Here is a 72,089-nt window from a genome sequence, read left to right on the forward strand (position 1 = left end):
TACTGAAGAATGTCAGTCATGCTGTGTGTTCGTAGAATCAGCCCTGGGCTTTATTTTAAATGGTACATTAATCACTGTGTCTCAGTTTTAATTCAAATAGTAGAGTGTGTAGGAAGAATAATATATTTAGTGATCAATTTGTTAAATTAATTTGTTAAATGTCTTTATATGACGGTGGTGTTGGTGATGTAATAGTTTTTGGATTCGACTTTCCTTTAGTCCACTTCACATGTTTTTAAATTCCATTCAATTCAATTCTCTCTTCTTCCTCTTCTTTCTTTTCTTTCTACTCTATTTTTTCTCTCTTCTGCTTTTTATCTCTCTTCTTTCTTTCTTTCTTTCTTTCTTTTGTTCTTCTTTCCTTTGTTTGTTTGTTCCTGCATTCCTTCCATCCTCACTTTTTCATTTTCTTTCTTTCTTTCTTTCTTTCTTTCTTTTACACTCTTTGCCCATGTTCCTGTAATTATTTGTGTCTGACTTTTCAGTCTTCCTGTCTTCCTTTTGTACTTCCTGTACGTCCTTCCTTCCTTCCTTCCTTCATTCCTGACTTCCTTTTTGACTTCTTTGCTTCCTTCCTGACTTCCTTGTTTTCTTCATCCCTCGTTTCATTCCTTCCTTCCTTCCTTATTTCCAGACTCTTTCTTTCTTTCTTTCTGATATACTTTTTCTTTCTTCCTTCCTTCTAAACTTCTGGACCTACATTTGGATCCCTAATGAGCAAACCAGAGGCGAAACAGGAACCAAGAACCACACTCAAACAGGAACGTGTCCTCTTCTGGGTGACGGAGGATAGTGGGATTATAACGCATGACAGTATACAGGTGTAGAAGAGTAAAGACAAACAGTACTGAATGTGTTTACAGTAGATAATAAGTGAATAAGAGTCCTGGGATGAGCACAGGACAGTCTTTATGATTACAGCAGCAGTTCTTAGGTACAAATCTTCAGTATCCAGGTGAGATTGAACAGTGAAGCACAAGGCACCTGGGCATGAACTATTTTTGGGAAGAGAAATGATTAGACTGTCCATGTGGGAGCAACCACAGCAGCAGGAAATGAGTGATAAGCGCAGAAATAAACTCTTCACCCTCTTGCTGTCTGGCAAACGGTACCAAAGCATTCGGGTCCTCACTGCCAGACTGCGCAACAGTTTCTTCCCCCAAGCCATCAGACTCCTCAACACTCAGAGACTGGACTGAAAACACACACACACACACACACACACACAACTGAACATCTCCCCATTCTCTTTGCAATTTTTGCACATCTCCGTATTCAATTTCTGCTGCTACAAATATTTATTATATACTGTATATAATCTTTATACTCTCTACCCAGATGCTACTCCTAATGTTTACATTTACAGCAACTTATATTGTTACTCTTTTGCACTACTGTCATCTGATTCACTTTCTACTAGAACCGTGTACTAATCGGCGATGCACTGTTACTCTGCCCATTGACTTGTTTTGGTAGTTTTGTACTGTCTTGTGCAGCACGTGTTTGCAGTTTTCACTTTATGTAAATATATGTAGTCTCCTGTAGTTCTGTGTTTGTTTTATGTGGCACCATGGTCCTAGAGGAACGTTGTTTCGTTTCACTGTGTACTGACTAGCTGTATATGGTTGAAATGACAATAAAAGCCACTTGACTTGAGAAATACCGCACAGAATCAGACCGAATGAGAGGAAGCACAGCAGCAGGAGTGTGTCAGGAACCTTGGGTTTCGGTCATGCTCAGTCATTACAGACTTTTTTACTATAGCTGTTTGCCATTAAATTGCTCTGGAAAGTTCCTTAAAAACAAGTAAGGCAAAGAAAAGAAAGTTAAACTAGCATTTTGACATGAAGCACTCCCCAGACATCAAGATGATGGATTGATTAGTTTGAAAATCTCAACCTGGATTGAATTAAAATCCCAATAATTAGACATCATGGGCTGTATTTGTGTGTATGCGTGAGAGTAATTTGCTGGTGTCACGCTGGAGTTTTGTTGATTTGGTTAGCATTCCTGCTGAGAAATAATGGCGTCTATGTGGAAGAGCTGAAGTTGCACTTCTTAGCACAGACATGATACTGAAAAACCTTTTAGTCATACTTTAGTAATAACCCAACAAATATTATTTCAGCAAAGCTAAATCTAAACTTGCTGAATAACCAGATTTATTCCTTCTTCTGCATCGATGTATTAAATGGCTCACGCCAGTCATCAGACAAATGGGAAGTGAATGATTTACAGCTTCTGTTCTGCTGACTGAGTCGCGTCTGTCAGTGTACATTACAACACATAGACAACTTGTTGTACACCCCGATATCTATGACTCCTCCATGTCCTGAAGTGTTTTATTCCTCTTATACCACAGCAATTTACCCACAATGACAAATGTTTACTTATTAAAGAATAGCACGTTGTAGTTTTTATCCATTAAATGTTGTGGAAAATCCGTGAAACAAGTTCGTTCCTGTTATCACTTGCGTTATAGCAGCTGTATTGAAATTAATAAGACACCAAACGTCAATTATGTTCAACTTTCCTGTGGAGGAAAACTCTAAAGTTACAGCTTTTCTCTAATCATTACAAAGTGCCGATACTGGAGACTCCTTCCAAACATGTAGTTAAACATCTCCTCACAGAAATCTTCACCATATCAACAATTATACACATTTTTAAATCCGAGAGTAATCTGTTACTATAGAAATGATAGAGTATTAAAATGAGGGCATTAATATAAACCTGTGATTTGCAGATGCACTACTGTCAGAGCTGCTGTTATAGAAAATTAATCAACAATCAACAAATTCTGGACCAATCAGAATCCAGAATTTAACAGCGCTGCGCTACCAAATAAATTAACACAAAACAATACACTGAACTTCCAGTAAAACAGCAGTCACTTTTTTCATGTGTGATATCTGCAGTATTCATTAGATATACTGCTGGAAGAAGAAGAAAAAAAAAAAGACCAACACAAGATAAAAAGCAACATGAATTTTAATGTACCTTGGAAGCAAAGCATAAAACCAAACCCGTATGGGGTCAAAGCAATCGATAAATGATTCACACTGACAGAAATGGCATTTGAACTTGCTGGACTGTTTTGGAACAGCAGCTTTTGTTCACATGGTTTTAAAAGCACTCTTATGAAAGCCTTGTAACTAGCTGTTGTGTTATATAACGCTAATTCTGTGACAGATTACAACTCGAGGTGTCTCTTTAACCAGGTGTTGCTGGGATTCGAAAGTCTATCTTGGGAATTTGGTTCTTTCTTATCCTGCTGTTGGTGTATTTATTTATTTATTTATTTAGCCTTTATGCTCCATTTTGAAATCTTGAACCTTGGTCATGTCATTTTAAATATATTTTATCAAAATATATTTAATATATTTAAACTGGGAAGTAGTGTCATCTTTCAAAAGAATGTTTCACTTATTATATCAAATATTAAATGTTAGATTAGATTATATTACATACATTTATTCCCCAACTAATCATTTGCTAGTCATCATTTAAGATCTCCATGTGAGATCTGGCTGGAATGAGGAAGTCTATTTCTCTTAATATTGTTTAATCGCAAATGAGCATTAAGATGTTCTCAGCAATAGTTGAGACTTAAAAATAAGTACAATGCATAAATTTGGCCACGAAACGTTTCTGCTTTACAAAAAAAGGCTGACATTTACAGTCACGTGACTTTGTGTATTTTTTTTCTTATTAAAGAGGATTTCCATAAATCTAACACTTACAGAATACACTTCTATGAGCTATCACTCAAAATACACCAATAAAAATGGTAGCTAAACCAGTCGTCATATGAATCTGGAATGACTGACAGTTGCGTAGGTGTTTTGGACATTAACTGACACTCTCTGGAAGCCCCGCCCCCTTCCCCCATCTTGATTTAGTAATATTTTGGCCCGTGCTCTCATCGTGACTCAGTTTTCCTGGTGGAAAGATGATGTGGCCTTCTCCTTTTCTGTCGCAGTAAATGGAGAACACTTTGTGTTCATTAATATGAAATAAAATCTATCAGTGTATGTTTAACTTAGCTAACATTAGACATTAGCTTCAGTTAACTAGATTTGTTATAGGGATGCGCCAAAATTTCAGCCATTGAAGAACGGTCAAAAACTGAACTTTTGGACGTTTTTTGGGGTCAAAAGAGAAAACAAATGAATTTTAGACCAAAATAAATAAATAAATAAACAGTGAAAATGCTTAACATGTGAACATTCCACGGTTTCTACAAGAGACATTAGACAAGTGATTTTTATAAGCACTATATTGCAACTGCATTGTATGTTTTAAAAACATTTCAAAAGTTGCTAAATTAATGTTAGTGAATAATTTCTCCACAAAGGTTCAAGTATATTACCATATATTACTGTAGTGTAAATAATTCTCAATTTTTATTTCTGTACTTTTTATGTCCTTTTTGGTCCAAATTGTCTTTGTGTTTTTTTTTTTTTTCCAAAATTTCTTTGCTTTAATAATGTATACAGAGTTTTCAGTCTTTTCAGGTCAACTTAACTTTTTTTTTCATTGAAGCAGGTAAAATATGTAAAAAAAAAAAAAAAAAAAACAGCTGTTTTTTTTAGTTCACAGTTCAGTCAGAAACGGACACAGTGTGTGCCTTACCTTTAATATCGTGATGAACACCATTGTATTGGGGTTCATGATCATTATTCACTAAATACATCATTCTAGCTATACTCTCTTAAACAACTGGTGTTCTTCAAGGGTTCTTTTAGGGGTCATTGGATAATTTAAGGTTCTTAGCTTCCAAAAAAGGGTCCTAACATGAAACTCCTTCTGTACAGAGACATCTTAGAACCTTTAAGTGTTTTCCCAGAAACAAACGCTTATGTATTTACAACCTTATAAACATACACATACAACCTGTATAGTAGAAGTGTATCACAGTGACTGAATCTGTATCTGTTTGCTGCTCCAAATATTCAAGTCTGTGTTCAGATTTAAACCTGAAGTGGGTGTGGCATCTCCTGTGTCATCTCCTGTGTCATCGTGGTGTGTGAGTTGTGGCTCTGACAGTTCCTCAACCTCAGCTACATCACTCGAGACTGGTGCTGAGCCTGGTTTTAATCCAGCGCTTGGGTTTATTATTTTGTTTGTACTTGCTTGCGATTTTTTTTTTTTCTAACCAATTTGATGGTTCTGTTTCTCAGTATATAAACAACCTAGTAGCCTAATTTAAACCAGCGTGACCCTGACCAGGCAGTTTCTAAGGAATGTTAATGGACTTGTTAATGAACATGTTCTTTATTTGAGCTGCTCATGCAAGCATGCAAGTAAAAACTTTTTTGTTGTGTCCCGTGGGACCCCTGTTCCTGTGCACACCTCTAGTCTCAACCAGATGCCCTGTGAAGCTTTCTGGCAATATTTCTAAAATAAATCAATAAATAAATAAAATAAAATAAATGAATAGTGCACCTCCTATTTGTATCTGTATCTATAATAATGTATTTGTATTCAATTATGTGATTATCAGTGTGTATTCTTATATAATCTCTCCCTTTAGGTTATTTTCTTGTTAAACTTGCTTTCGGATTTAAAACAATTCCAGCATTTCAGCACTCAGGCCGTTTTCCTGCTAAATCTTCTCGCCAATCCTCAATATGACACTATCCAGATGGCAAAACCTTGAGCGGAGCCAGGAAACGAATCCAGCAGGCCCTCTGCCATACACACACCTACAGACGTATCTGCCTTTAACGGGTAGATAAGTGAAAAAAATACATATTTAGCAGCTTACATGGTGACAGAAACAGCACAGTGGGGAGGTAAAGCTCTGTGTGAGAAACCATCTGATGTGTACATGAAGAAGCCGGGCTTTATCATTCACATGCATATTAATTAGCATTATTGTTGATGAAAGGGATTCTCTGGTGAAAATCAATTAATAATTAGAAATGCAAATACACTCCATTATATCTGTACACAATTAGCAAAGCGCTACAGTGAAAGCGAGCGTCTAATTTAATTACAATATACAAAAATGTCCAAAAGTCCCTGAGCTGAACTGATCTTGTTTTCCTGTAACAGCACGTCCTGAAGTGTTTTACTCCTCTGATACATCAGCAACCTGCAAATGATTGCAATTTTCGTTTATTCAACACTGACACAGCACACTTTTTATCCATTAATAGTTGCATTTAATATTGTGGAATGTCCACACACTGCAAAAATGTCGTTTTAGCAAGTGAAACATCTTAAATTTATCTATTGTTTCCTATTATAAGTAGGTTTCTTTGCAATATTTGATGATACCGCTAAATCTGCTATGATACGATTTGCTTCTATTTATTAGTCTGCTATCGATGTGTAACCAACTTGATTCAGATTTCTTTTGATTTCTTTTGATTTCTTTTAATTTCCGAATGATGATGTAGAGGATGAGGATGATGATGGTGTACCAGAGTTACAAGTAAATCACAAGACTATCTCAAGCTAAATAGTAAAAAAATGTCTAGAAATAGGTTTAATAATCATTTCCGATTTATTGTCTTCTTATAATTAGCGGCGTAATGAAAAGATGTGCTGCAGTGTAATAAAAGATCGTTTATATTTTTTAAATTGATGTATGAACAGGCGAACGAGATGATTTACCCATAACTTTGATACTTAAAATAGTCCTTCTTTACATCATTATCATTCACAAATTAGCGGTAGGCCTACCCCAGATCGATCAGTTGGTCACATATCGATCGGAGGCTTTATAAATTATATCGTAGTATATAATATAGTATCATATATTGAGTTGAAATTGTAACAGATGCAGGGATATCTTAAAAGTGGTATTTTAAAATATTAAAGTGTTGCCTTAAGAATCGAAATTGTATTGTATCATATCATAGCATGTCATAGCGGGTTCGGTGGTATCAGTATGTCTTATTGTTGCCTTAAGAATATAAGAATTTTTTAAACCTGATTTTTAGAGTGTTCACACTGCAAAATTACAATTACTTACATATCCACCTTGGTTGTCATAGTAACAGTGCAGATTCATAAATCTGGTCATGAGTTGAGATTGGTGGTGTTAGAATGCATTACGTGATGCGTTCACTAGTGATTGATTTAGTGCCATTGTGCTTTAAGAAGATCGTATCGCATGGAAGCCTGAGGTTCACACCCCTATTATTAGCCTTGTAGCTCCAGTATGAAACTAAAGAAGCAAACACATCTTGGCTAATCGATCACATTTGGATGAAAGTGAAGAAAAACCATCGCTTTAACAATTAACACTAGATATCGACCCAGTACACTGCTCTGTGTGCTGTGGGTTGTGTGTTATGATCCAGCCAAGAACACACCGTTTGGGATCATATTACTGTTGGACTAAATGAATGTCTTAAAGTTTGGTAGGTGAAGAAATAAAAATAAGTTTAATAGTGCACTTTTGTAAACGAGAGTAAAATGGCAAACATTTCTTCAACACCAACCCCATTAATCAGACGCCTGATATGAATAATTCAGATGGTCATAAATGTAATTTTCTCTTTGACAGTGCATATATTTTATTCATGTTACTTTTTCCATTGCGCTTCAAGAATTTAAAAACCGTATAGACATGTAAGGAGACATAGTCTCTTCAGAAGAAAAAAAAAAAAAGGCAGATTATTTGCTGTGTATGTCCTCGGGGCCACATTTCTGTGACTGAGTGTGTTTGTTTATGGTGTATTTAAATGGCGTAGTGGTATCATCTGCTTGTGTCTGGTTCATTCTGATGAGGAGGGATTACACACACACACACACACACACACACACACAGGTCTGACTATCCTCTTGAGACCTGTGACACTTCTGTGAGCGTTAAGATGCTTGGCTCTGTGTGTTTGTGTGTGTGTGTGTGTGTGTGTGTGTGTGTGTGTTTATCATTCCATTCTCAAGCGCTTATCTCTATGACAGCCCTATTAGGATGTTTCCTACTCTGCAGTGGAACTTGTTTACAGCACTACATCTCTATCTTACAATTTCCTTCTCATGTCTAATTAAATTCTATAACCTCGGGTTTGTCCGTCTCCACCATGTCTCAGAACAGTGCTGTAGCGCTATGGGGATTTCCAGCTGTAACACACACCTGCTAAACCTGATCGTTATGTGGCTAGCTGCACACACACACACACACACACACACACACACACACACTCCTGAATTTAGTCCTTGGAGACCATCAGCTAGTCCACAATTTTATTCTGTTCTACTTACTAACTCCCCTGAGCAGGTAAAGAAGTCAGAGTTCAGATTTATTGGCACCCTTCATGAAAAACACAAAGTAATACTGTATATGAAATAACAAAATGGCTGCCATGTGATTTTAAAGACTCTCTATTACACTCCATTATGTAGAAGTATAATTTAATATACTAATTTTATTTAATATTTTGCAGTAGTGCTTTTAGTATTGTTGTTACAGAGCTTGTAGTAGTACTTAGTAAGCAACGATATGATATTTGACGATACCACTGAACCTGCTAAGATGTGATTTTGATTCTTAAAGCAATGATCCAATACATTATGATACAATTCAGTACAAGTTTTAAGTATCAGTCGAATGGGAAAATCACCTTATGAGTCTATTTACACATCAGTTTAAAAATATTACTTCTTTTTCAACACCAGTCTTCTGTATTATGGAAAATGGACTCAATTTATCATTGATAATCAATTCATGGTGAAAATGGTTGATTTCGGTTTCATTTGAACGAAACACACCATTTCAGTTTCAGTCCTAACTCTCGAAATAGCTTCACTGTTTTATATCCGTGCATCTAATTCCTGACATAATTTTAAATGTTACTTTTATGGCAGTTGTTTTTATGCCATTGATGGTGCTTAAGAGGATTTTTAACAGTATTTATTTACTCATTACTAGACATTTTAGTTTTCCTCAAAAGCAATAACAGTAATTCTGGATCTCAAGACCAATTTAATATATATAAAATCTTTAAATGATGCCAATTTGTTTGCATTTTTTTTGGGATGCTAAAGAAACGTTTTTTTTGGGGGTTTTTTTTCCCTCCCAGAAAATGTTTCTTAAGTCATTTAAGTGGAAAAATTTTAGATCATACTATGTAAATAATTCTAGGGTTGACTGTATGTGTAGGTGTTTATTTATGGCTCCAGACGCCCACTTAGCATCAAGCTGTGCTGTTTCACAGGCAATCAGAGCAATGATTTACAGTGTATATAACACAAAACATACTTATATCACTACAGCAGACCTTTTCTGAAAGCGACGTAATGTGTATCAGTAAAAACTGTTTACAAATGTTAATGTTAATCATTTTAACTTTCCAACATTTGTTCACACTTACGCAGCGGTGCTTTTCAGACCAAATCAGCGAACAACAAAGAGTGTACTTTCAGAGGGATAATGTCTGTAGGCCTGCATTACTCCAACGTTATTTTTATTCAAGGTTTGGGGAAAAATAATGCTTTCAGTGATATAGTGATTAAATATCAAAACACTCAGACATTGTGTACCCCTAAAAATGTACAGTTTGAAAAGCAAGATACTCTTGCTATTGATAATCATGTTGGTGATTTTAGCAAACTTGTGTTAAGTAGTAAATACAGTACTACTGTAGGAAAATAATCAATGACTGACAGAAGTGGGATGCAGCCCGACTCAAAGCAAAGTTATTGTTATCACCCCAATGTTGATTATTTTCTGAGAACAGCACTATAAGTGTACAATCTATAAGTGTTTCCTCTTCTACCACTGCAAAAAGAATATTTTTTTTATGAATTAAAGAACAATACATTATCAAACATCTCTTTATCCATTTATAGGTACATTTAATGTTGTGAAACGTCCATGAAACAAGTTAACAGCAGTTTGTCACGTTTCCAAGAAACCGGAAAGTGCAAAAGTCTGTTCTGAAAATTTTCCCATTGATAAAAACACACTGATTGTTACAAACTCTGACACTGGAGACTCCTTCATTACATGTTAGATAAATCTTATTACAGAAAAGTTCACCATATTGATGACTTTTATATTTGTAAAAAAAAAAATGTAATTAATTAATTCCATTTGTTATTAGTCATGGATTATATGGAGCATCCAACGTCCAAGTCCCTGTGAATGAGCTGTTACTATAGAAACAGTAATAGAAATGTAGCTGCTGTTATAGAGAAGTAATTAACACCTTCTGTCCAATCACCCATTTAACAGTGCTGTGGTATTAATTCTTTTTTTTTTTTTTTTTTTTTTGTTCTTTCTGCATTGATCACATAACACCTGTGTTTAGCATAGACTCTGGTCTATGAGGAATCAGAGAAAAGAAAGACGTTACCGAGAGGTCCACTCGTTTCTGAACGAGAAAGAAAATCTGAACAGAAACCAGAAAGTCTTGAAGAGAAGGAAGATGGAAACATCCATCCATTCACCCTTTGTTTTTTACCTGATTTTGAGAAATTCAATTAACATTAGTAAAATATTTGGATGGAAAATGAACCTGCTGTGAAGTGCACTTATGAGTGCAAAAAAAAAAGTCCATTAACATACAAGTAAAGGCTGTCTTTGCTGTTTGTCTTCAAGAACTCGCTGCTGTTGAACTGAGTGACACCCCTCTAGGAAGTGGTGTGTGTGTGTGTATGTGTGTGTGTTCTGTGTGTTTTGTGTGCCTTTCAGATTGCTTCGCCCTCCACATCCCGTGACCCCTCTCTGTCTGTAAGTGCTCATCAACCCACCAGAAGCGCATCACAGCGAGAAGCCATTTCTGCCTGAATAAAATATCACAGTGCAAGCTGGGATATGAATAAAGAATCTTTTTTTGGACCTCATCCTTTTTTTTTCCTTTTTTTCCCTTCTTTTTCACATTTTTGCACGTTCTGACTTCCCCTTTTCACTGCTATTAGAGTAGAGCTATTAGGACCATCCCATCAACAAAGAAAATTACAGTTTAGTACAGGATCTTTGTTTCTAAGAGTTCGTTTCTTTTTCTTCATCTTTATCGTTTATTTATGGTGGATCCAGTTCTCTGTATAACATGGCCTTAGTGCTCCTCTCTGTATTTCAGGAAGGTTTTCTAACACCTCCGTCGACACCTACGGCAAATGAGTGGCCACCTGCAGCACTGGAATATGCTTAGACCCGCCCAAAAATTTAGCTAAAGCTATTAACATACTATAAAACGATTCATGAAACTTGTTTAAACGTGATTTCAAAACTATTTACGTTTATTTTGTTTGATCTCACACTCCTTGCCAGCAGCCAATCAGAGAAGGCCCTTGGGTTGGGAATATTGTGATTGGTTAAACACAGCAACCAATGCAGAGAGCAGAGAAGAGGCGGGGCTTACTACGCATTTGGGTACATAAATAGCGTGAGCCAGAGATGATGCTTTGCTTAGAAACTGAATTTGGATCTTACGTGTTTTTGTTTTTTTTGGGGTTTTTTTGTTTTTTTTAAGAGGTATGCAAAGGCACTTCATTCCAGAGCCGGAAAAGTATGATGATTCAAAAACATTTTATAAAAAGTTGATATTCTGTTATCAGTAATACCCTAAATATTAAGGCTTTGTTCAGACAAATGAATTTTTTAACCTGATTTTTAGTGTTCACACTGCAAATTACAGTTTCTTACATAACCACCTTGGTTGTCGTAGTAACAGTGCGGATTTGTAAATTTGGTCATGAGTTGAGATCGGTGGTGTTGGAATGCATTATGTGATGCGTTCACAAGTGACTGATTTAGTGCCATTGTGACCAAAGGCAGTTGACGACAAAATTCTGTCACTTATGGAAATTTGTAATTAAAATCTCAGAGTGTGGGTGCTGCTACAACACTCGTCCAAAATCCACCTATAGGATGCTGGCGTAGGATAACACGAAACTCACAGGAGCTAAAATTTCAGTAGTGGGCATGGAAAACAAACAAAACATGCTAACAGACAGAATAAATCTCCGTATTACCTCAAGCTCACTTTGAAGAATGTATGTGTTTATGCGAGCTCGTGTTCCCACACTGACTGACGATGTAAACAGAGCGTAGTGATTTTCCTTAATCGCGGGTCTATCGTTAGAGGATCTTCATCAGATAATCTGACATGGAGAACACATTATCACACAGTATGCTATAGAATTTGGGTGAGATATTCCTGGGGACTTGAACGGTGTGACAAGTAACAATCTTAAAAGATCTCTGTAATCACACAGTCTAAAACTGTGCTTCTCTGATTATTTTCCTCTGACCTCATGCCCCGTTGTGTTTTATTCCTTCCATACACATGTGTAGAGGTAGAGAAAAGACAAATTACACTGTGTTTAAATGCAATTTTAACAACCAGGTTTATTTTATAGACACATTTACTTTTTAAACCTTCAGTAAATCAGGTACAAGCACTTTAACCCACGTGAGGTTTATGTTTAGTTAAACACTGACATACAAGGGTCTGAGCTGGAACAATAAAACTAACAACTTTGGATTGGAATCTGCTTTAAAGAAACATTTCACAGAGGAAAAAACCCAGTAAAGACATGTTTGATATCTGAAGTTTACTTTTTTTTAGGCTAATTAAAGTCACAAGGTATACTTATATCCTCTACGTACGTCTAAATCATCACACACTCACCTCAAACATCCTCAAATGTTGTTCAGTGTCTCCGACAGACGTGTTTATGTGGTTTACAACAATTTATGAAACGCTGTTAAAGTAGAAAAATGGACAAAAGCTAAAAACAGTCATAGCTCCATCCTGAAACTGAATCACTTTCTTCTTAAACACATAGATCAGTTAGTAATTTTTTAAATACAAGCTTTTTTTCTTTTCTTTTCTTTTGCTATTTAAGCAAGAGTTTATGTACAAATAGTGTTCCTGAGCCAAATAATGTCTTCAAAAGCAAGTGTGTAATGAAAAATGCAAACTTTAAACATTGTATTTTTGGCTGAAGTGTTCCTTTAACAGCCCTACGCTGGGGTTGGATTGGGCCTCACAACACAATCAATGTTTAATTCCCATTTTTTATTTCATAAATATTAAAATAGTGATTTGATCAGGTTCCAGATGTAGTACTTTAACCTGTGTTCCTGGTAATTACATATTGTACAGTAATTTGTACTGTACTTTGGTAAGATTTTACATTAAGTTTCCCTTTACTAACATTATTTACAGCATTCGTTAACTTTAACAAACCATGCACATCAGCATAAATGCTGTATACTACAATCACTGAATTCCTGTATTCATCCTGTATATTTTATATAACAAACCAAATAAATTAAATTAATAAACAGCTTCAATAAACACTGTTCAATTTAAAATGGTTGAAAAAGGTTGATTTGTAAAATTCATGAATTAGAGGAATGGTGGGTGCCAATATTTTGTAATCATTTTTACTGTAATCATTGGCAAATTTCTCTGGTATAAGAAGAAATTAATCAGCTGTGGTGTGGTGACTCTAGCTCCGCTTTCATATGACTTCACCCTGTCGTTGATTATTTTCCAAAAACAGCCTGCCACCCAAGTGTTTTATTCCTTTCATAATGCTGAAGTTTATGGTTTATTTGAATGTTACTATAATGCCGTTAATAATGTGAGGTAATGGAGCCTTGATGGACTTTATGTTTAATTGTTTAAGTGACTGTTTAATGGTGCACTTGTGATAATTCACAATAATAACTGTGGAGAGTAGGGCCATAAATTAACAATTTCAAAATGTCATCTTTCTAATAAACACACAGCAGGGTAAAATATTAATGTATTTTAAAAGGACAGAAAATACCAAGAATGCACTAGAAAGGACTGTTCTCATTTCGTTCACAGCTAATGGGCCTGACTGCATCCATGTAATAATAATAATAATAATGATAATTTTATATATATAAAATTTATATATATTTTATATGGACCTGACTGCAAACATGTAATAATAATAATGATAATTTTTACCACATATACATATTATATATATATATATATATATATATATATATATATATATATATATATATATATATATATATATATAATATGTGGCCTGGATATCTGTTGGCACAAGAACAGTTTGGTAAAATCTCTTTCCACAGTGGAACAGAAATCCTAAGGTGACTCTCATGCACAATTCACTGCTCTGTAATGATAACTGAGTTTTATGGCTCTTATTCATCAAAGTTATACATAATAGAGGCGACAGGTTGTGCATTATTGAAGCTTCAGCTGTACTCACATCTCAGAAGTAAAGTGTCCCACTTATACTTTTCACCAAATTTGAAAGCTATTTCTTTTTTTTGAGATATAATTATTATCTCAATAAAATGAATTCAATTTTGTGTAAAAAGAAGAATAAAAACTGTCTATAACACACCGTGATCTATAGGTTCTTACAATTTGATGGATCAATAGCTCTATTTTATAAATGGAAACAAAAGTTAAAAGCTAGTCAAAGATGTGTTTTAGGGCTAAAAATTAAGAAAAGGTTCAATGTAACGTTCATAAATTCCTCCTCTCCAGTATGCGGTGTGGTTCCCAGAGTGACGAGTGCTGCTCCATTTGGTTTTTTTGAGTTCTTGTCATGAGCTTTTGTTTATGTTGTGACCCTGTGCATTAGTTTTGATTTCTCTCCTGTCTCCGCCTATGTCCTGTCATTGGTTTGCTACCTGACTGTGGCCATGTGTTCCGTGTTAAGCCTGTAATTAGTTTATCTACTGTATGTACACTCTGCCATTTCATTGACGCTGCCTGTATGTTTGCTGACTTATGCAATGGATCACAACTATCATTACTGAATCAGCCATAATGAGCTTATGACTTTGTCCCCAGAATCTTGCTCACACGTTACAGAAACTAGCTAATGTTTGCAGATAAAATCAGCTAGCTAGCAGATATTTTTGGCAAAACAACAGGCAAGACATGAACAAGCTAATCCGAGTGACTCGTAATTTTGAAAGCAATTAAATAAAACATTTTCATGGATACTTACACGTGAACTGTTGTACCATGACGCTACATGTTACTGAAGGAAAAGATCTCATTCTGCATTGTTTGGAATTTAAATGTAAACATGATTTTCAGTTGAAAAGCTGGAAAATGCAGAATCCTGATGATGCAATGGAAAGTAGGCTGAATCATTTTCGGTTTGTTTCGAATCTTCCTTTCTTTTGCTTCTTCTTGATTTCTTTCTTTAACATTTTCATTGCTCCTTACTTCTGCAATTTTTTTAATTACTGCAATATTGTGTAAATTACAGTGTATCTCATGCCTACATTATGCAGAACATCAATAAGCAGATGATAACAAAATGGAGTAAATGATATGCATATGACTGAAAATTGGGGTGTGTCCCACGTAAACATATTTGCATATGCAAATTCATGTAAACAAATTGCTTGTGGTCATAATTGAAAGTATGCCTTTTGTAGAAGATGTACAGATGATCATAACCTTGTAAATGTTGCATGTAAACCATATACAGTCAGCTCCATAATTATTGGCATCCCTTGTAAAAAGGGCTATTTCAGCAGTCAGAGGTTTAAATGAACGCTCTCGCTCTGATACATCATCGTTTCTATAGTAACAGCCCATTCACAGGGACATGTATGACGGATACGCCACATAATCAAAGACTAATAATAATAAACAAATTAGTCCATTCAGTGATACGGTGACTTTTTATATAAAGACGTTTATTTAACATTTATAGAAGGAGTGTCCAGTGTCAGTGCTTTGTAACAGGCAGAGGTAAAGCTGTAACTCATGTTTTCCACCACAGGGAAGTCTAAGGATGGAGGGTGTTGTGCTTTACAGTTTCTCAACAACAAGCTGCACTTTTTTCTTCAATAGAAAGTCAGGGAATGAGTATATATGTTTAGAGCTGCTATGACATAAGTGATAACAGGATCTTTTTTTTTTTGACGGATGTTCCACAACATTAAATGTACTTATAAACCGATAGTAAAAGTGTCTTTTTTTTTTTTAATAATATAAAAGTTGCAATCATTCATTCTTTAATTTATTAAAGAATAACACTTTTTACCTGCTACTTATGTTTACGATAGTGTAAGAGGAATAAAACGCTTTGGGACGTGCTGTTATAGGAAAATAATCAGCTTCAGGGTGGTAACAGTAACTCCGCTTCATCACACCACCCTGTTGTTGAATAACAGCATGACACAGAGTGTTTTATTCCTTACGTGTTATATTTCAATAGGGGGATGGACGAGCAAGCTCTTGTTCTACACGCCTCAGTTTGATTCTTTACGCTCGAATCTTTGATGAATAAGAGCCACGATCATTCTTCACAATCACTTCGTCATAGAACAAAAAAGCTGTTTCTTCAGAATACAGGACAAAATGTGGTATTTTATAAGACATCTGCATAAAACACATTATAACAAAACACATTAAATAGACTTTTTTTTTCCGTATTATACAGAAAAGAACAGCATAGATGTTTCCAGAACTGATTTACAACTGTGACAATATACAGAAGGGTAATGTTTTCCTGCACAAATATTTGACAATATACAACATGTTACTGTACATATGGAACATTTCTGTGTCCTGTGCAGTTTTCAGAGGTTCATTTGAGATTTAATGTGACTCAATTTACCATTATTAAGTCTCTGTTATTATTATTTGTGACCCAGTTGTTAAATCTGGCCAAAAAACAGGTCAGATCAGAGCGTAGCATTCACACAAAGCGCTTGTCAAGTCTGATACTCCTTCAAGGACATATCCGACCCCTGCCATATGCATGTTTCTTAAAACACATGGGGTGAGTCACTGGACACAATGTGTGTGTCCTGTCTCTCTTGTCACCTTCACGTGGAACATGCATAAACACGCACGCAGGTTTCCAATATTAGTCAGCTCTGACCAAAAGCCCTACAGCAGCGATTATCCATTAGTGCTTGCAGTTCACATCTGACATGGTCAGAAACATCTGCTTTGTGAATTACAGCCAAGAAAACGGCCCCAAAATAGTTTCCACTTTAGCTTGGTTTAAAAAACCTTTGAAATGTCCTTCATATGGTCTAGAAATGGTGTCCGGTTTTGTTCTTTTCCAATTTTCCAGAAAAAAATGGTTTTCAGTGCTCTTGTTAAGGCCCATTCTGAAATGAAATGAAACCTCCTTCAGTACATCCAAAAATGTAATCTGTCCTTTTCCTTTCAATTTTAAAGAATATATAAAATTGCCTGTCAACCTCCTTCAGCATTCACTTTTGTTCTCCATCACAGAGTCCCAAAATAGCGTCCACGCTCATGCAACCCACAGCATCCCAATCTCCCACTGTGTTCTTTTCAGAGTTCACCTTTCTACTTCAAATCTTTTTTTCCAAAAAAAGCCTCTTGAAAGATGGCGTGTGGTCTTCTTAGAGTTTCTGAAAAAAACCCTCTCCACATAGGGTCCAAATCTGGCATCTACCATAGTGTGTATGAGTGTCTGAAAAGCCTGGTCTTATTTCAAAACTTCAGGGCCTCGTGTACACCAACGGCAGAGAGCCGTCGGTTGATGTTGCGGTAACGGCACCGTAGCAAATCCCAGTAGGTTGAGCGCAGGTCGCGGTTAAAGAAGGCGTAAATAAACGGATTGACGAGTGAGTTGGCGTAGCCGAACCACAGCAGTGTCCTCTCGATCCAAATCGGGACACAGCTGCACTCGATGCCACATATAAACGGTCTCGCCGTGGTCAGGATGAAAAAAGGCAGCCAGCAGATGGTAAAGACGCCGAGGATGACACCCAATGTGGTGGCAGCCTTCTGTTCACGTTTGAAGATGGACATGTTCTGGCGTTCGGGGCTGAGGAGCCGAGAGAGTGCCACACACTCCTCGGCCACCGGGTGCTGCTGCGTTTTGAGCCCTTGCATCCTCACCGACTCGAAACGGTGCTTGGCGCCGCTCTTTCGTGCTGCCTTGAAGATCTTGTAATACATGAAGAGCATGACAAGCATGGGGATGTAGAAGGCCACAGCGGTGGAGTAGATGGTATAGCTGAAGTCCTGGCTGATCAGACACACTCCCTCTTCGTTGATGTTCTTCGCCCAGCCGCAAAATGGCGGAAGCGTGATGGACGCCGACACCAACCACACGCCAAAGATCATCTTCGCCATCAGTTGACCGTTCTGACGTGCTGGGTATGTTAAAGGTCGTGTGATGCCCAGATACCTGTGAGTGAAAAAAAATGGTAGAAACATGATGAGACTGAATCCAAAAACAGACAAGTTATAAGATGGCATCTTTAAAAGAACGCCAAACCGAGTAATCATTATTAACAAAAAAACTTCCATGTTTCCTTCCCATGATTTCTTTATACGTACAACAACTTTTACAGCACAATCAAAAGGAAGCACTTTTTTTTGCTATATTTTCAGTATCTTTCCAAGTTTTCTCACAAAAAAACAGGTGATTTGGAAAATACCAACTTTCCCACTCAATCTGCCATTTAAGTTGTATTTACAAGTAGGAAACTCAGGACTCTGGATGATGCACAAGTTTACGAGATGTTTCGTATAACAACAGTGAAACTTAGTGAACTTGCCTGTATGTAGTTTTTTCTCTACATTCAGTTCATTCTTAATTCTAAATTTAAAAATAGATAGATAGATAGATAGATAGATAGATAGAGCACTTTATTAATCCCAGAGGGAAATTCACAGATTACAGCATCAATCCATCAATTACATTTAGTGTAATGTATGATCCAAACAGTGCAAACCAGCAGGTATGACCTCAGTTGTTCACTTGTACGGTGCAGTAATATGATATAATTGTTAGAGAATAGCTGATTAAAAAAAAAGGTTAAACTACAGTAAGTATAGTACGGTTAAATTCTTTTTCTTCACAGATCCCAACTTGTTAGGAAGCTGGGGTCAGAGTGTAGGGTCTACTCTACGCCATGATACAGCGCCCCGGAGCAGAACAAGTCAAGTGCTTTACTTAGGGACTGATCACTGGCAGCTTGGCGGTGTGGGGGCTTGAACTCATGACCTTCTGTTCAGTAGCGGAAGCCCTTAACCACTTTTCACAGAGGCTATATTTATGAACTTGCATGAAGCACAAACAGTTGTATTTGTTTTTTAATATAGCAAATATTCCAGTGTTGTGGGCATCTCTTTCTCTTTCAGTGACAGTAAAGTCATATTTACCAGTTCAGTGAATCTGATGAGCAGCAAAACACTGCATGAAACCATGTAATCTGTTCTTCCGAACATTCACCACATTCACCATAAGCTGATCTAAACAGATGAAAACGAAAGTGTCCAAGTCGGAGAGGTTTACAAGGTTAAAACCAGCGTGTTACTGGGCTGAATTACATAGTTAAATTAGTGTTAAGTATTTTGTCAGAAAGCTCAGACCTTCCTATCACAAGCAAGCAGTGTATAAAACTCAAAATATGCTTCTGAGTCAACAAAGCAACCCAAAAATGATGGAGCAGGTCAGGATAAATTCTGTGTTTGCGTTTGTTAGGTGCTTTATGGGGTAGCGGTGTCTTCGTGTTCCCACAGCGAGCAGCTGATGCTGATCTGGGATGATCAGCGACTCGGCCTGTCCACTGCAATCCTGTCCATTCTAAATCTTCTCTTTCTGTGTTTTTCTCCTGTATTCCTCTTTCACATGGATGCTTCTCGCTGAGAAACGGCAGGAGAAAAATAGTCCAGTCTAATATCCCAGCTTTCAGTATAATTGTATCATTATTTCCCTGTGATGTTGTAAAGGTGATCATTTAAGGGTTCTTATTATTTGGTAGAACATGTGAAATTCATTCTGTAATTCTAAACAGACTATTGTAATCACCATAATCACACTTTTATTCACACTTTGCACTATGTAAAGTGTTTACGACTTTCATTTTTACACAAAATGACAGTAAACATCCTGCCTTCCAAACTTTTTTCATCTTACCCACGGGTCATGCGAATGCCATTTAAAGTGTACGTGATGTTTCTTTTGACAAAATATAGCATCATAATTTCCTCAAAAATGTGGAATCAGTGGTGCAGTGCAGTGCTTTCCTCTGAGACTGCAAATCTGAATAATATAATAAAATCTGACACAAACACTTCCAGTCAACTCCCTCTCTCTGTGGCGTCAGGAGTGTGTGTCCCCAGGCTTTTATATACAGTTTAAAAGTTTCTTTACTTCCAGTCAAGTAAAGTGAACTCTAACGTGTTTCTGTAAAATGACCATTTACAAGAAATGCTGTGAAATAATTCACAAAAACAAAAGACAAGGAAAGGGGGGAAAAAGGAAATTTACAGCAAAACTTCTCTAAAAGGAATGTAAATCTCTTGGGAGTGTTTACTTTTCCCGAGCTTGTATTGGCACATCCTTATAAGGCTAGGACAAGAAACCCATATTAAAATAATACACAAAAACCAAGAAAACAAAGTTTAAGAAAGAAATTATCTTGTCAGCTCCAAAAAAACATCAGGGTGTCATTTTTGACCTTTAGAAAAGAAAAAAAAAGAGAAAGAAATCACACATTTTGTGAACAAGGTCTTGTTTCCCTGGTAACTTCTTCAGTAAGACACTATATTTACTACCTTTATTTTTATACTACTATATTTACTACATTTAATACTCTACAAATTCTTCCCATATATATTGATGGGAAGTGCATTTTCCCATAACACTGTGCAGGGTTGTGTTAATTTATCAGAAGCAGGGCAAATAAGGCAAAAGAGCAAGAGCAATCATGAAACCATCATGTGATCTACACACTGACAGGATTCATTCGTTCGTTCATTCATTCATTCATTCATTCATTCATTCATCTTCAGTAAGCGCTTTATCCTGGTCGGGGTCGCAGTGGATACAGGGCCAATCCCAAGAACAATGAGTCCAAGGTGGGAATACAGTGTGTTGTACGGGGCGCCGATCCCTTGCAGCGTTCACACATTCACACACACACAGTCACACACACATTCACGCTAATCCATCGACCAGAATGATTTTGGGAGGTGGAGAAAACCCACATGGACACAGTAGAACATTCAAAACTCCACATACTTTTTAGTGTACACTTATTGTCTTTTTCTTTTTGCACAGCTACCAGGCTAATGTATCTAAGAAGTAACGGATGTCTGTCTCACCTTAATCTTAAGTGTAAATATCTGCCTCAAACCACATGCAGTTCTGCAGAGATATCAGTCAGACGTGTGATATGGTTTAGGACACCGCCTTCTATAAATATGAAATGCTTTAGCGTGAGAAAGACTACATTAGCCTCGCAGCTCCAGTGCAAATCTAAAGAAGCAAACGTAAGTCACCAAGCATTTCTTGGCTGATTGAATACATTCGCCATTGATTTTTTTTTTTGCAGGGACAATCCTTCGCTATTCCACTAATGTAAATGGCAGGAACTACAATGAATGTGAACCCACCCCACCAGTATTTCATAGTCTGGATGCCGTTTTATTGATCACTAGGTCCAAGTCAAGACTTATAGCAGTGTCTGTACATTAAGCCTAAATACTAAACACACAGCACACACACAAGTGGTGTCTAAGATGCCCTAAGGTTCCTAGAACTTAATTAATAACACCCAGTCTGTATCCTTTCACCCCTCAGTTCAATTCCTCTCTCATTTTCATGGATAAATATCACACCAGCTTCAGGTCAATGACTTCATTCAGTACCTTTTTAACATAAACTAGTTTACACCCAGTGGGGGAAAAAAATACAATACACACCTTAAAGCAGTGTATTTAAATTTATATTTAGTTACTGGTTCTGAAAGATCATTAATAAGTAAGACATGAATCTTTGTGATCCAATGTTATTCTAAGATGTAGCGAGAGATATGTTTCCTGTGATTCAGTACTATTTTTATCTTGACCTTTTCAACTTCCATTCATGACTGAATAATGTGTGTCACTACAAACATACCGTATTATTATAATGTGAGTAATGGCTTATTATTATTATTATTAGGAGTGATTTCAGATTTATAGTTGTTTCAAATATAGTCCTTAAGTATATAATGTGGTTAAAACACTGTTGCTAGGCAACTGAAAATATAATCTCAGCACACAAGCCAACTAATCGCTGAGACAATGTATCTAGATAGCACACAGCTGATAATTTGTTTATATGGACATCGTAAAGACGCAGTAACAGTGAAAACGAGACAATCATCAGCAGTATCAACATTTACCTCAGAAGTGTTGGTAAATGACTAAAAAAAAATCAAAAATCACTAAATTTGCACTTAGCATCAACCACTAATTCAAATTTCCATGGGTTCTGGTATATCGATGGTAGTGAATACGACAAAGTCGGCTGTTCATGTGGAATCTTCTAGTAACCACAGTGAACACAACCACATTTGAATTTACACTTAATTTTCCTCACATACTTTACAGAGTCATGCCAGTTTGCTAACTAGCATGGTAACTAGCTAGCTTGCTCATTTGCTAGCATACAAAAGTAACAAAGCATGGTTGCCAGGTCTGTGTGACAAAAACAGCCCAATGGCCATTTAAAGCTAGTTTAAAACAAGCTTACTGATCAACTAGCATGACTAGCATTGCCAAATATATTGTAATATTTACAAAGTAACAGCATACAGCACATTTTTATACAACACACTTGTATTATTACCATTTAAGGTCATAAATGAATCTTGAACTTGGGCCTCATTTATCAAGCTGGATACAATTGATTTATTCGTAAATCGTTCACAGAAGCATTTACATAGGAAATGTAATATTGATGAAAAGACAGATTGAGAAAATGTTTGTGTCCTAGGAGAGCTGCTAGGTTTGTGTAAATTTACATAAAGAGACTCGTTAATGTGAATCTCAGTTGTTCAGCTTCAAATCGTATAATTGGTGAAGAGTTACTGCAATTTTATATACAGATTATACTGTCTGGTTTAAATGACTTTAAAACATTTATTATTAAAGTCATTTAATATTCATTACTTGAAAGAAAGCAATCCAAAACAAATCCAAAAATTAAAGACAAACAAGACTAGATATTCAATTAGGATAAAAGTAATGGCACCCTACAGAAGGAGGAAGAGTAATGGAAGATTTATCACACACCACACTTAGGAGGTGCTCTTTCACTGTTTAGTCATCATTCTGTCATTTTCAGATCTCTGCGAGCTTTGCCTTTGGAGTTTTGTGAACGTCACTAAATGTAAATCAGCTGAGCCTTGAGCGTGCTTAATAATTTATGGTTGATTGCATTCATCGACGTACGCACATGAGTAAGGAGATGAACTCCCATTCCAAACACAGTTGAAATATATCAAATATATATTTCACAGAACAACCTCCAAGATCCCAATCAGTCTGGCTTTAAACCGGCACACTCCACAGAGACTGCCCTTTTGGCCGTCACTGAGAAGCTACATGCCGCTAGATCAGCCAAACTGTCTTCAGTTCTCATCCTCCTTGACCTTTCAGCAGCGTTTGACACGGTGAACCACAAGACTCTCCTATCCACCCTCATGAGTCTTGGAATTCGTGGTGCAGCATGGCAATGGTTTGCTTCCTACCTGGAAGATCGGTCATATCAGGTGACATGGAGGGGATCCACATCTGCTCCTCGCATACTCTCCACTGGTGTTCCACAAGGCTCAGTACTTGGTCCTCTCCTGTTCTCCCTCTATACCCGATCTCTTGGTGCGGTCATATCCTCACATGGGTTTTCATACCACTGCTATGCAGATGACACTCAACTCATCCTCTCCTTCCCTCCCTCAGACTCTCATGTTTCTGCTCGGATATCAGCTTGTCTGGCTGACATCTCATCATGGATCACCAGCTGAAACTTAATCCCACCAAAACTGAACTGCTGTTCATCCCATGTGATTCATCCCCATCTCAGGATCTTGCAATCTCGCCTTCGGTTACCGCACGCAACCTTGGGGTAACCATGGACAATCAACTGTCCTTCTCCTCTCACATTGCTAATCTAACACGCTCATGTCGATTTCTCCTTTATAACATCAGAAGAATTCGTCCATTTCTTTCCTCACAGGCCACACAGGTGCTTGTTCAGTCCCTTGTCATTTCGAGACTGGACTACTGCAACTCACTCCTGGCAGGTCTGCCTCTGAGCGCCATTCGTCCTCTGCAACTGATCCAGAATGCAGCTGCACGACTGGTTTTCAACCTTCCTAAATTCTCCCACACCACCCCATTGCTGCGCTCCCTCCACTGGTTTCCTGTAGCTGCCCGCATCAGATTTAAAACACTGATGCTCACCTACAAAGCCGAAAACGGACCAGCACCCACTTATCTCAAAGCACTTATCACACCTCGAGCGCCACCACGCTCCCTCCGATCCTCTAGCACTGCTCGACTGGTCCCTCCATCTCTCAGGGTACAAGGAAGGCATGCATCGAGACTCTTCTCTGTTCTGGCACCGAGGTGGTGGAATGAACTTCCTCTAGATGTCCGAACAGCTGAGTCACTGGCAGTCTTCAAACGACGGCTAAAGACTTACCTCTTCATAAAATACTTAAATTAGCACTTTCACAAAAACAAAAAAAAACAAACAAAAAAAAAGTTTTGGACTGATGGTATTCCTAGTTTGTGACCTACCGAGCCAATATCAGAATGTATTTTTGATAGACTTCAAAGCACTATTGTAAGTCGCTCTGGATAAGGTTTGCCAAATGCCACAAATGTAAATGTAAATGTAAATATTACATATTTAAAAGGATTTTACCACTCCTGCAAACAAACAGCTGTTGACAATCGCTTTCGTCCGTGCCAGATCGCAAAATCTACAGTGATGTCGACTTGATTCCTCATTTAACACACTAATAAAATAATGTAACAGCCTTCAAGACGGTGACGTTAGAAGACAGTATTGGAACACAGCCAATACAAGTGATAAGTGTAGTGAATAAGTAAGTGGCATGATTTGTAACAATAAAGAATGGGAAGAATGGAAAAACAAAGAAAATGGAAGTCAATCTCATTATTTGTCAATATTCATAAATCGCAATATTCATAATCCACAATATTCAGCTGACACATTTGCCATGAACAGGCAAATAATGGTGTGTACAGTGCGGGAATGTGTGTGTGTGTGTGTGTGTGTGCACCAAGGCAAACGTCACCAAGGCTCTTCTGCGAAATCAATCTTTGAAAAATTGCAGTTCATTAAATTCACCTGTTGTTCTCTCCGTCGTTACCACTGTGGGCTTTATAGCGCCTGTGGCAGAGCTATTATCAAATGCTGATGCTAATTGCAGAGTTGGCGTCTACACGTTCACATCACACCAAGCTGGGTATGAATGTGTGAAAGGGATCGAGTCGAGAAAGAATAATTACAGCAGGTTCTGGTTTCAGCATGCTGTAAAATTTCCTTTCTTTATTGCTAATCTACATCGAAATGATAACAGTGTCGATAAAAACATTTATGAAGTGCATAAACCTTTATATGGTTACAATTAAACATTTTCAAATAGGACGGGTTCTGTTATTCAATTCAGGAAAGTGCTAGAATATTTTTAATAGACTTAGTAAGTAAAAATGCCTTTTTCACAGCAATGGCATACTTTTACTAAGATTTAACAAGATCAAGAATCTAGCCTGTTGGAATCAATATTTGGTTTGCTGTATTAAATATATATACTTTCATATATAATTCTTTTTATATGTTCATATTAATTAGTTACCTAAAACAAAGGTCAATATATGAAATATGGCAAGGGGAACTTGCATGAGATATTATTTTAAGGTTTATTTTTTAAGAATTACTACCACACCCACCAATATAACAGGGGTTTCTGGGTTTCAAATATAAGAATAGAGTTATTTATGCTAATGGAAAGTGTATTTTGGGCCTAAAAGAGCCCAGTGGCGAGTAGCCTTTAGGGCATCTGTAATCTAATCCAAAAATGGCCCAAATGAAACTGGCACTTGTGTGGCGTTTCAATTTTAAGTCGAGAGCCATCAAGCTGTTAGCTCTGCTCCATATAATACCGGAGATCTGCCTCGTGTTCTCACAGCCAAATTCGGATCAGGTCATCATGGTCATTCCACAGCATTATGTTGACCAGATGAAGTGGCAAGTGTTGAGCTGGTACTGATTTGCGATCGAGTCTGGCGCTAGCTTACAACTGCTAATAACATTTTCAAGTCTGTTTCATGAGTGAGAAAGAAAACTGCGAGCTCTTTTCAAACAGTGAGATCTTTTATTTATACTCCACTTTGCTAGCTTGATCCATTAGCAGTTTCCTCCTAACTAGCATCCCAAACAAAGCTAGCTAGGTAACGTTTTTCACAAGATGAGATCCATCCATTTAACCAGCTAGTTTTCCCTCTTTATTAGACTATTAAACTTGGTCTAAACTGTATTTTTTGACGATGATTGTCCTCAAAATGGTGCTGTATTCACTGCATAATGTACATTGACACCCTTGCATGTGGGTTTTTTCAACAACAGGAAGTTGTTTCATGCTCAATAGGGAGATCGACTATTTTTGGCTAAAAAAAAAAAAAAAACACTCAGTCGTGTGTGAAACAAATGAAGTGGCTAATTGCTCTCAGTGCGTCAGATGGCACCTGCTCTATTGAGCCACTATTGACTCTAGTTAATAAACACATCAATAGCTCTCCATTAGCGATGGTGCCATTAATTAAGTCAATATTCCACCGCCTTCATAAAGCTCTGTGTTAGTATAAATACCACCTGTCAATCTCTGAGGGTGGAGAAGCATGTTAACAATCATATCAATGTGAAATCATGACAGGATTATTACAGTGATGATGTCGTGCCCTGAAAAAAAAAAAAAGTGATAATTTCACATCTGTCATCTCATACGGCCTCAATGAAAAGACAGAAGATAAAAGATATGCCTTGGTGTCAGAGAGTGTTTTTTGTCATGTTTCATACTTATTTCAGAATTACAACTGCAATATCTATATTAAACTCATTTAAAGGCACACTATAGGTCAGGGGTGTCCAAACCTTTTTTTAAAGGGGCCCAGATTAGACCACGTCACAATAACAGAGGCTGGTCCCCGAAATATTATTTTAAAGGTCCAATATAGTGAATTTAATTTTAGTTGAATAACTGCAGCAGGGTATCACCTGACAGCTGTGACACACAAGATGATATTCATAAATTCCTGCTTCTTTTTTTACGAGACAAATGACACTGACCACTTTAGTTAAGGACTCTTTCAAGGATTCTCGAAAGGTTTTCCATGCTTAGTGGTTGGAAGCATCGCCACTTGTTAGCTCTAGTAATGTTCTGCGCTGTTTGCGCTGATAAAAAGTTGCTTCTGCCAGGATAGCTTCCAGCTGCGTCAGTTCCTCTGCCCTCTCATCCCCTGAATATTTTTTGCAATGTCCATCTCTCATAATGTCTCCATTCATCCATTTTCTATACCTACGCAGGGTTGCGGGGTAGCATGGACAAGGCAGGGGACACCCTGGATGGCCGGCCAGCCCATTGCAGGGCACAATCTCTCACACACACACTACAGACAATTTGGATATGCCAGTCAGCCTACAACGCATGTCTTTGGACTGGGGAGGTAACAGGAGAAAACCCCCAAAGAGAGTTTGCGTAGAACATGGAAACTCCGTACACAGGGCGGAGGTGGGAATCGAACCCCCAACCCCAGAGGTGCAAGGCAACAGTGCTATAAAAATGATTAAAAAATTATTGTTTCCAGTTAAAATCACGTTTCTCACTATTAATTTTGTGCTTTTTGTCTGTAGCCATGACCAAATATCCTTCAGTATCCGAGAAAAATGGCTACTGAAATTTAGCTAACTGTGTTAACACAGACTGCTGCCACCGTCAGGTGAAACGAAGAATTGCAACATGTTGGCCGGCGAGCCACCTATCAGATGTTCTAAGAGAGAAGCTGAGGAAGTTAATCAACATCGGTGTGTTGTGATAAAGCAGAGTTACTTTCACCGCCCTGAAGCTGATCATTTTTTAATAACAGCATGCCCTGAACTGCATCCATTTGCCAACAACTAAATTTCTTTTATTTATTAATGAAAGCCACATCATACTTTTAACAGTTTATAGTTTATAGCATTTAATATTGTGACACTATTGTGATATGTGAGACAAGTTAGTTCTTGTTATAGCAGCTATAAACAATCGTTCCCTCACCAGCCTCTCTTCAAGATAATAAGAAAAAATTTACTGCCCTTAGGTTTTTCCCATGGTGGGAAAAATTACAAAATATCTGACACTGGAGACTCCTTTCATAAATGTTAAACAACTTACAGAAACAACTTACAGAAAACTTCTAAATTTTATTTACTTTCATTTATTTTAACTACTATCTTAAATAATATTCGGATCCGGAGCCAATCCTGGGACCATGAGGAATGAGGTGGGTCGCCAGCCCACCACAGAGCACTACACACACCCAGGGGCAATTTATCTTAGCCAGTACACCTATTCGTATATTTTGGAAAGTGGGAAGAAACCAAGGAAACCCAGAGGAAACCCACACCGACATGGGGAGAACATGTGAACCGCCACACAGACAGTATATAAGACAGCTTCTGGCTAACTGACATATGTGAGAAGACACACGACTCAAGGCATGGAAGTCAGTAAAGCTCAAGTGACACTAATGTGAATTCAGAGATTAATTTGAGTTTAATTAGGTAGATAAATGACTACAAGACAATGAAGCATTATCTGACATCTACACTAAATACCAGCGCTAATGTTACTTCTCACTTTTCTGCACAAGAAATGTGTCTTTGCCTTCTGCCAGCACTAAAAGTTCATTGTTAAAGAGTTCATTGTGCACACTAGATTATCTCGCTCATGGACGCTAATTAAATCTTGTATGAGCCGAGAAGGTGCTGAGGTGCTGGATGAGGTGAGCAGCTTCAATTTCAATTTTCAAGTGCCTGGAGTGCCAGGAGATATAACCTATTATTGAATTGCTTTATTCGCTCCATCATCTATTCCATCTCTCATCTGGCCATAAAATGGAATTACCGAATCATTACCAGTGATTAGTTTTTGATCCATTAGAATTTATAAGGATATTAACACTGTCGTGTTTTAATTCACCACTCATGTAGGGAATAAATTAGCCCATATTGTATTATAAAGATTTATAAATGACACTTTTTACTATCTCCTCTTGCCCTTGAGGCAATATCGGAATTCCTCAGCTTTTGTACTGTTGTAAAAAAATTGGAACATAACAGTGTCAATAAATAACACCTCCTGAGGTGTGTCATTGGCAAAACAGTTAGCATACAATAAAAGTTAAAGGTTTGTAATATGTCTCAAATGTTAAATGCATTCAAATAAGGTTGTGTATATGAGAGGAAATGTTGACGTTTCTCGCTATAGCAGAATACATAGAAAGTCAGTTAGCTCTCAATGCTAATTAGTGTCATTTTTGCTGTATGGAGTGTCTCTTAACAAATTAGCCAACACTTCTGAGGAAAATGTTGATATTCAAAAGAATTCTGTCTTGTTTCCCGTGTCACTGTGTGTTTACTTTGTATTAAAGATTTAACCATAAGTGCTAGCTAGCTAAATCCTTTTCAATCAAATTTCCAGTCAAACAGCAAGCATGCTGCCTGGTTGCCTAGCAACAGTGTTTGTCCAAGTTTCATTATTTACATGATCTGTATTAGAGCTAGACAGTAAAGGTTATTAGCCAATTAGCAAGCAGACTTAGCAAGCTAACTACAAAATAAGCTACAACAGTGCAAATTTATAGCGTTCTCTCTTCTAGCTACTCTTCTTTGTGGCAAATGCTTTAGTTAGAAAGTGTTGGAGCTGCACCATTCATGTCTCATATGCTTTATATTTTAATCTAACACGTCATTTAACTCATTAGGTAAATAAAACACTATTTGTTGGCTGGTTTAGGTAAGTAAGTGCTGAGGGGGAGGAAAAAATTGACAAAAATTATCCAAATCATCAACTAGCTAAATTTGCAGGTCATCCTTCAGTAAAACATATTCTTATGAAAATTTCTGTCAACACTGGGATCGGCATCAAACTCAATTTCCCAGAGAACATCACAGTCTACAAACATGGCCGACATGAGCTACAACTCCCATCACTCACGTCTATTGTCATATTCAGTCACCTGCATTTTTTTTCTGTTTTATTTACTTAAAGAGAGAGAAAAAAGAGAGGGCTGGTGAGGGAAGAGTGAGCGACTGGTTATAGCTGCTATAACGTAACTGATAACAGGAACTGACTCGTCTCATGGATGTTCCACAACATTAAATGTAACTGATAACAGTTAAAAAGCACAAAGTTTCATACATTAATAAATTATAAATGTTGGCTGTCATATACTGTAAGTGGAATAAAACACTTCAGGATGTGCTATTTTAGGAAAATAATCCACCTCAGGGAGGTAAAAGACCAAACGCTTCACGTAAATCCGTATCACACCACCCCATTGTTAATTATTTTTCCCCTGTGTGTTTTATTCCTTACTTATTCATGTTTAAATTTAATAGTTTTTTTTGTTTCCTGTGTAATTGTTTATTGATTATTGATTAACTGTCTTTCAGTCAGCCATCAAACCAGACTCAGCTTGGCACACTCCAGTGTTTTCCCCTCTCTAAACTTATCCAGGTATTGAATGTTAGCGGATGAGTGGAATCAGGTGTGTTTGAGCATCAAAACACTCCATCACTAGAATTTCTGTCCTGTATTAAAGAGTCTGAATGCTGGGGTCAGGTTAGCTTTTGAGTAGTATCACAAAATAATAGAAAACAGTTACAGACAAAATAAAGGAAAAACCAGTGGCTCTGTTATCCTCTGGGATATAACTTTTTTTTTTCCTCAGATGGTTTGGCTCCACTTGACCCCTTTGTGTGAAGCATCACTGCAAATCAGTACAAAATTCTTCTGATCTTTATCCTAGGATGAAACCTTTCTATCCTGATGGACGTGGTCTCTTCCAGGATGAATCGGGATCAGTATAATGTAAGCCTAATAATAAATGAATTTTTTTTAAAAAACTGTCCGTATTTAACAAAGAGAAACATTTAATCATTTATGGAAAGTTTTCTGCAATGAGATTTATTATTTATTTAATCATTTATGGAAGGAGTCTCCAGTACCAGCGCTTTGTAACAGTCAGAGGTAAAGCTGTAACTTTAAGATTTCCGACATGGGAAGTTCTTTAGGACAGAGTAGGTCAAGCTTTCTGGTTTCTCAATAACATGACAAGCAGAATTTTTTTTTTGTTTTATTAACTTCATGAGAGAAAAAAGAACAGCTGGTAAGAGAACAACTGTTTATAACTTAATTGAGAACAGGAACTAACTTGTTTTGTGGGAACTGCATTGAACATTAAATGTAACTATAAATGGTTAAAAGTACAACATAGCAATTTAATAATAAAGTTATAATTGTTAACAAATTGCTGGGGTATAAGAGGAATCAAACATTGAAGATGTGTTTTCACAGGAAAATGATCAAGTTTGGTGGTAACAGTAACTCAGCTTCATCACATCACAACGTTGTTGTTTATTTTCCTGTAACAGCATGCCACGTCGTGTTTTAATCCTTACTTATCCAATCTGTCATTTGCTCATAAAATGTAAAATTACCTAATTACTATCAGTGATAGTTTAGCTTTGCTGTTGTGTTAAATGCTTTTTTGCTGTAGTTTGTAATCGGACAAGAGTTTTTGGTGTGATTTGTGGGTTTTTCTTTTTATTGCTAACAATATTGTCCTTTTTCCCCATAATTGTAACTTGTCATAGTTACTGGAATAGCACTTTTACACTTAAGACCTGGATCTTACAGTTCATAAAATACTCTAAACTGCAGGAATCCATCAAAAAACAATAACACTTCTATCTTGGAATGATCCATTCTCCATGATGCTACATTGGCCATGTATGCGCGCAGGTTTTCCAGCCTCCAGCTAGAAGCAGTAAATCAAGGTGACTGGACTTATATCATAATCTTAATTTCCTACTGCTCACTAGAACTGATTCGCCTCTAATCTCAGCTTCTGCTCTGATGACAAATAACCATTGTCCACTAGCTGCCAGCCATATAGAGGGGTAAGTCTCACTCTCTCTCTCTCTCTCTCTCACACACACACACACACAGGCTAGGTTACACTACAAACTTTACTGATGTTTTCGTTCAGATCCGAGCTTTCAGCTTTAATGATTCAATAAATAATGAATCATTTATAAGTGACTCAGATCTGAGTTCATGTTTCTGTCATTAGTGTGAACTCAGTTCTGCCCTGAAATGACCTGCATGCTGAAACTCTATAAAGTCTCAAGACTAGAGATCTCAGTATTGGGCCGATACCAGCAAAACGGTGGCTTGAATATCAGAGAAAAAAAATCGATCTGATCCTATAACAGATATAGCTAAAACCGTCAGAGAATTGCTTATAGTGCAACAACGTGTAAAACATGTTAATGTAGGTTCAGTGATAACAACAGTAGCCACGTGGCATCACATTAACAACAACAACCAGTGAGCTATTATAAAGTGAATAATGCGGCTTTGTGTGAGTCGTGTTTTTAGCTACTGTATGTATTTTCCCTGTATTTTTAAGTGAAGTGTTTCAGTTTAAAAAAAAAAATCATATCTGTTAGACAGCATGCCATGAACCTTGGGATTAAGTGGTGGGTGAGAAAACTTAGTAACAAGGAACTAGGAGAGAGGCAGAGCTTCAGACATGGTCTATCGCCTACATTTTAGTGATTTCATAACTCCATTTTATGCCACTTCAACCCTATAATATGAATGCAACCTTGTACAACCTTTTCATCTTTGGGAGCACACAAGATTATAATAGTGTGATCTTCACCTAAATTAGGTTGAGTGTTTTTTTTTTTGTTTTGTTTTTTTTTTAAAGCCCAATATGCTGCCCACATTTGATCCAAGTGGAACTTATGACTCATATCCTGTATTGTACAGAATAGAAACAGAAGTGGCTGCAGACGAAATGGCCCATCTGTCCACTTATTTAAAACATCTTTTTTTATAGCAATAACATAAGTCATTCTGTTCTCTCGAAACAGACGTGAGTACTGGACTCGCTGTTAATTTCTGTGAGTTATGGAAATTAAAAGAAATGAGCCAAAGGCAATTTTCACGTATAAGCACATTTTTTTTAAATACACATCACTGTAATTTGGCTCATATGTCTTTTAAGCCTTCAAACTGCATTACATCCTTTTCTCAGACTTCAGATGTAACTACAGACACTATATGGCCAAAACTTTGTGGACATCTGACCATAACACTCGTATGTGCTTGTTGAACATCTCATTCCAGATTTAGTCCCCCTTTATTATAAGCTCCACTCTTCTGGGAAGCTTTCCACTAGATTTTGGAGCGTGGCTGTGGGGATTTGTGTTCATTCAGCTACAAGAGCATTAGTGAGATCAGGCACTGATGTTGGTGAGGAGGTCTGGGGTGCAGTCGGTGTTCCAGTTCATCCCAAAGGTGTTCAGTGGGGTTGAGGTCAGGACTCTCAAGTTCTTCCACTCCAAACACACCATGTCTTCAGGAGCTCGCTTTGTGCACAGGGGCATTGTCATGCTGGAACAGGTTTCGGCCTCTTCGTTCCAGTGAAGGGAAATCTGACCTTGGACCTTCTTCTTGCATAATATCAAAGTGAGCCAAAGCACTGGAACCTGTTAAGATCAGAACTCAGGACAATCACCTTGGAATGTTACGAGTTTCTGAGTACAGCAGATTGCAGCATAACCACAATGCACCATGCTGAAGTGTATGTTTTGGGCTGTAAGTACACTCCAAAAAAACTGTGCATTGCTATTTGAGGCCAATATTAAATGAATAAATATTACACAATTATTTCATTAATAGTATTGTCCTTTTAAAGTGAGTGAAAAGGTTTTTTTCCCCACACAGGACATCAGCATGGACGCATCTTAATCAGAGACACTGCTTATGTCAAGGACTGAAATTTTTTATGGATAATATTCTGAATGAACTTAAAGTGAGCTGTAAGTGTAGCAGATGAGTGTTTGGTCAGCTTATCCTTCATACCATGGACACGTTTTCTTTACAGGAGAGCATATCGAATGACTTTATTAATCTGACAAACTCGAAATTGTAATCGAATTGAACTTAACTAAAAGCGTGATAAAATAATCCTTCATTTGGTATCTCATAGCTACATTAAGCTGTGTGCACAATAAACTGTTTTTATATTAACGAGGCAACATAATAGTATGTGATGGATCAAGTGCTATTTTATAAGCTTTTGTTTAATAAGTGTGGAAGCCATTTTGTTAAAAATAAAAAATATAGTTTGCAGTCATACATGTGATCATTACAACTAGGACAACTGCCTTCTTCTCAATCATATATCATACTATTATTTTTATTTTTCATTTTTAAACTGCATCTTGCTTTTATATTGCATTGTATTACAAGAAAAAAAAAATGCTATCTCCTTTTTTCAGTCCGTATCTTCTGTCCCTGATTTTTTTCCAGTTTAAAAAGCATGTTCTTGGGTTTAAAGGCAAAGATCTATACGCTACTGAAAAACACCATCTCGGACGCATCTACTCGAGCAAAATCTTGCAGTCTTGGAGATGTGAGCTACACACAAGCGATTTTCATAATCTGAATGGCTCACCCAGAAAATCAACTGTGTAAGCATGTACGTAACCCGATTCTGAATACATGTAAATATCTATATAACATACAACACATGATACATTCAAGGTGGGCATGATGGTCTGAAATACTAAAATATTTTATTACAGTCTATGATATTACTATTATTCTTATAATTATATAGATATTATTATTATTATTTTATAAAATTATAGACGACTAAACTAGGATTATAGGATTGTGAATAGTTCCAGAATAAAACTCTTGTGCTCTTATCAGCAAGAGCCTAATTTAAAGAAACATCTCTTACACATACTACAAGCCACTGGGAATTTTAGCCTGAGTGGAATGTCAGTAGTATTTTCTGAAAAATGCCACTAAATTAAATTAAATTAAATGTCTGAGACGCTCCATGGGGTGATGAATATGATAAATACCAGACGTCTCACAATCCCAGAAGGTTCCAGAGTCTATCAAGCAAAAAAATCAATTAATGTATTTGTCAGTGTTGGTGGAATTTGGAAATATGTAAGAGACTGGAGCATCATCAAACACACACACACACACACACACACACACACAATCACATTGTATATAATCACTGTGAGTCTCATCCTTCCCACCTTCCCACCTCCTGACAAAAAACACTCCTCTGCTAGCTGCCAGCCAGATGGAGGAAGAAAACACACACACACGTTCTTGCGTTCTTTCTGAGAGTGTATACCACTGTCTACGCTTTGTTTTTTACACCACACACATGGAACGTCATGACTTGAGATACCACTCTCAAACTAGTCTTTTATTCTGCTCCTTTTCTACCAGAGCACATAACACACACACACACACACACACACACACACACACACACACCCTCTGAATCCTCTAGCACATTAACACAAATCTGTCACACTTGTCTGATTAGCCTTCTCCAACACAAATCCTAACACCACTTGACAAATTATAGGCAGTTCTAATTGCTTTAAGAGTTTTATAGATATAATCCTCTTAATCAGGTGAAACCTCATATTTCCACTTCTTCTTCTTCTTCTTTTTCTTTTCTTCTTCTTTGTCCCATCAGAAATACAGGAGCATGTAGGGAAATTGTGTAACAGCAGCCTGGCACATGGTAGCTGTACAGCCAAAATGTGCTGCTAACTCAGATAAAATCCTCTAGGCTAGTACTGTACAGCTGAAATGTCACCACGTTTAGTTATGCTAAGTTATGAATCTGGGTTTGTAAGATCTATTTTGTCCAAATGTAGCTGATTCTGAATAAATCAAACACTTTTACTGTTATTTTTGCTAAAATGCATTCTTTCTAGCAAAACAGACATGTGGGATGTTGTGTGCGTACCTATATCTCTGTGTGCTGTGTTTATAAGAGTCCTCCATTACCAGGATATTACTTGTGATCCCAAGGGTCTATGTTCCCAAAGCCCAAGGTCCCCTGGGCCTTACATTCTCTAGGCTCTATGTTCACAGGGTTCTATGTTTCCAGGGTTTTATGTTCCTTGGGTTCTATGTTTCAGGATCTTATGGCCACAGGGTGTTAAGTTCCCAGTGTAGTATGTTCCCAGAGACATATTCCCAAGAACATGTGATCTTAGTGTCCTATATTCTCATGATTCATTGTTTCCCCATGACCTTTATTCCTCTAGTCTTATGTTCCTAGGGTTGTACTTTGTCCATGTTCTCCCATGTTCCCGGGCCCATAAGCTCTCAGTGTTCTGTGTTCCCAGGGTCATATTTTCTCGATGTTCTGTATTCACAGGGTTCACTGGATCCCAGAATCTACATTACTGGTATTTATATTCCCTGGTATACTGGTATTTATTCCTAGGATTCTAAGTTCTCAGTGTCTGTTTTCCCAGGGTATAATGGATTCCTGTGTTCCCACGGGCCTCATTTTCAAGGATCCTACTTTCCCAGGTTTCTATGTTTCCAGCAGCCTATATTTCCATGTCACTATATTCCTAGTGTAATATGTTTCAGGATTCATTGTTTCTCAGAACCTACAATACCAGTGCACTGTGTCCCCAAGTTCCTAGATTTTCAATGTCTTATGTTCCCGGGATTTAATGTTCATGGGTTCTTATGCGCCAGAACCCTAATGTTCCCAAGATCCTACAAATCTAATGTTATATGTTCCCAAGGAGTTTAAATATTAGCCTTCCCAGCTCTGTGAAAGGTCAATATTTTCTGTTCTAGATGTTCTGAAGAATCATTTCCTGATCCCATTAAAACTTGTTGAATTTATACTTGCTAACTACTTGTATAATCAAAAAGTGCTTGGACCCCTAATAACATTATTCCCAGATGCAGTTTATCGCTTAAAGCATGCTGGGAGATTTTGGCCTCTTTAAAGATGTGTATGTAAGAGAAAGTTGTGACAAACTACTCGAGGCTAAGCGTGATCCTCTTAACAGGTCTACCTTAAATGATATTCTAGCTCTGTCCCTCATGGAATAACTGAACTTTAGCTCAGCTCCAGTGTTGTTATGGTCAAGTCAAATCAATGTATAGTGCTTCCAGCAATAAAACTGTCTACAAGCAGCTTCAACATAAACTGATAAAGTGATGGTGAGTAAAAGGAGGTAATAAGAATAAGAGCAGATGGTCTGCTATGTAATGTCCTCTTTGAAAAAGGAAAGCTGTAAGCAGTTCGAGTGGGTCAGATGGTTATGATACAGGGGAATATATCATACTGTTGTGGCCATAATAACTGTGAGAATGCTGACTTGGCCCTTTAAAAATTGCTTTACAGATCTTAAGTTGAAAATGAACGTGGAAATGAAAGGCCAGATTTTCAATCAGCGTGAGATGAAATCTGTGAGTGTGTTTTAAATAACTCCTGAGGCTTGACACCTGGAAGCCAAAGCTCTTGTTCTTGACAAGCAATTGACCTTAACGATGAACTGAGGCTGTAATGAGTGTAAGAGATGCAGGGCTCAGGAGAAATAACACTGACACCGGCGGTACTGCAGACACTACCAAGCACTGTTATTATATAAAACGCAAGAAAGATGACAAACAAACAGAAAAAGAAATCCAAAGAATGAAAAAGAGGATAGCAAGAAAGAAAGAAAGCTAAAGAAAGAATAAAGAGAAAGAAAGAATAGAGAAAGAGGAATGAGAGAAAGAAATGGTGAGCAAAAGAAAGAAAGAAAGACAGATAGTAAGTAAAAGAAAAAAGGAAACCACAAAGTAAAAAAAAAATATAGCAAAGAAAAAGTAAAAGAAAAAGAAAAAGGAAGGAAGGAAGGAAGACAAAGTAAACGAAAAAGGAAGGAAAGAAAGAAAGAATGAATAGAGCAAAAAAGGACTGAGAGAAGGAAAGAAATATTGAGCAAAAGAAAGACAGTAAGTAAAGTAAAAAAAAAGAAAGAAAAAAGAAACATTAAAATAAGAAGAGAAATGGCTTACACATACAGGCCTGAACTGTGTGTGAATAGCATTAGCGTATACAGAGCACGAGCTAATAAACTAAAAGTCTGTAAAATGAGTTTAGTTATATTCAGAATTTGGTCAAATAAATTGCCATTAGCTGATTAGTTTTAATCCTGTAAAATGTAATAAAAACAGGAGAATATTGATCCCAGAAGGTCACACAAATGAGAAAATGTATTTATCACTCTAGTCCAACTACAGCGCTAACAGTGTGTGAAGGATAACTAGCCGACACCTAGCCGAAACCTCCGCTCGAGCTCTTACTCTTACTGCACTCTTATTTCGGTGTCTGTTTTGTGATCGGAGCTGGAGATGGGATTGAATTGTTATTCTGCCAAATTGTGGACGGTAAATGGTTTGCCAAGAGATATATGAACTAGGACGTCCCCGTATTTTTCTGAGCTGAACCCGATTACTCACAGGAACAGCAATCAGTGAGAAACGGAAAAAAGAATGTAACAGAACTGAAAAGTGTGACCCTGTGGGTCAGACAAATCTCTGCAGTGATTTCACTTAAAAAAAAAAGCTGCCTTTTAATCTGGAAGCAGCATCACGATGCCTTTTTATACAGAGAACACACACACAACACACATACATTGCTCAAAAAATGTGCTTTTTGTTAGCCCCAGACAGCACACAAACATCGAGCCACCGTCTGCTCAATGTGCACAATTTATACCTCAACAACACAGCATGCAATTCTTTTGCTAACTAAAAAAACAGCCTCACAGATTTGTTTTCCTCTCTGTTAAAGAAAGTTCATCAGGTGTTATTCAGCTCAACAACACAAAGTTTTCACAAAAGAAAAGTGGAATCTGTACTTAGCCTATTTATTATAATGCTAGTTAAAGATTTAGCAAGTTTACAATAATGCTAGTTCACAATTAGCTTATTTATTATTGTTTACTATAATGCTAGCTCATCTGTATTTTTTCGTCAGAATCAATAATGTTTCTATCTATCTATCTATCTATCTGTCTGTCTGTCTGTCTGTCTGTCTATCTATCTATTTTATTATAATGCTATTTTGTGGTAAAGGGTATTTAACTTCATGCAAGTTCATGGTTAGGCTGTTTACAATAATGCTAGTGTGGTGTTTACTATACTACACAATTAGCCTGTTTATTATAATGCTAGCTCATGAGTTATTAGTTTGGGGTTAGCCACTTTACTACAATGCTGGTTTGCAATTTATAGCCGGGTCACTATACTGCTAGTTCATGGGTTAGCCTGTTTATTATGATATGATGGCTAGACTGTTTATTCTAATGCTGGCGCATGGTTTAGCTTGTTTACTATAATTCTAGCTTGTGGGAGAGCAGGTTTACTATAACGCTAGTTTGTGGAATGCTACTTTGTGGTTAGCTTCTTTCCTATAATGCTAATTCATGAATTAGTTAGTTTCCTATATTGCTAGCCTCTTTACTCTGATGCTAGTTTGTGGTTAGACTGTTTATTCTGATGCTAGTTTGTGGTCAGACTGTTTATTCTGATGCTAGCACATTGTTTAACCTGTTTATTATACTGTTAGCTTGTAGATTATTCTGTTTACTATAATTCTAGCTTGTGGGATGGCAAGTTTACTATAACGCTAGTTTGTGGAATGCTACTTTGTGTTTAGCTTCTTTCCTACAATGCTAGTTCACAATTGAGTTAGTTTCCTATGTTGCTAGCCTGTTTATTCTGATGCTAGTTTGTGGTCAGACTGCTTATTCTGATGCTAGCACATGGTTTAGCCTGTTTATTATACGGCTAGCTTGTAGATTATTCTGTTTATTATATTTCTAGCTTGCTTCTGTTTATTATATTTCTAGCATGTTTACTATATCGCTAGTTTGTAGAGGTTAGCTTCTTTCCTATAATGCTAGTTCATGAATTAGTTAGTTACTTTGTGGTCAGCTTGTTTACTATGGTGACTAAGTAACTGAAAGAAAGTGATTAATAATGATACAAATTGGTTTAAAATAAACAATAAATAAAATAAATTGCAAATTACAAATTTCAGAAAACATTTCCAGAGGCACGTGCCCTCCTTAGTTGTAGTGGACTTCAAATCTGTAAGCAGACCTTTTTTTCACAGATGGAAAGTTCTAAGAAGGAAAAAAAAAATCTGAGAAAGCTAACTTTAGCCACAGGCTTCCTCTTTGCTCACTCATAAATTCCTGGGGAAAAAATTCTTGAACCATGTGTGTTTCATTTGCAATTTCAATGCTGATCTGTCTCTTAACATCTGATCAAGTTTTTTTTTTCCACCTGAACTCTATAATAGAAAAAAAGCTTTTCCACCACTCACGCTGGATTTGAATTATTCATGAGGAGCAACATGAATAAATGAAAAGTGACCATTCGTATACACCTACTGATAAAATGTGAACTCGCTATACAGATAAAAGGGACTGTTTTATTTGCAGGTAAAACTGCCGTTAAAATACCTATACACGCACACACACACACACACACACACACACACACACACAGCTTTCAGGTTTCACTTTTCCTTTATGTTATGCAAATGAGAGCTTCTTAAAAACTCTTCAAGGGCACAGCGGTAATTACGCAAGTCATCATTAATGGGAGAAATAATAATTAACAGTAATTAGTCTGATCATAATGACACATTATACTTTTACTGAAAGCAGAACAATATGTGCTCGGCAAAATTTCTCTGATATATTTGTATCAAAAATGTATCAGCGCTGAGGTACGTTTCATTTTAAATTTCATTTCAGTTCTGATGGGTCAGAAGATGTTCCTCAGTAACAGATAGTTCACAGGGGCTTATATGGAGGAAGAACTACATAATCTAAGCTCAATAAAAAAAAAATTGAGTATAATTGTTAATAGGCTTATGTCAGTTTACCCTTTTTTGATGCAGTTCCCATGGCAACAAACACCATCTGTGTCATTTTTAGCTATCTTTTACACATTCATTACATATTACTTAGATGCTCTTCAGGACATTGTGGGCTGAAATGAACAATAAAAATTCCAAATGTCTTTAATGTAAATTAGAAATTCCTGATTTATGTGCCATTCCTTTCCTCTCTTATTTTCATAAAGACCTGCACACACACGTGCAACAAGGAGAAGTCGCAAGCACAGGAAGGGATTTTTTAACAATTTATTTATTACAGTTGTATTACTCTAAAATCTACAGCCCACCTCTAAACACTGTAACTTAACTGCACTGTTATAAAACTATTGAGAAATGATTAATGAATGAATCTTGATCCATTTGTTTGTTTTTATACTTTTTTTTTCACCAGAATTGTTAACACTGCAAGTGGAGAAGTGACAATTTGCAAACTGTGGCGAAAAAAATCACGCCCTACAGTCTAAACACACGAAAACGAGACCAGAGACCAGCAATTTGCTATCCAAATATGACGTGTGCCTGCAGCTCAAACCAACCGGCCAGAGCACCTGAACAGGTAAATAAAGTGAAGATGACTGCATTCATTCTGCTGCACACAGTAACACTGCTGTATCAAAGTACATTAATTACAGAAAACGCAAAACAAGTTATAAATTAACATTAATATTTTTTGCTTCATTAAATACCTGTATGTAAAGTCCATTACCAAGCAACAAAACTTCAATTCTTCCATAACTAGAGTTGCATTTTGTATTTACTGTAAAGTCCAGACTTTGTTTTCAGTTCACATCCTGTAGATTAAATACAAATATATATGCAAATACTTCACACACACACACACACACACACATTTTCCTCCCCAGATTTGTTCACCTACCAATTCCCACCCACTAACCAGCTCTTCCATATCACATGACGGCTACCAACTGATGAGAATCAAGACTAACACATGCTTCCTCTGAGACACGTGAAGCCAGGTAACTGCATCTTTTCGAACTGCTGCTCATGCTGCATCACAGGGCAGCGTAACACACTCGGAGAAAAGTACCCTCATCTGCCCACGATTGCCTAGTGCTGCAGTGATTGACAGGAGAGAAAGAGTATGCCCCTCCCACCCAGAGAGCACAGCCAGTTTTGCCCTTGAGACTCTTGGAAACAGATGGCTGTGGCATCGGTTGGATATGAACTTTTTCTGTTGTACCACTTTGGAGCCCTAGGGAAAATACTTTTAATTAAATTCTAACTTTAAAGTATTTTTTAAAAACATTTTCAAAGAGTGTACCAAGCTGAACTGATAAAGTTTCACAGTTGTTAAGCACAGTTAAAAAAAAGAAAAGAGTACACTGTCTTTTTCTGTAGACAGATGTCAGATTACGTGTTTGGACATAGAGACACAGATGCTCGGCTATTTAAAGCTTTAAAACATGTTAAAGAATAAATTTTTCTAGCTCTTCGTCCAGTACAGCACACCACGGACCTGTGTTTTTTATGCACACGTCGCACAAAAACAAAAAATCTGCTGATGAAACACAATTATCAGCTGCTGTTAAGTTGTTTTATACCACAGCGCTGTTGAATTCTCGAATCTGATTGGTCCGAAGGTCAGAATGACTGTGTATAGCTACTGTAATGAAAATTAGCTAATGGCAAGGATCTGACTTGTTTCGCAGACGTTCCACAACATTAACCGGATAGAAAGTATGACATGACATTCTTTAATAGATAAATAATTGCAATCGTTGGCAAACTGCTGTGGTGTAAGAGGAATAAAACACTTCAGGACGTGCTGTTATAGGAAAATAATTAACTTCAGGTTGGTAACAGTAACACCACTTCATCACACCAACCTGTCGTTGATTATTTTCCTATAACTGCACCACACACAGGGTATTATGCCTTATGAATTACATAAAGAATGAAAACCTTTGAGATTTAACATTACGTTTCTGGGGAAAAGAGGACATTTGGGACAAAAGTGTAGCATTTAGCTTGAAGAGCTAATAAATTAAAAGACTTTCACACACAAAGCATTTCATTAGCAAAAAGTGTGTATTGCTTTTTTTTTTTTTTTTTTTTTTTTTTAACAGGGAAATAAAAGTAATGTGTGAATTATGGAGCTCCATCAGCATGCACAGGGGTCAAATGACATGAATGTCATTGCACATAAGACACACACACACACACACTTTTGTCGTATTATCCTTGTGAGGCCCTTCCACACACGCAATCACACAACTGATTTATTAAACCACGCATTCTACAAAGAGCTGTAAAATTTCTCATTCGTGGTTACGCAGGAATCAAGCATACACACTTTTACACACACACCGCATGGCCTTGACATCCTGAGCCGAAACACTCAATATGCTTAGACGCTTTTCATCACTGCTGGCTTTTCTTCTCACTCCTTCCAGTGTTACTGATACATGCTAAGCAGCTTATTTAATTACAAAGAAATTATGGAGCTCAACAATGTCAGCTGCAGCAAGTATATGAAGATTGTTGTGTATTTATTTATGGAAAAGTGCATTGTAGCTCAAATACAAAACTAAAGAAGCGAACATCAGATGTTAAACAGGTCTTAGCTGATTGAATAAATCTGGAGTAAGTGGGAAAATTGTGTATATTTTATTTGTTAATATGTTCCTTTTATGAGCGAGGTTAATGTAGTGAAAATTGCGTACAAGACCTCATGAGGATTTCTTCTTAAATGACAGAAACATGTAATTTTCAAAAAAAAAAGGATGATAAATGTGCATGCGTTTGTAACAATATTTGTCAGAGACAATCATTCAATGCTATTAATCAGAAACAATCGACATCCAGGATCAAAAGGATAATAGTATGTGATCCGTCTTTGCCCGTACGCAGGCCAGAACACAGAAATACCATGAGAAGGAAATAAAAAGAAGAGCTATTATGAAACAGATGATTAAACAGCTGGAAGACGAGGTGGAAGTGGGTTCATATTATGCAGCGCTACCGCGTTCACGCTCAAACTCACGCTCACGGTCACTCTGCTAATGACACTACTGAAAAAAATTCATTACACGAGTGTCTAAACGTGTGGCTTGTTTTGCAGAGGCATCCATCAGAGATGATCAGACGATATTCAGAATGGAAGAAAAACGAGAACAAGAAGCACTGAGGGAAAAAAAAGCAGACGTGTGTCATCAGAGGTGAACAAAAGAACCGCAATTATGAAATAGGGGAAAGTGAATGCGGTTGAGATTATGCAGTGGAACAGAGGATGAGACGATATAGCAGCATCTGTACAGAAATGTACGATTTATACAAGCACAGGTTATCTGATGAAGAAATGTGGAACGTTATGAAACACTGTTAGAGATAATACAGAAAACTGTGTGCAAATCAATGTGCAACGGGTTCCATCATATGAAAATAAACTCGTGCCTTTATCCTAGGAAACAATGTCCATTTTATATAACAGCACCTCTCAAAAAAGAAGAGTGACAGCTCTTCTCTTGATGAAAAAGAAATTAATAAATAACCTTGTAGGCTTCACTGCAGTCCCAAAATTAAGTCTAGCAATTAGCCTGCTACATAAACTATAGCACATTTAACAAAACTACGTTATTTCATTTCCTTTAGCTCACAACGTTAGTGTTTGACTTGTAAATGAGGTCACTTTTATGAGTCTGAGTCATGGCATAAGATGCCCAGAGTCTAAGTCAAGTCCTGAGTTCCAAGCTGTAGAGTCACGTTTTGAGTTTTATATGAGTCACTCTGTGTGGAAAGGATAAAAGCTACCTGTGCAGATTATCTCACAATTACCTGAGTCACAGCTCAATGAATAAATCAAAAAGTCAAATCACTGGTCAATGTTTTGATGTCCGAGTCGTGCTGTAAGTCAGAGGCTTTGAGTTCTGAGTCATGAGTCGTAAATTCTGTAGTCTGAGACAATAAAGTAGAAGTCGGAGTCAGAAGCGTTGTAGTCCGACTCAAGTAAGGAGTCATAAGCTTTTTTTTCTCTCCCGATTTTTTTCCGTAAAATAGTAATGGTCATTTCCCACCCACCAGTCAGCCCTCCTCTATCACACAACAGCTACCAACCAGGGAGGCGGAAGGCTGCCACGTGCTTCCTCTGAGGCATGTGAAACCAGACGTCCATATCTTTTCGAACTGCTGCTTATGCAACATCAGGAGGTGGCGCAACACACTCAGAGCAAAGCGCTATCTACCCTCTTCTGCATACACGAGCTCACAGATGCCCATGATTGGCTAGAGTCGCTGTGATTGATAGAGGGGAGAAAGTAGGGAGTCATAAGCTTTGAATCCTGAGTCAAATCGAGAGTCATAAGTTTTGACGTCTGTTTGAAGAGTTGTAAATCACATGCTTTGAGGTATGAGTTGAGAGTCATAAGCTTTGAGCTCCAAGTCAAGTCGCGGGTCATGAGTTTTGAGATCTGAGTCAAGCTGTGAATCAGTAAATTTGGGTCTTAAGTGCGATTCATGTCACAGGTCTGAGACTTACAGTAAGTCTCACTAATCATCTGACTGATCACCTTTATCCTATAATGAAACATTTCTATCCTGGTAGGCGTGGTCACTTCCAGGAAGACTCCGCCCCCATCCACAGGGCATGTGGGCTCGCTGAATGTTTGAGGGGATAATACACTTCATGGGAGAATGCTGTAACTTTAAAGTGCAGGAGTGCAGTGATACTCGTTCTAGTGTGGGTGTTGGGAAGGCTCTTGATTATTCTATACGCGTGAAGTTGTAGCCATTTTGCAGCCAAAGGCTGCTTCAGGGTTTTATTGGTTTTTGATTGACACAAATCTCAGCAGCAAAATTCAGACCATAAATACTGACACGAATCATCAAACAGAGACGATCCATTCACTATCTTTAGCAGTGAACTGCATTTATCTGTCAAAGTTAGTGAGCTCTGCATTAACACTCTCTCTCTCTCTCTCTCTCTCCCTCTCTCTCCTCTTTTATTAAGTTGTAGCAAATGAAACAGATCTTCACCCACGGGATAGAGTCATCACTGGTGGCAGATTTGCATGTGTGAGCAAGTGTTCATGAGCCAGTATGCAGATCTGTGTGTTTGTGATATCCGCTTTGTTAACGTCGCCTTATGAATGAATAAATATTCTAATTTATTTGCATATTGTCTAAAAATGAACTGCAAACATTAGAGCACTCCTTTTTCTCCAAAAACAAGCAGATTTTGAAAGTACTTGGTTTCACGCTCACATACACATATTTTTAAAGAATGTGTGTGTGTGTGTGTGTGTGTGTGTGTGTAAAGATTCCTGTGAGGAGATTTTTGGAAGGAGTCTCCAGTGTCAACTTTTTTGTAACAATCAGAGGTAAAGCTGTAACCGAACTTCTTATTAACTTCAACAGAGAGAAATAAAAGAGGCTTGTGAGAGAACGACTGTTTATGGCTGCTGACATAAGCGATAACAGAAACTAACTTGTATCTCGGACATTCTATAGCATTAAGTGTAACTATAGACAGATAAAATCCACTGTGTGTCATTCTTTAAATAAAGATTGTTACTGTTCAGCAAATCAGTGTGCTACTAGAGGAATGAAACACACCATCCTGTCATTATTTTCATCTTTATTCCTTGCATAATCATAGCTCATATTTGGAGCGCAAAGACATTAACAGCAGCTGATATTAACAGGTGAGACTTTCCAACACCGTGTACGCAGTGTTATATGCAACTTAATGACATCCCTTCACGGATCTTTTGGTTCTTGTCTTTGTGTTGACGCAGCAGGGCTCAGGGCTGTGAGAGAGGCGGTGAAAGAGCAAGACGTTAGCCGATCGGCTTGTCTTCACTGACAAGAAGTGTGCTGTTAGAGCAGAATCAAAGGGCAAAGTTTGTGTCAGGAACAGAAGCTGTATGAGTTATTACATGCAGAAGGTCACCTTGACGCTTGAGGCTGTGTAATGGAACTCAGCAGAAGATCTGAGACACCCGATCGATTATGAGCTGCTCTGTGCTCCGTGAGTTTTAAATGCTGCTTCAGTGCACCGTGAGAGTATAGGTCACAAGTGAGCTTTCATTTTTACCATAAAAGAACAAAATTGTCCATTTTCTGAATCTTTTTTTAAAAAATATAATTTCTTTTTTTTAAAAAAAACATTTTCTAATCTTTTATTATTCCCACTGTAATGAGTATTTGTTGTTTATATTGACCTAGATTTTATATTTCTTACGCAGGATCCAGGTAAATATGTACCATCTTAAATATTTTCATTCATCAAAAAACATGATTATTCAGCAGTACAGTACACAAACAGAGAAGTTTATTCAGACTGCTCTACTATTCACTAAAAATAATAGGGGTATGAAAAAAAATGTTGTGATGTCATCAGTACTAAAACGGTGCAGCTGAATCGTTTGATTGTTTTTAGGAACCGGTTCAGGTTCCTGGTTAACAATGCTTTCAGAAGCACATGTATCAATTAACCAGACACGGTGTCATCTTACAGTCTACAGCTGCTCTGCCTCATCTCACATCTGCTCACTGAGATTAGTACAGCAGAGGTTCCCAAACTAGCAGTCGCGTCCTCATGTGATTTACAAATGAGGTCTCACAGTCTAGTGCTTTGTTTAATATTATAAAGACAGGATTTGTGTGCTACTATACTGAAATGTAACTTGGAGTCACATTCAAACAAAGAGTGTATGTTATTTTGGTCTTTTTTGCTATCCTGACACGCCACATTAGCGTATGAGTTCAGCAATAAAACTGGACAAATTTCTCCATCCATCTACCTCCACTAGTTCCTCGACAACATCTGACTCTGAGTCAGTGGAACAGCAAAAAAAAATGAACATGAAAATATGAAAACGATTATCACCTTTGCAAGGTCTGCAGTTGTTGCTTATGCTACTTAAATGATTAAGTCTTCTGAATTTTACAATTCCCAAATTCCTAAAGTCCTAAATCTGGAATAAACACGTTGAACTCGGGGACGGGGGTGACTCCGCTACCAACAAGTCTAGTCCTTCTTCTTACTAATTTGTATTTCAGAATTACCCTTAAAATACACTTCGAATATGAAGGAAGCTATTGAAGAAAAACTATTTCAGATATTTGACCTTGCTGCGACCTTGACCTGTTTGAATCAATTCCAAAATCTAATCAGTTGGTCTTCTGTTTATGATGATAATTTCATATAAATCCTACAAACATTCAAAGACTCGCTCTTAAGAAATCGCACTCGGTGGCAGAGGCATACAAATGTAGAGTGGTCAAGGCTTGAGCTCTTAGAAAATCCACTGGGGTGGTTTGGGTGCTCTGGTTGTACATAGTTATAATATGTCGAGATCTTGGAATTGTTGAATGAAAACATTTTATCTGACAAATCTGTGATTTAAAACCCTAAAAATTCCACAGAGCTGTTGGTGGGGGCGGAGTGGACCCAAACCATTCCCATACACCATAAAGGCCACCGGTTTTCCTTTCATTTGTCACCTGTCTGTACCTTTCCTCTCAGTTATACAGTAGTTAATTAATAACTCGTAATAGTGTTGAAAGGTGTTGAAATACTGCATGTTTCAGTTTACAACTTTTCCATATCTGTATTTTTTAAAGCAATATTTTGGTGTAAAACTTCTCGCATATCTTTAGTGTCAGTAAGTAATATATCAAAAGTAATTATTTTAAATTCCAAACAAGTCAGACAGAACCTTGTATCTCCAAGGTCTTGATGTGTTAATATTTTCTCTAGTCATCTTATTTCTTTCCAGCTGAGGGGGTGGCAATTTACTGCTTGCTGAATTTCAGGCTTTACTGCTGGTGAGAAACTGTGCCATCAACAAGATGAGCTCAGGGGGTAACTATTAAATTTTATACTCAAGTAGATTGGTTCAGATACATTTAAAGCAAAACCTGCTGAATTTGCGGGTCTCATTACTTTGTGCCTGTACTGATGCTATGGGAATTTCTCCTCTCCTTCCGTATCACCTGGAGAAGCTTTTTTGTTTCTTGGGATTACCTTCTTTTCCACCGGGACCTTTTTTTGGATGCAGGATGTTTGCAAGTTAAAGCATTGGCTCATTCTAGTCAGCAATCTGTTTGGGGAAAGGTTGTTGAAATTTGCATGTAGCTTCACGGTGTCACGAATGTGAGGGAGACACTGCGACAACAGGAGTTTCCGAAAGCTGAACCAACGAAAGTGAAAGGCTGGCTCACACATTTACACATACAGGCTTTTAGAAAACCATTCCAGGAAAGCCTTCTGTCTGTCCTTCATCTGCTCTGTCAGTTGATATTCCTTTTAATGAGTTATATTTATTTTGGAATAGAACAAATCAGCTCTCGTGGTATGCTTTACTTCGGGAGAACTATCTATAATGACACATGACATGACCAGACATGACACATGAAGACTGTTTCTCGATTAATGGGTACTGGGTTAATGGTAGCTAATTTGTAAACATGATTGTTAAACAGCCTCGCAGCTCCAGAGCCCGCAGTTCCATCCTGAGCTCCTGAGCTTGTGGTACTGTCTGTGTTCCTTCCACCTCCAAAATGGCCATCATGCTGATGTGGGCTCTCAAGTGGCCTAACGGAAAGGGATAACACGAGTTCCAATCCTAACAATGCCACAGACATCCATGACTGGAAGAATAGAAAAATAGGCTGTGCTTCTGAGTCGTACTCTGACAGCGACACTGGCCAATCATGGGCATCTGTGAGCTCATGTATGAGGAAGAGGGTAGATAGCGCTTACCTCAGAGTGTGTTACGCTGCGTTAGCAAAAGTTCGAAAAGATGCATTTGGCTGGCTTCACATGTCTTGAAGGAAACACATGTTAGCCTTCTCCCTCCCCAGTTGGTAGCTGTTGTATGACGGGGAGAGCTGACTGGTGGGTGGGAACTGGAAGACCAAATTAGGGACAAAATGGCAAAAAAAAAAACATGCAGACTATAAATTGGCTTAGGTGTGTGACACAATGGACTGGGTTTATTCCTGCCTCATGCACAGTGTTCCCGGAACAGACTCCGGAGCCATCATGACTCTGACCAGGATAAAGCGCTTACTGAAGATGAAAGAATGAATAATATTTGAACATGAAATACAAGCTTTGCCAAACAGGTTAAAGATTCTTCACCAATCTCATTTCCTTTTTGTATGTTCGCTTGTATTCTTGTATCCTTTTTCTTTCTTTAACTGAAACCTGAAGAAAAAGATTACTTAATTAACTCACTACTTAACAGCATGGCTCAAGCATAAATGAGGCCACATCAATTATTCCATTAAAGTTATTAACATGATGTAATTTTGCTATCCAATTTTGAAATGTGTACAATTAAGGATGATTTAATCGCAATTATTCTAGGTAGGACGGATTATACAATTAACCACATCAATATTAATTAACCACTGATGTTTTGATTAGATCATTTACCTCAACCTTAGAGAAAGAATGAATCTCAACTCCCAGTTAATCGCTGTATGTTTACGACCCAAGTGTTTCAGCGATCCAGATCCTGAATACTGGCTGGATTTATCTATGATGAGGTAACTTCCTGTTTGTCTGTGTGCTTCGGCGCTGATTTTCTTGACTGTTTTAGATCTTCACTCCTGGCTGGCTCACCAAAAATTTTACGATTCTTAGATTTTTTTTTTTTAAAAAAAGCAGAAATTATCTTGAATATGTCAATAATAAATGATCAATAATACAAAAATAAATGAGGAAAGCCAAAAATTGAGCAAAACAGGTTTTAAAAGATTTATATAAAACATGTATACAACCACAGGTTTTAAAGTTAACACTTGTTTTGTGTCTCTGAGGTGTTTTTTTTTTTTTCTGGCCCTGGCCGTGTGCTGAAAGTAAACACCTCTGGCATCTTCTCCTGTGACCTTCAAGACCTTTTGAGAGCACAGAGCTCCGGCTTCCTTTCTTCTTTCTTTTTTTCTGGCTTAAACGTGACTTTTTTTTTTTTTTTTTTTTACCACAAAATCAGCATCAACATGAAAGTCACTGTCTGGACATCACTGACCACACACCTGTCTGTCTCCCTGTCTTACTTCCTAACAAAATGACCCGAGATATCACCTTAAGGCTCTGTTAATATATTGTAATATTACGTCTCAGAAACCCACAGACCGAAACTGAATAGACGACAAAGAGGACGTTAGGTTAACAAAGTGAAGTAAATCTGAAGCTAGCCATAAGAGGTTTCACAATATCACTTTTATTACAGTTTTATAATACCATTTGGGCAATATTGATTTTGTTCCTGCTTGTAATTTTCCATTTTAAACAATTGCAGTGAACCTTAATTGTCCAGAATCGATAGCCTAAAAAAAGATAGGGAAGGAAGCCATTTCAGGATTAAGGACAGCAGGACAAGGTGTAATAATATTATCGGCTGTGCGGCGGAGAACAGTTTGCCGGCAGCTGCAATCACAAAAACTCAGTCGGATGGTGGAATTTTAGGTGATTCTTCAGTGATTCATAGTAAACAGTAAAAAAATATAGATATATACCAGTGCTATTTTTTATTATCCTGTTACAATTCAGTTGTCTAATGTCCACATGGCCAATTTTCACTGTTCCGCTCTCAGAGTTTTTGTAACATCATGTAGGGAAGATAAAATGTGGTGCAATGGCAGCCCAGTTGTGATACAACAACGAAACACGGTGGTGGTAGTACATGGCTTAAGTTAACCAGCTAGTTTGTTGTGTTGCCATGGTGAGTGACATTAAGAAAACATAAGAAAACAGTGATGTAGAAGACTGGTGTGATTCTACTCAACAGAGGTGCCAACAATTATGGATTAGCTGTAGCATTTATGATTTTTACCCCTTGTTTCAGTGATAATGCGATCCACCTAAAAACAACACTTTTCAGCTTTCTTGGCTGAAGCAGCGATCAGATAAAACATGAATAAAAATCAAAAGGAAATGATGCAGAAAATCTGCTTCTCATAGCAGTTGCTTTCAGCTTGTAATGACTTCATCAAGGTGAAATTTGACCTGTGACTTCACAAGCCTCTTTCTTGTAAGCCAATAGAAAGCAAGAAGGTGGGACTGTGGTCGTTACAAATTTGGTAAAGCATGAGGCTGAAATTTTGCCTCATTTTTTTCTTAATGTTGCTTCTGAAAACAAATTAGCTGCCTCGTCTATCAAGGTATGCTACGCTTTATTAGTAAAATTGGTTTTTTTCTCTCTGCCTGCTATGATTTTCAATGATGGCACCTCTGTACTTAATAACTTGCAGCTCCTCCATTTAGTTTTTTTTTTTTTTCATTAGGATTCCATTTAAGTTCACAAATTTGTGAGGTTAAAGATCACCTATAATAATCCACTAGCAAGTACGAGTTACATTTTTCTAACAAGTTCCCACTTCCTTTTACTTCCGGTGTGGCTCTTCTAGTGCTCTCACTGCTCAGTGACTTCTCTTTAATTGTGCAAAAGCAGCACAAAACTGTGTGCAGTAAGTAAGGGAAAAAAAACTAGCAGCATTAAGAGCTAACCTTATTACTATTATAGGGTCTGGAACTTACAGCATGGACGCTACGGTACCTTCTAGCAGACAGCATGGGGGTTTGTGAGGACGGGCGAGCAGGAGCATCTGAGTTTATGGAGGTGACAGAGACCCCAATTATCTTCTCAGCTGTGTTTTATCTGTTATGAGGTCTTATGGCCGTTGCCAGTCCCATTACACACAGCTATTCAGGATTTTCTCTACGAGCGTATATACAGTACACTGGAGTTTTTTTTAATTTTATTACAGTTTAACTAGTATTGGTGATTAAATAAGGAAAACTTGTGTAATCGAGTGTTCTATCAAATACCCATCTTATATCTTTGCATTTAAGGACTTCTTCATCATCCACTGTCATTGAAACAGGACTGGAAATGAGTGCTTTATTAAAGACGAGTGCACTGCTTTGATGAAGCAGTTACTGCAAGAGCGTTTTCACACTTGAGTCAGCACTCAGGACCTGTTCAGCAGTGTGGGGGCGGGGCTCATAATCACAGGTCTGCTTCTGCAAAGAAGAATTCCTTCCATAGGAACTGTGTGGATGTGAAAGGAATTACATCAGTATGTAAGGAATTGTGTCAGTGTGTGAGGAATCGTGTCGGTGTGTGATGAATTGTGTCAGTGTGTGAAGAATCGTGTCGGTGTGTAAGGAATTGTGTCGGTGTGTGAGGAATTGTGTTGGTATGTAAGGAGTTGTCAGTGTGTAAGGAATTTTGTCAGTGTGTAAGGAATTTTCAGTGTAAGGAACTGTGTCGGTGTGTAAGGAGTTGTGTCAGTGTGTGAGGAATTGTGTCAGTGTGTGAAGAATCGTGTCGGTGTGTAAGGAATTGTGTCGGTGTGTGAGGAATTGTGTTGGTATGTAAGGAGTTGTCAGTGTGTAAGGAATTTTGTCAGTGTGTAAGGAATTTTCAGTGTAAGGAACTGTGTCGGTATGTAAGGAGTTGTGTCAGTGTGTGAGGAATTGTGTCGGTGTGTGAGGAGTTGTGTCGGTGTGTGAGGAATTGTGTCGGTGTGTGAGGAATTGTGTCGGTGTGTAAGGAATTGTGTCAGTGTGTGAGGAGTTGTGTCGGTGTGTAAGGAATTGTGTCGGTGTGTAAGGAATTGTGTCGGTGTAAGGAACTGTGTCAGTATGTAAGGAATTGTCAGTGTGTAAGGAATTGTGTCAAGGTGTAAGGAATTTTGTCAGTGTATAAGGATTTGTGTCAGTGTGTGAGGAAATGTGTAGATGTGTAAGGAATTGTGTTGATGTGTGAGGAATTGTGTCAGCACGTGAGGAAGTGTGTCAGTGTGTGAGGAAATGTGTCAGTGTGTAACTGACCATCACGAAACTTAAAACAGGAAGTAAGGTTTCAATCTGAACCAATCACGTTACTCGACATGCGACGCTGAGCACAGAGAGCTTCCACATCTGATGTGGACCGCACCCCGGTGTGGTTAAAGCGCTCTGCAGGCCTCCAGTTTAGAGAGCATCATGAATTTTCTCTGGACCACTCACAGGCTCAAAAAAAGATTTCACACTTCATCAAATATTCCAAAACCTCAGTGCAAATGCTCCAAGCAAGCGTGACAAAGTTACTGACTTGTTGTACAGTTGCTACTGGAGAGTGTTACAATCAACTGTAACACACACATATGTTGTGTCTAATCTTTCCAGTTACATCTAGATTTCTTTTCCAATAAAATGAAGTTACAAAATAAACATGTCTATATTTTGAGAGATTCACCGGTACGTGATTTGACATCCCACTTTATCTGTAGCAGTCAAACCACACAAACTGCTCAAATTCTCTCGATTTTCTGCCTCCAAAGCTACAACGAAGGCAAACAACCTCCTCCTCACCAGAGATACACCAATCCTTATTTCATCTGCATTACTGATAATAATAAAGCTAATCTCAGACCTAAGCTAGGCTAGTTGGTTTGCCGATGCTAGCTATGTTTGTTGTTATGGTTACGGTGTGTATGTAAAAGGCACTCCAGCCAGCACTCTTCCTGAGGATAAAAAAAGCATGAAAGCACCTTAAGAGTTTTATTCTATTCATTAAAAAAGCAAAAGAATCTATAAAAGGTGTTTCCCATGATAACAGGCCACTATTTTCCCATCTGCATTTGTGTGAATGTGAGAGCTGAAAACTATTTCTGACGGCTTCCTGCAGCTGAATAGACTCGCTGATCTGTTGGGTTCAGTCGGCGCAGTCGCTTCAGCCGTTACGCGCTGACATCTGGGTGTGCGTTCACTGCGGAGCTGGCTGACTGAGATCGCCATGAAAGCCAGAAGAAAAGGCTTTGAGTGACGGCAAGAAATTATCCCGTCAGATGGAATAAATAGGGTTGACTTTTTAGATTTGAAACGCAGCCCAGCCTGCTATCACCAGTTCCGCGGTACAAGATTTCAATCCTAAATGATGGCGATCATTTTTGTTCTTTTTTTTTTTTTTTTTTTTAAATATCAGTGCTGTAACATAGCTGTTAGTTTAACCATGTTCCTGTAACTAATAAATCCATTTTTAGTAGTAGCGAGTTTAGATTTGCGTTCTCAATTCTGATTGGTCAGAAAGTATTGATTCATTTTCTATAACAGCAGCTCTAACAGGAAGGAGTCTCCAGTGTCAGCGCTTTGTAACAGAGGTAAAAGCTGTAACTTTAAATTTTCTTCAGGACAGGGTCTTTTCTGATTAACTTGAAAAGAGAGAGAAAAAAGAAAGGCTGGTGCATGAATGACTGTTTATAGCTGCTACAACGTAAGTGATAACAGGAACTAACCTGTTTCACGGATGTTCCAAAACATTAAATGTAACTATAAAAAGATAAAACATACGTGCTCTTCTTTAATTGATTACAGTGATGATCTATAATTGTTTACAAATCCCGTGTATGTGGAAGAGGGCGGATAGCGATTTCGCCGAGTGTGTTACATATTGACAATCTGTAATCTACCCAGTCATCAGTGATACACATCTGGATCATTCAGAATCGTTCATTCATTTTCTGACCAAAATAGATCTGAATTATTGACACATAAGCAAAGGAGAAATGAGAGATTTTCGTAATATTGGTTGTTTTAAAATGACTTTTGCATATGATTCTTTTCATTTTGAAATAGAAAAACACATGAACGTAGCATACACGGACCCACTTAGGAAGTCTCTCCCAAACAACAGAGTTTTGGAGTGTTCCGGATAAAACTGTCGTATTATATAACTGATTGTCGTTGTACCGTTAGTGATCATTTCCTGGTATAGAAATAGAAGCGATGGGGAACAACCTGCTGTTCCTTTAAGGCCGGTTCCGCCTCCTTTCCCCTTCCGCAATTCACTTAATAGCCAATAACACTATTGAGGCTTTAGCAAAGCTTTGTGAAAGGTTATCATGGAGCTGTAAATTGAGCTTAATGAGGCGGTGCAGATGAGGGAGAGAGGGTGCGTCTGGTCTGCTCTGCCTGCACCCAAGCTAAATTGATTTTATTCTACGGTATTGGAAAACCGCTAAGTGCCTCTTCTTTGTTCGTAATTGTCCAAGAGACACGGGCGTCAGGCTTTTCTTAGTCACACGCAGTGAAAAGTCCTCTTTCGACACACAATTCTCAACAGTCAGGAAAATGGCCCGATTCTGTGTATTGTGTGTTTCATTATGGAAAAAAAAATACAACCTGAAGTAGTGTGTATTTATATTTTTATGTATATATTTTTTTTTTTAGAATTTCTATATATTTTGTAATTATTTATATTGTATTTTTATATGTTGTATATATATATATATATATATATATATATATATATATATATATATATATATATATATATATATATATAAAGAATTTTTAGGATTTTATGGCATTTTGTATTTTTAAATTTTTTTATATATTTTTTCTGTGCTTTGTTCATTTTTTTTTTTTTTTTTGCATTTTAATGAACTATGAATATTACTGATGAAGACAGAAAGTGTGTATGTAGGTATATATAAATAAATTTTCATTTTAAAATTTAGTAAATGGTTTTGTAAGAAACTTTATATGTTTTGTGATCATTTGTATTATATTTCTAGATCTCTGTATTTTATATATTTACTTTTTTATTCTCTATATTTATCATCATATCTTTCTTTTTTTCTTTACTGTTTATTTTATTTAACTCTGAATATTACTGAGGACAGAGAAAGTGTGTATTGTTATATTTTTGTCTTTTATACATTATTTAGTTTTTTAAGTCTATAAATGTATCGTAATATTCTTAGTTTGTTATCTTTCCTTTTTATTTTAATTAATTGTAAATATTACTGATGAGAGGAGAAAGTGTGAATGTATTCATTGTAATGCATTTTTTTTATATTTTTAAATGTTTTTTTTTTTTAGAAATTGAAAAAAATTGAAAGTGTATATACTTTATGATTATTTATATAGACTTTTTATAAATTGTATATAGGTTTAAATAATATTAATATTTTATTCTCTAACTTTATCACTATTTGGTTCTTATTAAATTTCAGTGAAATGTGAATGTGAATGAGGTCAAACTGCTGAACTGTTTTTGAGTAAAATACTGACGGATCATCACTGAAATATTCATCATTTTTTAGCAATTCTAGGAAAAGGACTGTGCTGTGTGTGTGTGTGTGTGTGTGTGTGTGTGTCGGATGTGGCAGTGGAGTGGAGTGGAATCCAGCAGCATGTCATATGGTGTAAGTGTTCCCAGCGTGTTACACCGTTCTCGCATAAACCACACATCGCTAGCGTTCCGCTAATCACACACCAGTCTGTTTAACTCCGAATGATGGAGTGCAGAATTACACTCGCAGCAGATAAGACCTGTTTATATCTCTCGTACACCGTCACGTCCAGTGATACACACCATGCGCACTGACCTGACCTGAGAGAAACCTCCGAGCACATTGTGTTCTCTATTGAATCCTCATTTCTGATTGGTTGATTAATATCCTATAACAGCAGCTCTGACAGTAGTGTAGCTGCACATACAAGTTTATATTAATGCGCTCGTTCTGATACATCATCGTTTCTATGGTAACGACTAACTCGCCTGTAAGATGGACGCTCACATTGTTTACGTCTAACGTAAACTGATTTTCTTTTAGCTGTTATTTAACAAAGAAAAATGTAAAACTGTTGAGACGGTGAAGTTTTCTGTATCGAGACGTTTATTTGGCATTTACGGAAGGAGTCTCCAGTGTCAGTGCTTTGCTACAACCAGTGATAAAGTGGTAACTTTCCGTAAAGTTTTCCAACACGTCATCAGAACGTAGCGCTTTGCGATTTCTCAGTAACATGACAACCTGCATTTTTTTTTGTCTTATTACCTTACCTGCATAAAATCATAACGGATAGTTTGCAAATTAGATCTGTGAAGAAAAATATTTTTTAAAAATTCCAGTCAAAACTCACATTGTCCACAAAAAAATGCTACTGGAGAGCGTTTAAAAGTTAAAATTGTTTTTCTCCACAAAGTCACCTACAGTCTACAGTAATTAAGCATAAAATCATAAGAGATTGTTGATCATTTGAACCACTGCTAACGTAAAGTAAAAAATTCCCGCCAAAATTCACCTGTCCACAGCGATGACACGTAAAATCATTACAAAAAACATATTATTTAGTATAAAAATGATTCTAAAGCCTGTTAAAGTTTTAGTTTTTCCTACTAAAAGTCTCCCCAGTGATGGAGCTTCACTTCATAACAGATTGTAAATGAGATTTATGAAGTAAAAATATCAAGTAAAGAACAATTTCCCGCCAAAATTCACCCGTCCACGCTGATGACACAGAAAACTGTTATTAAAAATCAATAAAAGTTTAAATTTTTCCTACTATAAGTCACTTTTCCCCAGGAATAAAGCAGGAAAAATATAGTAAATGGATGGAAATAATACTATTGCTAAGATGAAGTAAAAAATTCCTGCCAAAATTCACTCGTCCACAGCGATGACACGCAAAATCATTATTAAAAAAAATATTATTTAGTATAAAAATGATTCTAAAGCCTGTTAGTTTTCATTTTTCCTGCTAAAAGTCTCCCCAGTGATGGAGCTTCACTTCATAACAGATTGTAAATGAGATTTATGAAGTAAAAATATGAAGTAAAGAACAATTTCCCGCCAAAATTCACCCGTCCACGCCGATGACACAGAAAACTGTTATTTAAAAATCAATAAAAGTTTTAATTTTTCCTACTGTAACTCACTTTTCCCCAGGAATAAAGCACGAAAAATATAATAAATGGTTTGAAAATAAAATCTACTAATCTAATGCTAACATGTAGTAAAAAAAAATTCCCGCCAAAATTCACTCGTCCACAGCGATGAAGCGTAAAATCATTACTAAAAAAAAAAACCAAAACATATTATTTAGTATAAAAATGATTCTAAAGCCTGTTAAAGTTTTAGTTTTTCCTACTAAAAGTCACCTGTCCCCAGCGATGGAGCTTCACATCATAAGAGATGGTTTGAAAATGAGTTCTCTGAGATAAAAATGTGAAATTAAACAAAAAGTCATAAAATTATGTCATAAAATACTGACGGATGACAGTTAAAAGTTTTTCTCATCAAAAGTCACCCGTCTGCAGTAATTATGTACTAAATCAAATCAAATTTCTACCAAAACTCCTCATGATTGATGTTTTAATTATTAATAACGCTTGATAAAAGTTTAATTTCTTCCTGTTAAAAGTCACCTTTCCCCATGAAACTTTAAATCTCATGTTACACTGATGTTCATGTGAAGTAAAAAAAATTCAACTTTATTAAATAACATTATTCAAACTATATTATAGAAGCCTAAAATGACTCTAAAGCCTGGTAAAGTTGTAGTTTTTGCTGATAAAAGTCCCCTGTCCCCAGGGCTGGAGCTTCACATCATTATATATTGATTGTAAATTAGTTCTCTGAGGTAAAAAAAAATGTGCCATTTTCCCGCCAGAACTCACCTGCGCACACTGATGACGCATCAAGTCATTATTAAAGTCATTTAATAGCATAATAAAAGTGTTATATTTCTTTGCCTGTGAAACGTCACCAGTCCAGAGGAATGGAGGAAAGTCCTGAGAGGTGGTTTGGACACTGAGATCTGTGAAGTATGAAGTGAAGTGAAGTGAAATGAGAAGCCAGAGCTCACCTGTCCACGCTGATGACGCATAAGGTCATGATGGACGCCGTGCAGCACATGACGTCCATTCCGATGAAGACGTTACAGAAAGCTTCTCCGAACAGCCACTTCCCGCCGGTCAGGTCGGTTGCTATGGCGAAGGGCATGACCCCGAGCGCCACGGACAGGTCGGCGGCGGCGAGCGACACGAGCAGGTAGTTGGATGGCTGCCGGAGCTTCTTCACCACGCACACGGCCACCACCACGAGCGCGTTCCCGATCACCGTCACCGCCGTGACCGCGGCCAGCGCGAGACCCACGGCCACCTTCTCCGCGGGCGCGAACTCGAGCGGACGCTCGGCGCACGAGCCGTTGCTCCCGTCACCGACACCGACACCACCGACACCGCCGCCACGGAACGGGCGCGAGGAACCGCCGGCGACGTCATGACCACGATCCGCGGAGAAGAAGAGCGTGGAAGCCGACGGAGAGGAGTTGAACATCTCTGGCGCTGGAAATCCCCGGCTGTGTGTGTGTGTGTGTGTGTGTGTGTGTGTGTGTGTGTGTGTGTGTGTGTGTGTGTTGGGAAAGGGGGGGGGGGGGGGGGGGGGGGATGTACGACACACCTCTCCAAGAGCGCATGCTGAACCGCGAGCGCACGCTCTCTGCCTCTCGCGCACTGATTGTTTTTCCCACGGTCTAAAAAAAAATAAAAAATAATAAATAAATAAGAATGATAGAGAGATCAGTGGGAAGAGGAGAAAAAAAGGAAAGAAACGAATAAGGTTTGGAGAGGGAAAGATAAGAGCGCGCGCAGAAGGAGGGAGAACGAGCGATGCGCGCGCACGCACTCATTCACACATTCTCTCTCTCTCTCTCTCTCTCTCTCTCTCACACACACACTTATAGTGTAGATATCTGTCTATCTATCTATCTGTCTCTCTCGCTCCTTCTCTCTCCCTGCCTCTCTCATGCACACAAAAACAGACATAATCTGTCTATCTCTCCTTCTCTCTTTCTCTTTCTGTCCCTCTCTCACACACAGATAGTGTAAATATCTATCTATCTATCTATCTGTCTGTCTCTCCTCTCTCCATTACTTCTTTCCTTAACTTTAACTTTATCTCCTTTCTGTTTTCTGTCTCTTCTCTCATTCTAATTCTCTCCTTTTCACTCTTTACTCTTTCTTTCTCTCTGTGTTTTCTCTCCCCTCTGTATCTTTCTCTCTTCTTTTTTCCTCCCTCTCTCTAATCCTGCCTCTTTCTTTCTCTCTATGCATCTTCTCCTTCTCCTCTCTCATGCTCTCAATCCATCATTCCTTCTCTCTTTCCTCTGCCATTCTCCCTCCTTCTGTCTCTTTCTCTTCCTCCCTCTAATTCTTCTCCTCATTTGCTTTCGCTCCATCTTTTCATTCTTCTACCCGTTCTGTTCTTTCTTCATCTCTCTCCCATTTGCACACTAACCTCCTCTCCCCTCCGTTTCTCTATCGTTCATTCCTTCCTCTTCCTTCTTCCTCACGCTCTTTCTCTCATTCTGTTCTTCCTCGTTACATCTCATTCTTTGCTTGCTCTTTCCTTCTATCGCTTTCTCTTCTCTTCATCGCTAAATCGTTTTCTCACTTGCTCTCTCCTCCCTCCATCTTTTCATTCTTCCTGTTCTGTTCTCTCTTTCTCTCTCTCATTTCTTCATTTCTTCCCTTATCTCAGTCTCCTCTTCCTTGTTTCTCTAATTCTTTGCTTCTCTCTCTCTCTCTCTCTCTCTCTCTCTCTCTCTGTCCACATATCTCTCATGCTCTCATTCCTTTTCTCTCTTTCTCATTTTTGCATCTGTCTCTAATTCTCTCACACTCTTTCATCTCTTTCCCCATATATTCTCTCTCTTTCTCTCTCTCTCTCTCTCTCTCTCTCTCACTCTTCTGCCTCTCTATAATTGTCTTTCTCTCTCCACGTTCGATTCTTTTCTCACTCATGCTTTCAGTCCTTCATTCTTTCTCTCTCTTCTTCTCTTTCCTATTTCCTGTTATAACTCACTCCTTCTTCTCTCCATCTTTTCATTCTTCTTCCTGTTCTTTTCTCTCTCTCTTTCTCTCTCTAATGTCTTGTTCTTTATCTCTTTCACACGTCCACTGCGATCTTTTAATCTCTCTCCATCTCTCTCATGCTCTTTCAATCCCCCTTCACCCTTATCTCTCTCTCTCATTCTCTCTGTCTCATTCTCTTCTCCCTCTCTATAATTGTCTCACTCTCTCTCCATCGCTTCATTCTTCTTTCTTTTCTCTCTTTTCTGAGAACACTGTTTGCCTTTCTAGTTCTCCCTCTCTTTCCACTTGTTCTCTCTCTCTCGCTCACTCTCTCACTCCTGCTCTCTTTCCTCTTTCTCTTATCTCGTCCTTCATCTCTCTGTTCCTCTCTCCTGCTCTAATTTGTGTCTTGCTATTATGTCTTAGTCTTATCTCTGTCTTCTCTCTCTCTCTCTCTCTCTCTCTCTCTCTCTCTCTGTGATAATGTGATAAACCCTTGACTGTGTTGGTGCTTTGCCTGTTAGACAAAAAAGCAGCATTTTAATTAGTTTCTTACTCCATTTACCACCTTAATTTTCACTTAAACACTCACGAAGTCGCATTAATGCAGCTGTCAACATCTACATCAACCTGCTACTGATGAACCTTTTTATTAAAAAAAAAAAAAAAAAAAGGTATAAAGCAACCATTTCAATTCAAGTCAGGCTCAGAGAGTTTCAGTGCTGAAACTGGGCTGAAAGTGCAGATAGAAAAATGATTGTATTTACATACTGTGTATCTATTATATATACATAATATTGAAAAAAACTTGTTTCACGGATCAATATTAAAAAAACAACAAAAAAATAAAAACAGATTTTTATAATCAGGGCATTAGGCAGGGGGTAAGAGTGGATCTGAGTAACAGGGGCCCTCACGGGGGGGAGGGGGGCCCACAAAGGTGTATCGATAATCAATAATATTTTCATGACAACATTACAGAGTTATAACAACATGCTATTGGTGGGAATAAATTTCTTAAAGACTCAATTTTCCATCCGTAAAAATGAGAAATGTTCTTTATTGGCCTGGCAGCTGTGCCCTGCCATGTTAGCGATCCCCCTATCAAACGCAAAAGTGGTTTGGTCTTGTAGTCCGGCGATGTCGGTCAAATTCAGCCTGTGGCGTGGAAAGGAGTCGAAGACTACAAAACATGAAGCCTAAATCAGGTTATCAAAAAGAAAGGAGCGGAGAGAGAGAGGGAAACAAAGTTGCATGAGGGTAGACAACTTCTGACTAGTTTTTTTTTTTTTTTTTTAGAAAGGAGAGCCTTTGTTAGGCAACTTGTGAGAGAAAAGTGTAACTGTTCTGATCTCAGTGTAGTAATGGTGTGAAAAGGTACTCGTACCGGTACTTCGGTACCAGGTTGATACTGAAATTGTAAAAATGTAAGAGTACCAGCCTTCCTGTAGCACCGGTAATACAGAGAACTGACTTATGTTAATATTATTTTAATATGTTGCTATGTTAAAGGTTTGTTTTTGACCCTTTAAATATAGATAAAAAAAGTTGTGAATCACAGTGGAAATAAAGCAGGATTTTATTTATCATTTAAAATATTAATTTAAAATATAGACACTTTAGCCTGGTGGGACGGGTGCAGAGGGGGGATGGGGGTTGGTTGGTGTGGTGAGGGGCCCGACCCTTGGTTCTGTGACCCAGGGCCCAAAGATTTGGTGCTCCGCCCCTGTTTATAATATTCAGATATTAGTAGGTTTTAGATTTCATATCAACAGTTGTTATAACTACTAGTTATATAACTTTTTTGTCTTATTAAATTCAAGTGAAAATGAGGGAACAACTGTTTATAGCTGCTATAACATAAGTGATAACAGGAGCTAACTTGTTTCAAGGACGTTACACAACACTAAATATAACTACGGGGTGTCCTAAATTATAAACACGCTAAATCCAGACCACTCATTAGACAGTAAATACATCATATCAGTGAGAGCCGGTGAAAATGTAAAATACAATACACAAACTCTATTGGTTTTCATTAATAACATATAGAAAACATACCACGCTGAAAAGCAATACCTTCATTGTATTTCTCTAATGGCGAAACAAACAAAAAAAAAAGATACACCACTATAATCTCAGTCTAAGTGTGTAAATCTGCTTCACTCTAGCCACGCGTACGTACGCGTGCAGCTGCTACGTCAGCGGTATTGTTCAGATACTCACTTGCGTATCTTGTGTATATCTGGAGTATTAATCTGTCCATCTATTTCCATGTAAACTGTAATGTTTAGTGAATTTGTGCACAGTAAGGTTAAACACACAGCTCTGTTTCTCTTTACAACTTTCCGCCGTCATCGTGATTGTTGTCATTGGGCTGCGTCTCAAAGGGAAAACTCTGACCTTACATTTAAAAATATTTACTAATCTAGAAAATCCAGAAGATTCTGGTCCTCAAAACTGACCTCGTGAGAAGTTTTTAAAAATGAAACACTAGGGCCTTTCGCACCGCGGGAACCTTTTCATAGTACCTGAACTAATTGTAGAACTACCCACTTTTTGGCGTAAAAAACTGGGAACTGGGTGTGATTTTAGTACCGACTGCCTTTTTCGAGAACCAAATGAGCTCCTACTCCGGAGCAGGGTCTAACCAGCACAACTGGTACTATCCGTGACGTAAGTAGACGCTGATTGGCCAAACGCGCACGAAAACGCCCTCACCCGCCCTCACCCGCCCTCACCCGCCATGATTTAAAACGCCGTGTAAACATACTGTAGTGTCAACTTATTTCACAAGTATGGAGAACGGCGATAGATGGACGCGAGACACAACAAAAACACAGCTCCGATCACAGCGTCCTCCATCCTCCGGTTGTTTACGTTGTTCTTCTTAGTTTCTGTCGTTGAACGCCGCGCACAAATGACATCGCTGTCGACCGGCTTACGTCACTTCCTAGTGCCCACTGTCGGTGCGATTGCAACCCTTTAAACGGTACTGGGAAATAGTCCGCGCAAAATCGCCCAGTATTTTAGTACTGTAAATTTAGTTCTGGAACTAAAGCGGTGCGAAAGGCCCTACTAACCGTAATAGGAAAACTGTTAGTGTTATTGCTCAATAATGTCTAGAATAGTACATTTGATACAACGATGTTCATTAAGTTGGGGACACAGTGTCACGTGGTGCTATACTGCCTCCACTGTTTACGCAGGTATTGCACCACACTGACGCATTGCACTAATTCCTGAGGATGTGCACAAGCAAATGACTGCAGGAAACACGTGTCAGCCATCTTGTGTACGCGTAGTTAACATCAAGTATAAATCAGCTGTAAAACTAGCTTTATGTCTGATTGCTGAACACCTGACCTTTAGCCTGCTGCACATTTCTGAGCATTGCGTCACCCTTTCTATGTCTTCTGCACTGGTCTGAATAAAACCAGAAACTGTATAGTTGTGTCCATCTGTCCACTTCATGACACACAGAGTCAACAAAGGATCTGTCTTTCTATCTGTCCATCACTATCTATCTCTGTTCTATCACTATGTCTGTTTATTAGATATGAAATGATTTTATTACATTAGATGCCTGGTTTCATCCACATCAGTTCAGACACATTAATATTGAACAACATCACATGCAAATTGTGTAACTGTTGGAAATCTTTATGCAAAAATGCTGATCGCAAATATTCATTTCATGTCTTCCTGAACAGCGTTGCGAATGCATAATTCAGACTGATGCGTGAAAGTACGGATTTGCATACCACACACTTTTGTAGTGGAATGGGACCATGTATCTGTAATGAAGGGGAAAAAGGATGGTGTGTTCTCCGGCAGCTCATCACTGTCATCATGATTATTTGTGCAGCAGAACAGCTGGGTCACCTCACCTGCGCCGTGGTCCTGGGGAAAGAATATAAAATATAAATTGACAGATCTGTCATGCACTTGTGTGACAGCGTGGGCCGAGGGGGTTGATCTGTTTTTCGCTTCCTGGTCTACAGGTGAACCGAGCAGTTGGTTTGTAAAGTCGAGTCTCGCTGATGAACTGTGGTGCAGAGAGGGTTGGATGTATGAAGAGCGTGACTCTGCACCTCCAGTGAATTTTTTGAACACTCTATTTTCACATCTTGTTGTAATTTACATATTGATTGATTTTCTATAGGAGCAGCTCTGACTGGAGTTTCGGCTTCAAATCACGGGTTTATATTAACACACTCTTTGAAACCAAGTTTTCTGTATCGTTTCTGTAGTAACAACTTACAGACGCAGACACTCAACGTAAACAGATTTAAAAAAAAACAAAAAAACGTGTGTGACTGTTGATAAGGAGATGTTTATTTAATGTTAATGGAAGGAGTCTCCAGTGTCAGAGCGTTTGTAACACGGTTTTCCCAACAAGGGAAGTTTACATTTTGCTGTTTCTCTTTTTTTTGTCTTTTTAAATTCATGTGAAAATGAGGGAACAACTGTTTATAGCTGCAGTAACATAAGTGATAACAGGAGCTAACTTGTTTCAAGGACGTTACACAGCATTAAATATAACTACAGGGTGTCCTAAATGTCTCCACACATGGGGGACTATGTAAACCAGCACCACGTCGGCTGTGCCTTCGTCAGTGGATGTTCGTGGACGTCCACTTCTCGGTTGGTCCGCAGCACTTCCAGTCTTTATGAATTTAATAAGTTAATAAGTTTGGCAGCAGTGTCGTGTGTGATGTGCTCGCCATGTTTCCTGTTACAGTCCACCTTTTTATAATTGTGCGAAATGTTCCTACTTTAAATTTGTAATCATGTAGAAATTATGACAGATCGCAGTGCCTAGATGATCTAATGTTAATCTGCTACGGATACAAACTGCTCAGATTGATGGTTTTGTCACAAATGTATATGCTATATATGTTAAATTTAAGAAATTAAATGCCATTGTGTTGGCTACAAGGAATGTTGTTCCAGGACCATGTTCACAAGCTGAGGAAAGCTGTTTCGTTTCTAATTATGTAAAAGTACTTCTTGGTAGTGCACTCAGACTTGTGGACCCAAATTCAGGACAGCGAGAGCGTCTCACACACTCATTACCGTGCATTAGTCATCGCCGTGATGTGCCGCTGTTCGAGTTTTGCTCTTTTCCGCTTCCCTCAGGTCAGTGGACCGCCGTAATGGATAATAATAGGAGACGGTGTGGTCAATTTTGGCTCGGTTCAGGTACAAAAGGGCAGATTTCCCCAGGAGACCTCACCACTTTCCTCATCATGCCTCATTGCTCATTACTCGCTGAATAATGTGACTGTGTCAGTAACAAGTGTCAGATCCGGTTAATTCTACGAAAACCAGTAACTCATACACAGCAGCCATGATGTCTTTTTATTACGTTTATCATACATAGAAAAATAATCAAGTCAAGTTATCAAATATTAGTCCAAGATTTTCCTCAGATCATGCTAATTATTCAAGAATCCATTATTGTTTAGCTGTATGAGAAACTGTAATTTTAAATATTAAAAAAAAAATAAAGATGTTATAACAAGGGTTGGACAAAAATTTTTGCGTAATTGTACTTTGATAGCCTGTTTGTTCAGGCCCCCTAGTGGTGTAGATGCCGCTATCTACAGAATGACTATTGTGCAAATAAAGCTTTCGTAAAAAGCGAATAGCAACAATATCAACAAAATCTGCATGTCATCTTTCAGTGTAATAAATTGTCTATCTGCATATGAAATTTGAGCTTTCTCATTGTTGTGGAGCACGCAGTAACTGAACAGTCGTGTCTCTTCGGGACTTGTTTACAGCGTGCTGGAGCTCAAGATGTAAAGTGGCCAAGTGTCTGGGAAATCACAAACCAAATCATTTCACCATCAAAAAATCATCTTCCAACAAGGCAACAATAAAATACAGTTTCTGACGGGTAGAAACAATAGTTATATCATCATTTATTTAGTAAAATAAAAAAAATAATAATTTCTATTTTGCTCTCTGAACAAACAGGTATACTTAAGTATTATTTTGGGATATTTAAAGTTAAGGTCATAAGTTTACATACACCTTGCAGAATCTGCAAAATGTTAAAAACTTTAAAAGGGATCATAGAAATTGCATTTTATTTTTTATTTAGTACTGCCCTGAATAATTTTTATTATTTTTTCTTCTGGGGAAACATGTAATTATGTTGTGTAGCTTCTGAAGGGCAGTACAAAATGAAAACAATAAGATCTTTATACAAAATAATAACAATTTACTCCAATAATCCTGTTTAAAAGTTTACACCCCCTGGCTCTTAATGTATCGTCTTGCCTTCTTGAGCATCAGTGAATGTTTGCACCTTTTGTGATAGTCATGTACGAGTCCCTCAGTTGTCCTCAATGTGAAAAGATGGATCTCAAAATCATGTAGTCACTGCTGGAAAGGGGTCAAATATGCAGAAGATGACAGAAAAGCAAATAATGTGCAGGACCTGGAGGATTTTTCTGAAGAACAGTGAGCGGTTTAACTGCTCAGGACAAACACGGGACTCATGAACAACCATCATAAAACATAAAAACAGTCTCTGATCATCCAGGTAACACACACAGGATTAAGAATCAAGGGAATGTAAACTTTTGAACTGGTTCATTTGTGTAAATTCAGTTATTATTTTGTCTTGTGGACTACATGTAAATATCTGCTACGTGAAATATAAAAAAAATTAAAAAAATGAAAAATAAAAAATGCTATTTTGATGATCCCACTCATTTTTTAAAAGAAATTATTAATATTTTGCAGATTCTGCAAGGCGTATGTAAACTTATGACCACATACTTTACTTGACTGTAAACTTTATTCGAGTATTATTGAAATTGTATACGTGTACTCTTACATAGTACTCTTACACTCTCACTCTAAACCAGTGACTGTACAATATACATCGATCAAATGAGCTCAGTTTAGCATCCAATCATTTCAGTTTAGCATCCAATTAAAGTTCATCAGTGTAGGAAAAATATCAAGAATCGTGCCAGTTCAGCATCTGCTGCCACCTCCTCATGCTACACAATCTAGTTAGCGCTACAGCTAACCATGTGTGTGTGAATATTGCTAATCCATCAGGAACTTGGGGATATTGCTGAATATTGCTAATCCATCAGGAACTTGCCCTGACCCTACCTCAGTAAAATGTTTCAGTATGCTCCACTGAAAAAAAGGGGATATGTAGTCGATCAGATTTATGAGAATACTGTATATTATCTATAGTTTACATAAAAAAATTAAGTTTCTCATCAAAACATGATTTCACTGCTTATACGGAACTTAATTTTACCAAGTTTCTAATTACTAGATTGAATTATGTAGAGTGAGCGTGATCAATTCACGTAGTATTAACGTAAAGCAGTTACATTATGAAATCTCATGAGGATGCTGGCTCTGACAGGAAGATATAACTACAGTATTAAATGAACATAATTAAAGGATAGCGCAGCGGTAATGTGGCTGCAGAATGCCAGTGATCTGCGTTCAATCCTCAGTTCAGGTGAGACCATGGAGGTCAATTTTATTCAGGGTTGAAAATACATGATCAAATCATGTTGGATGTATGAAAACAAATAGTGTTAATGTAACTCAATTCAGTCAGGTGGAGCAGTCTTGCATAAAATGGGGCGTGTCCTTTTGCGTCCCTAGAAGGCATGAACATCGTCTAATTTGAAAACGTGAGCTAAGTTTCGCTAACAGATTGAATGACATTTTCAAGCAAAAAGCATACAGAACAAAAAAACTTTTAACACTTTTAGATAAGTAATAAATGTTACTGTACACATGAATACATGACGATTTCATCTTTTGACCATAAGAATTACTGAGAGCGAGTGAGTGAGTGAGTGAGTGAGCTATTTTATTTTTAACATAGCTTTATAAACACAAGTGCATTTAAAAAATGGACTTAATTAGTCCTTTAAATGTAACTTAGTGGATTTTAGTACGTGTAACAAACATATGTGCTAAGTAAACTCAAATCTTGATCTCCACTCATCCTTCCATCAATTCTCTGTACCGCTTATCCTATACAAGGTCACAGGGGAGACTGGAGCCTATCCCTGGGAACTTGGGGCACAAGGCAGGGGACACCCTGGACCATTGCAGGGCACTATCACACACACACACACACACACCATGGACAATTAGGAAATGCCAATCAGCCTACGTGTCTTTGGACTGGGGGAGAAAATTGGAGTACCTAGAGGAAACCCCCAAAGCAGAGGGAGAACAGGCATCCTCCACACACACACACACACACACACACACACACACACACACACACACACACACACACACACAGGATTCAAACCCCCAAACCTGGAGGTACAAGGCAAACATGCTAACCACTCAGCCACAATGCCCCTACTAGCGCTACTCAAAGCAATCCGATTTTAAACTTAAATGGTGTAAGTCAGTTTCCTTGACTTCATTATATAGTCATTACATAGTTTCATTGATTTCATTATACTTGACTTGTCAGGTTTTACAGTGCCGCTAGTGGAGAACATGCAGTAAATTGTGTTATCCGCGTACCTCTGCACGTTCTCACTACACTGTGGTTTCTGGCAACAGGTACACTTCTGCTATCGACTGCACTTCTCACTGAGATTTCGTTCCTTTGTTGCCCTTTTCAATGGTTTTATCTGTGTGAGCGTCTGTTTGCCATTAATACTGATAACGCAAATTGGTTAAGTGATAGCGGAGCGGTGAAACCGGTTCACATTCATCAATTCCACAAAGACGTTTGATTTATAAATGACCCCGTCGCAAAACTATGTTGTGTGCGTAAATTCAATCGTACACCCATTTTTTATATATCATTCATACAAGAAAAGCTGAGAACTTTCCTTTAAATTTAGAATGAAATTCTAGTACATTTCATAGGGCCCCTGATGCCATTTGCAGTCTGTATATTAATCTAGTAAAAATATATTAAATAATAAATATATCGTTTATATTATATTAATATAGAAACATAGAATATGTAAGATGGAATTTGTAGTACAACTTGCTTAAGAAAGTCATGTTCATGGAGTGAGGAGACGTGTAATGTGTCATGATGACTGGTGTTTATGTAAATTGCGTATGTGCTGATTTGTGGTGCTTGATATTATAAATGAGCCTCACTGTGATGAATGGCCAATTAAGAACTAGAACAGATTTTGAGGCTGCTGTTAACATTTTTTGTTGAAATGTTTCTCTGTGTGTGTGTGTGTGTGTGTGTATGTTTATGGTCAGTTAAGAGGAAAATGCCCGGGTGGACTTCATGGAGCAATCAGAGCAGAACAATGACTCATTAAATGAGCTACTCTTGCAGAAATCTGCTCCACGTAGAAAGAAATCAAAACATGGTGAAGTGGATGAGATTCAGTCGAGAAGTTCAGGTTAAGGAGATGCTTGATTCCAAACACACTGTGATGGGCGTCGCTGAAGCTCCCAATCAGATTCTCTCAGTGGGAAACCACTTAATACCTGTTCAGCACCATGAGCACCAGGAGCCACAGCAAAGTCTGTTTCTGCTATTGACATATAGAACGGTGCAGCAGTGTTCTGTCTATCTGTGTGTGTGTGTCTGTCAGTCTACATGTCTGTCTGTCTGTCTGTCTGTGTCCCACTGTGTGCCTGTCAGTCTACATATCTCTCTGTCTGTCTGTGTCCTACTGTATGTGTCTGTCAGGCTGTGTCTGTCTCTATCTGTCTGTCTGACTGTGTGTCTGTCAGTCTACATATCTGTCTGTCTGTCTGTCTGTCTGCCTGTGTCCTACTGTGTGTGTGTCAGTCTACATATCTGTCTGTCTGTCTGTCTGTCTGTCTGTGTCCCACTGTGTGTCTGTCAGTCTACAGTACATATCTGTCTGTCTGTCTGTCTGTCTGTGTCCCACTGTATCAGTCTGTGTCTGTCTCTATCTGTCTCTATCTGTCTGTCTGACTGTGTGTCTGTCAGTCTACATATCTGTCTGTGTCCCACTGTATGTGTCTGTCAGTCTACATGTCTGTCTGTCTGTCTCTATCTGCCTGTGTCCTACTGTGTGTCTGTCAGTCTACATGTCTGTCTGTCTGTCTGTCTGTGTCCCACTGTATGCGTCTATCAGTCTGTGTCTGTCTCTATCTGCCTGTGTCTGACTTTGTGTATCTGTCAGTCTGAGTGTCTGTCTGTCTGTGTCCTACTGTGAATGTCATTCTGTCTGTCTGTGTCTCTCTGTGTCTGTCTCATTATCTGTCTGTCCGTTTGTCTGTCTATCTGTCTGTTTATTCAACACAGAATCGATAGACAGAAATGACACTTTTAAATTATTCTAAACAATTAGACGAATATTAGCTGAACATGTTTTACTGATGGCCACAATGACAATCATTTGATATCCGAGTTTAGATCGTTTGATATCTGACTTTTTATTTGATATCCGAGTTTAGATTATTTTGCACATGCAGTTTTGGTGTTACATGACCAGGATGGTGTGAACATCAGCAAGTCAGGGTTTTTTCTTTTTTTTTTGTTTTTGGTCAGTCTAACAGCGGGACGTAGTACATGATGGCCTTTGAGGAGGTTATGAGTCATGACATTTATTTCACAGGTTTGTCTGTGTGATGATGACTCACGCAGACAGAAGGTGAGTCATCGACTGTTCTGCGG

The 72,089-nt window shown here is 37.8% G+C and overlaps 1 protein-coding gene across 1 annotated transcript; it reads right to left on the reverse strand.

Annotated features, from left to right (window-relative positions):
- Positions 1 to 14,069: 14,069 nt before the first annotated feature.
- On the reverse strand, positions 14,070 to 59,967 carry htr7c (5-hydroxytryptamine (serotonin) receptor 7c). Its single transcript, XM_026930976.3, has 2 exons — positions 59,458 to 59,967; positions 14,070 to 18,129 (listed from the first exon to the last, which is right to left on the reverse strand). Exons 1-2 carry the CDS (start codon positions 59,928 to 59,930, stop codon positions 17,427 to 17,429), a joined length of 1,176 nt encoding a protein of 391 aa, XP_026786777.3. The 5' UTR covers positions 59,931 to 59,967; the 3' UTR covers positions 14,070 to 17,426.
- Positions 59,968 to 72,089: the final 12,122 nt, after the last annotated feature.

The sequence above is a fragment of the Pangasianodon hypophthalmus genome, chromosome 24 (genome assembly GCF_027358585.1).
Source record: "Pangasianodon hypophthalmus isolate fPanHyp1 chromosome 24, fPanHyp1.pri, whole genome shotgun sequence".
Lineage (NCBI taxonomy): Eukaryota > Metazoa > Chordata > Actinopteri > Siluriformes > Pangasiidae > Pangasianodon > Pangasianodon hypophthalmus.

Excerpts from the sequence above, each read along its gene's own strand:
- htr7c (XM_026930976.3), bottom strand. The coding sequence starts at position 59,930 with ATGTTCAACTCCTCTCCGTCGGCTTCCACGCTCTTCTTCTCCGCGGAT. Across the intron at positions 18,130-59,457 it reads TGCGTCATCAGCGTGGACAG|GTATCTGGGCATCACACGAC; the intron begins GTGAGCTCTGGC and ends TTTCACTCACAG.